Source organism: Python bivittatus, unplaced genomic scaffold, assembly GCF_059951505.1.
Source record: "Python bivittatus isolate LINGU-HERP-01145 unplaced genomic scaffold, Pbiv_v1 ctg000020_np1212, whole genome shotgun sequence".
Taxonomy (NCBI): domain Eukaryota; kingdom Metazoa; phylum Chordata; class Lepidosauria; order Squamata; family Pythonidae; genus Python; species Python bivittatus.
Genome location: NW_028277030.1, coordinates 7,076,072 through 7,148,160, shown reverse-complemented (window position 1 = coordinate 7,148,160; position 72,089 = coordinate 7,076,072). Strand labels below are relative to the sequence as shown.

The 72,089-nt window shown below is 40.8% G+C and overlaps 3 protein-coding genes across 5 annotated transcripts in view; 1 reads left to right on the top strand and 2 right to left on the bottom strand.

Annotated features, from left to right (window-relative positions):
• Positions 1 to 12,731, top strand: part of TMEM17 (transmembrane protein 17) — a 50,976-nt gene extending 38,245 nt beyond the window's left edge. Inside the window, exons 1-4 of one of the 3 annotated variants that reach the window (XM_007439565.3) lie at positions 6,452 to 7,662; positions 8,331 to 8,434; positions 8,734 to 8,847; positions 11,909 to 12,731. In XM_007439565.3, coding sequence (XP_007439627.1) covers positions 7,551 to 7,662; positions 8,331 to 8,434; positions 8,734 to 8,847; positions 11,909 to 12,262 — 684 coding nt within the window. In that variant the 5' untranslated portion in view covers positions 6,452 to 7,550 and the 3' untranslated portion in view covers positions 12,263 to 12,731. The other 2 variants (XM_025174006.2, XM_088134005.1) reach the window with 2 other exon arrangements.
• Positions 12,732 to 52,786: 40,055 nt separating this feature from the next.
• On the bottom strand, positions 52,787 to 60,330 carry LOC112542555 (uncharacterized). Its single transcript, XM_025175781.2, has 7 exons — positions 58,999 to 60,330; positions 57,968 to 58,033; positions 57,343 to 57,443; positions 56,880 to 56,968; positions 56,355 to 56,500; positions 56,090 to 56,242; positions 52,787 to 54,433 (listed from the first exon to the last, which is right to left on the bottom strand). The coding sequence occupies exons 1-7, from the start codon at positions 60,185 to 60,187 to the stop codon at positions 54,099 to 54,101; spliced, it is 2,079 nt and encodes a 692-aa protein (XP_025031549.2). The 5' UTR covers positions 60,188 to 60,330; the 3' UTR covers positions 52,787 to 54,098.
• Positions 60,331 to 61,655: 1,325 nt separating this feature from the next.
• Positions 61,656 to 71,180, bottom strand: LOC148216976 (uncharacterized). Its single transcript, XM_088149945.1, has 4 exons — positions 71,064 to 71,180; positions 67,661 to 67,700; positions 62,879 to 65,740; positions 61,656 to 61,744 (listed from the first exon to the last, which is right to left on the bottom strand). The coding sequence occupies exons 1-4, from the start codon at positions 71,178 to 71,180 to the stop codon at positions 61,656 to 61,658; spliced, it is 3,108 nt and encodes a 1,035-aa protein (XP_088006071.1).
• Positions 71,181 to 72,089: the final 909 nt, after the last annotated feature.

Genomic DNA, 72,089 nt, shown 5'->3' with positions numbered 1-72,089 from the left:
ATAGTGAACTTATTAGGACAGTCTGCCTAGAAAAATAATTGGATGCAATTGGATTCCAAAAGGATTTGGAAGTGTTTAGAACTGGTTCTACCAGTCATTCTCTCAATGTCCTGGCTGATACCTGCAAGAGAAAGCTTGCTAGGGTGATCAACACAATTTTTCCTAAGCACTCTCTCTGACCCTCTTCTAAGGTGCTCTGGTAGTACACAGATGAACTGTGGGAGCTGAAGCAGCAAGATAGACTACTTGTAATGGGAAGAAGGACTAACCTTGAGGAACAGGAGAAGAAATCTGAGTCCAGGATAGAACTGTAATCCAAGCAAATGTCCCAAAGACTCTCCCTTCTTCTCATGAAGACGAAGGAGGGAGGGGGGAAGAACATTCAGAATTGCAAGATTCTGTTACTGTAACCTTATCATAAAAGTAGTATTAGCATTCATGACTTTGATTTCCTAGTTGGCTCTACCTTGGAGAGCAGACACTACTAGACTGCAAGAGGAGGAAGTCCTGATTCAAATCTGATAAGGGACAGCATAAAGCCCATTTGAAGGCTTACTCTGCAGTCATACAAACAACAAAGCATTTTCCCCCTTTATATATTGCATCTGCAAGCTCATTATCTGAATTATTTTGGGAGGGGCTCACTGTATCCCCACCTCTTTCTCCCAGAGTTTTATTACAGAACTTAGAAGTTTATTGTAAAGCTTTCAGTGTTTTTTAATGGATAAAAAACTTTCATATTCAGATCAGACTGGATGCCACCCTTGATACAGAGCCAACTATGGGAGTCTATAGTAACTCCTCTAGACTAAATCAATTTCAATTTGTGATACCTGAGGATGTGAACTAGCTACTTGGAGTGGTATATCCCAACACTTGTCTTCTGGATCTCTGCCCAACATATCTTACAATTTTTAGCCAGGAGGAATTAATTAATTAATTAAAAAGCCTTAATTCACAAATGCCTTTCTGAGGGAGGGCAAGATGCCTCCTTTAAAGGAGGCAGTTATCAGGTATCATCTTAAGAAGCTTGCCCTCAAGTCCTCAAAGATGAGTAATAATAGGCCAGTCTATAATTGATGCAAGATAATAAAGAGAACAGTGTAGAGTTGATTACCTGATGTGGTCTGTCTAGTGGGGCTGACAATTGCAGCTTCTCAACCGCAAACAGTTCTGCAGGAAGCAGCTTATCTGAATCCCTCATTTCAAACATTCTTCAGGACAGGTACAGATTGAGGCTGCCTTGGTTGGTCTAATGGATGATCTTTATCTAGAAATTGACAGTATGATTCTATTGGTTCTTCTTGACCCCTCAGCAGCTTTTGATACCATTAACCATGGTATCCTGCTGCATCACATGAGAAATTGGAATTAGGAGCCACTGCTTTCCAGTGCCTGCCTGCAGCCAATAATGGACTGCATGTGGGATAATAAAACAAAACTAATCAGACAGTGGTTCTCTTCCCATCTCTCAGGTAGATTTCAGGTGATGTTTCTTGGAAAAAACTGCTCAATACAGGAGTTACTATATGGTGTTCCTTAGGGGTCCATCCTGTCCTCAATGTTTTTCAATACCTACATGAAACCACTGTGGAAGATTTGGAGCTGGGTGGTATAAATATGCTGATGACACCCACATCTTAAGGAAATGGTGTAGCTCTGCAGATGTCTGCCTGCAGTCAATAATGGACTGGATGAGGGATAATAAAACAAAAGTAATCAGACAAGACAGAAATGCCAATTATGAGGGGCCATAATTCCAGAGAGGTGGTAGTTCTGCCTGTTCTAAATGGGATTGTACCTTTCCAGAAGCAAGTATGCAGACTGAAGCTATTTTTGGACCCAAATATGTCTCTGGTTTCCCAGAATGAGGAAATGGCCAGGAACACCTTTATCAGCTTCAGCTGATATCCCAATAGCATCTCTTCTGGAACATAATGATCTCTGTATGGGACTGCTTTTGTGTCTAGTCTGGAAAGTCCAGAAGGTATAAAAATTGGCAGCCAGTTTGGCCTCAGGAAGAATACAAAGAGACCATATAAAACCTGTGCTTAAAGCACTGCACTGGCTGCCAATTCATTTCTGGGTAAAGTACAAAGTGCTGGCCATTACTTTTAAAGCTTTATATGGCTTAGGTCCAGACTGTTTGAGAAAATGCCTTCTTCCATATGAATCTTCACACTTTTTGAGATCATCAGAGGAAGCTGGAACAAGTTTTTCTGGCAGCCTTTCAGGACTAAGTCTTCTCTGTTGCATCCCTGGCTCTTTGAAAGGCACTTCAGGCAGAGTTCAGGAGTCTAACATCTATATTCACTTTAAAAAAAACCTTAAAAATATATCCTTTTTAAACTGTTTTGAACTGTTAATTTTAATTATTAATTCTGCTTGTTTTACTTTTTGTTTTAATTGCTGTTTTAACTGTTTTAACATCTCACAATTCAATTTTTTGATGGAGGACTTTGGAAGTTGGTGTATCAAATTAATAAAATAAACAAAGGTTTTTAAAGGCTATGTTTGTTGCTAGAAAATCTTCAGATTATGAGTTAAATGCAGTAACTAAAAATTAGCTTCTAAGTATTACTCTACATCAGTGTTTCTCAACTTCATCAACTTTAAGATGTGTGGACTTCAACTCCCAGAATTCATACTGGCTGGGGAATTCTGGGAGTTGAAGTCCACACATAAAGTTGCTGAGGTTGAGAAACACTGTTCTACATAATTCATAATACAGAAACATCTGGAACCCTGGAAGATCTGTTTTGAAAATCCAGCTGAAATGGCTTATATATCTTTGACTCTTACAGAGACAGGTTGGAATTAGAATAATAAAAACAGATTCTCATTGACAGGGCTCTTTGTTTTGTAGATGAATGTTTTCAGCTTCCATAAATGGCTATCCCACAAGCCTTGAGAAGCTTGCAGTATTCTGTTTAAAAATGCTTTTCTTTTTTAGAAAAGAAATACAGCATTATACAGCAATATAATCAAAGACAGATTGACATCTAAATTGGGAGTATATCCTTAAAATTATATTTGTGACACTGAAGTATTTAAATTATTATTAACATTTTTGTACCAACCCTCAGTAACATTGAGCTAAGGAACAGCAAGACGGTTACTAACATCATGGTAAATAGCATATATTGTATAACCCTTGTGTATTATATGCACCAAATCAGAGTACATGCAGAAATATATCTTCAGATAATTCTAGTAAAACATACTATATTTTCTGAGCCAAAGTATGCAGTGGCTGTTAAAATGTGAATGACATAAGCATGACTGTCTAACAAAGTGGTCTTCAAAATACGCTGTTGGAATGAACCCCATTTCCCTTCTAATACTTAATAGTGATGGGGTGCTTTGAAAAATATGCTATCGTGAAATCCTGTAAGCTAACAAAATGACCTTAATGTTGCTCTGGCAGTAGGATGGCAAGCTGATTGACCATCTTTTAAAAAATATACAAACTATGATAATTATCATTTGCTATAATTTTTTTGCTTTGATTACTAAAGAACAGTATAATCAAAAGTCCATGAGTCATCTACTCTGAATATCTGTACAGAAGGGGAAAATTTAATAGGTACAGAACCACTATTAAGCACTAATTCAAATGCAGTGATTTTTTTTTCTTGTAAGAAGTAGAAATCTAAAGATGTATCATTTTAGTACTCATGTTCATTCATAATTATGTTTTTATTTTTATTACAGCAATTTATATGCCACCCAATTCTGAAAAAGCTCTAAGCAGGCTCCTCTTTAACAAAATGTTATATTGGCACCAAGGATCATTATATTTTTGAATCACTTTGTGTGAGATGGGTGGCTCTATAAATATGATAAATAATAATAATAATAATAATAATAATAATAATAATAATAATAATAATAATACTTTTTGCATTGGTTTCTCTACTTCCTACTTTCTCTATCTTTGAGTGAAAGAAAAGACCATTTTTATAAACTATGAACTTTAAGATGTGTAATATTATAGCTTACTGCCTGTCTATCTGATGCAAGAATGTACTACAGGTTGTCCCCATTTAGAAATTGCCTTGTTTAGCAACTGTTTGCAGTTATGACAGTGATGAAAAAGTAACTTTACAACCAATTCTTGCATTTACAACCTTTGCAGGTCTGTAAAGCAAATGAAAGCTGAAGGATGATTGTAAGCACAGTCGGTTTCACTTAGCGACTGCTTTGCTTAATGGCCGAGTTGCCAGTACCAATTGTGGTCGCTAGATGAGGACTACCTGTGTAACTTACTCACACAAGTTACATGTTTTGATGAATTAACTCCAGAACCTGCTCCACCAAGCTACAGTCTCCCTTTCCAGTTGCAGCTCCAGCCACTGGTTCTCAATCTCTCTTAGAATCAGAAAACCATTGTGAACAGAATTATCAGCTGCCCAATGGTAATGCTAGTTCTCTTCTGAACAAAAAATTAAGTTGTCTTGTGGTAGATTCTGGTGAAACATTAAACCATTGGCTTGGCTACGCTTAAGTGGATGCTTGTGTTTCTAGAATGGCAAACATAAGAACTGCAGAAAGATTTGTATATGATTTGGTTACGTTACAATGCATCTAACATTTATGGCCCTGCACTGCTGCCAAACATCCCTAGGACCTAAATCTGGGAGCACAGCCAGTGCCTACTAATATAGCTGAACAAATGCAGGTTTGTTTTTTTTTAATCAGTATTCTTGTGTTATAAAAACCAAGAACAGACATTTGTTTTATTTGCAGAATGTATACATGAAAAAAATAATAGCAATTCAATGGACTAAGCATTTATTGTGCCTTCCCCATCTTAAAGCCAAAAGTGCAAACATATGGAGATTTTCATTTTATTTGCCTGTAACCATAATATTCAACAATGAACTATTAATAATAGAAGCTTATAATTAAGTTTGAGAGTAAAGCTGATTCATCAAAAAATATATTTAGAGTGTATTGGACTCCCCAAAGAATGTACTTGAAAGAATGACATCGGATTTTCTCTACTGGAGAAAATTTGAGGGATTTTTGACCCATATTATTTGGTCCTCTGAATTTTTGGTATCTTTTTGGAATAGTATTTTAATGTACTAAGTAAATTTATAGGGAAATCCCTCAACATTAGAGGTTTAATGTGATGTTGAATCTTATACCAAAACTCTGGAATCTGACTGTTTATGGGGAATTATGGTTGTACCACTCCTTAAGGGTAGCAAAATGAGTTATATTGAAAAATTGGAAAAGTGCTATTATTTCAGACTTAAGGATTGGCTTTTGGAAATGTGCAATTTATCTGTTTTGGAAAAGGCAATCTTTTCTATTGATCAAAGAATGAAGCAATATTTTTTAGCATTGATTTTATGATATTTTATAATACTGTAATACAGTGGTATCATTAGGCATTTTTTCCTCTTTTATGCAATTATAATATAGTATTATATGGAATGTTTTGTAAACCAGTGACTATCTATAGGTTTAATTTATTTGTTAGATCTTTAGTTTCAATCCTAACTCTAATCCCTTTTGTATTTAATTTGGTATATTTTGTTACGGTTTTTTGGGGAGGGGTGTCTTTTTTTCCCTTTCCCTTTTTATTTCTTGGATTGCTTAGTTTAATTTTGCTATTGTTACATATTTCAGTACTCCGTTTATATTTTGTAAACTTCTAAAATAAAGAATAAATAACTTACAATGAGTCCATCATAAAAATTGGAACCTTATGATCCTTATCTATATAAATATTGAAAGGTGCATTTAATTTTTTAAAAAAATTCTCTATGGCGTATTATATGCTCACCATGTAGCTGAATAGGAACCTGAAGAATGCATACTGCCAAAAAAAAAAAAAGAATGAATTTCAAATAAACATTCAGTTTACACACTGCACGTGCATGTAGTAAAGTGACCAAACAAAGCCTGAAACCCTCCTTGCCTATACTGGATAGCTTCTGCCCCACCTATTGCAGGGGTAGGTGTTCTGCGATGTCCTTGCCTTGTAAAGCCTGCTTTAGTTTGCAAGATGCGATTTTAAGCATTACTGATGCTTTTGTTTTAATTTAACTTATTTAGTTAGCCGGTGGAAGTTCAAGGGTTTTAGCAAAGAAAGGAAATCATACTCAGGTATAAAGCTATCAAGAACTACTAATCATGATGGCTACATATTATTTCCAGTATCTAAATGGCAGACTATCTAGACTTGCTGCTGAGCAAAATGAGCAGGAAAATGCTTTTATACTGTATGATGTGAGTTTCCCATGCAGTGGCCTTTTGTCTTTTTTCGTAACAGTATTTTTAGTATCTTTTAAATAATAACTCCTTTAGAATGGTACCTTTTATCAAGCTCCTAAGTATTATGCTCTAGACACAGAATGTGGGTTAACAAGACACATGGCATGAATGCATAGGACTCAAAAGGAACGCTGTTTCTATTCCTTTCTTACAGGTGCACTAGCTGGCAATATACCAGATCATTAGGTATAATTGCACACACAAGAGCTGCATCCATGCTAGGAAAATTCATCCTGTTTATCGCTTAGGTCCAAAATGGAGCAAACTACCGTCTCTATCTGATATACCACTGAGAGATTATCATTCAAAGCTGTGTTTTTGCAATATTTTGTACCTAGTTAAACATTCCGGAAGAAGGCAGTGGCAAATCAATTCTGTTCTATTGCCAAGAAAAATACATGGACACATCCATGAAGTCACCAGGATTCAAGCTCAACTCAAAAGGAGGTTTGTTTGTTTAGTACCGGAATGACTGAAGGCTGTGTTCCTACCTCGGCGGGATGATCACAGCAGCTGTCTGGTCTTAAAATTATTGCGGAACAATTCCGAAGGAATTCACTGTTTGCCTTAAGGTGCTTGAGCCAATGCAAACTATTTAAGAAATAAACTACCTTGCTAAAACTCGGGCATCAAATGCGACTTTGGCTGCAACTCCTCTACGCAGTCCCTTAGGAGTAAGGTTCAGTGAACTTTACTTGGCCAACTTTGAACTGCAAACGGTGCTGTTAGGAATCTTGTTTCCAATGTCCTGTTTACGGGCCACTTCTCTCTTTGGCTACACTAAGGACAACTGCAACTTCTCTTTAGGGTTCAACAGGATGAAATTGTGGCTGAACGCTCTGTCAGTCCGCGATGTCGTCAGGGGCAGCCCAGACACTTATTCTTCATAGCGCTTCTTCGCAAATGAAGCGAACCAAACGAATGCCTGCCAGCCTTTTATTTCTTCCTTCCGTTCCCGCTCCCAATTTTCTTTGCAAGCAAAACCAAGGCAGGAGACGCCTCGCCCAAAGAACACACCAGACAGCATCTATCTTTCTTCCTTCCTTCCTTCCTTCCTCTGCAAAAAAAGCAAGGCAGCCCTGAATGGAACGCCAAGGGCGGACCCTCCCTCTTGCCCGGTGTTGGGCGGAGCATCGGAACCGGAAACTGTGACCACGCGGCGATTCCCCCGGGGACGGGGCTTGTACTGACGTTGCGTCAAGAAGTTCGGCTACACCCCGTTGCCTTAGCAACGGCTCTCAGGCGGCCATCCGCGTTGCCCCATGTCGTTGCCGGAGCCGGTGAGAAGGCGGCTGAATTCCTTCAGCCGAACTGTTTTTACGGATAACAACCGCACGGGACCCGAGAACAGAGGCGACGCGAACCATATTCCGGGTGAGGGAGCGGCGGCGGCGTTGTGCCAGGCTGCCAGCTACAAAGATGGCGGCGGCGGCACCGTCGCCACCCACGCGGTGGCCGCTGCGGAGCTGCTGCCAGACTTCCTGGTAATGCCTGGAGGGACCGCGAGACCGTCAGCCGTGGCGACGCATCCCGGAGCGTCTGGGCTCTGGAGAACGTTTTAGTTCAAGGATAGTCCTTGTTTCAAACCACCCCACCCTCCAAACCCATTCTTTTAAAGTATATTAAATATTCAGTCGTTCCTTTCTTTCTCTTAATACGTCACTATTGCCAAAGGGACCAGCTGGAGTGGCGGTGCCCTCAGCACGTAAAGCAGAAGATAACCTCTGTACTGCAGCACGGGATGCGAACTAAGGATAATGACAGTATTTGGTCTAGAAGAGCAACTACCTCTTACAGAAAATTATTGCCGTGTGGGGCACGTTATACAACCAGAGGGCAAATGCAGCTATTTTCCCCTTCAGCTCTGCAGGCCAATGCAGTTAGGTATACAGAATGGCAGTTCCTTATAAGCCATTGTTTCAGCACAAACCTGTAGATATGTGTTGAGGTCTGTGGGGTCTAGAGAGTAACTCTCCCTGCCAGCAGAGTATGCAATACCTCTCGGATTCCTCACGGCTGCTTTCCTCTCTTTGCCTCTTCAGATAATGAAATAGTCTCCAGTTTGCCCTTACAGATGTCCCTGTATTTCAACCTGTGGTTCTTCCCTTTTTGGTGGGCAAGCAGTATTGCCATGTTGCAGCTGAAGGTAAGATCTGAAGGCAATAGATGCGCCACCATTTTGAGTTTTGTTATTCTTGTTTCTTGACACCTTTTGTAAGGGAGATTGGTTATTGCTTTTTACCACGCTCCTGTAATTATGCAAAGAGATTTCCACTGAGAATATTCTGAGTGGTACATTTGATGCAGATGGATTGAGAAGTAGGTGAGTTTGCAGAAAATATCTGTACCTTCTCAGTGAGGTATGGTTTACAGAAAGATGACTTCACACATAAAATTAACTTGTCCAAGCAGAATATTTATTTTTCATTCTCTTCCCAATTCTAGTATTCAGTCTTACCAGACTACTACAAATTCATCCTTGTGACAAGCATTATATTAACATCTTTAATTGAGGTTATACGTCTGTACCTTGGATACATGGGAAATTTGCAGGAGAAGGTAAGTGTGCTTCACGTACTTAAGAACCATCTTTCTAAGCAAATGGATACAGTGCTTTGAAATAGACAAACATTGGAAAATGTATAGTTTGAATTCAGGGCCATCTTTGAGTTGAATTCATTCTTAATTCAGCCAGGTGTAGTAGCACTTAGCTGACCTTGGTTGATTTGAAAAAAAAAAAGTAAGCATGCCATTCCTGATTAACACTTAGATGAGAGACCACCAAGCTACTAAAAAGCTGTAGGCTAGCTAGGAAGTTGAAAAAACTTCCTGGAAGAAGGCAGTGGCAAACCATTTCTATTGTTGAGAAAATTGTATGTGCTCATATGAATATAGGGTTGAGCTTGATAGTGGTGTACAGTATGCATGTGTTCAAGAAGCTCACAAATGTAGACAGGAAGGCAGCAGTGTCTAGCAAACTGATGATGTCAACATGATGACATGTGATGACATCATTACACACATGTCATCATTACCCTTCGATATCATTGCCCTGGCAGAAAGGTAACATCTTTCTTCCTCTGTTGCTTGCTGATAGTTCAGATTTAAGGTATGCGTAACCACTGGTAGATCAATTCTCTATGAATTTGTCTAAGGAGCTAAAGTTTGACTATGCATTATGCAAAGAAGTAATTCCTTTTAGCAGTCCCAAATCATTCTGCATGTTTAATTTAGTTTAGTTTAGTTTAATCTAATCTAATTTAATTTAATTTAAATGTAATTAGTTGACCATCTTAAATGGCCCAAACAGAACTGTCTGTGGGTACATTAGGTCAGAGATATCTGCCCGCTCCACTCTGTCACCTAAGTGAAGAGACAAAGTCAGAAGTAGACGACCGCTGTCTCAGGAACCAACCAATTGTAAAGTCTTTTAGAGAGTTGAAAAGCCCTCAACAGCAGGCTGAATTTGCCTTTTTTTTAAACAGCAGCCACACATTCTGTTGACCTTGTCACTGAGCTATCTACCAGAGCCAAGATCCCTTTCCCAATCAGATCCTATTAGATGTATGAGCTGTTTGATTTTTTGAGTCAGGGTGCTCACCATCAAGTGCTTACGCTGCATTTGCTATTTAAAGAGCCATTCCCACAGTTTGGAGATTTTTTTTTTTAATTATCTTAAAAGTTCACTAGAATCGGCAAACGTTTAATACTCTAACTCCAGACCATACGTAAACAAATTTAAAAAATATCAGTCTCAGCATTCACTTTGACTGTCTCACAGTTCAAAAATGATCCATTTACTTTTACTGTTTCCTTTTCTTTAGCCAATTACCATTCTGTGAGAGCTGTGGTCCTCTTACCTCACAGTGAATTAATTTACTCAGATGTCTTTAATGAGGGATTTTGTCAGAGGATGTTTGCACATCCCTCTCCATATTCTTGTCAATACCTTTAAAATATTTATTTATTAAATTTACATACCATCTGACTTCTAACAATATGAATTCTATGGTAGGGAGATATATTGGATTTAAGCTAACTTGCTTATAACTTTCTGCATCTCTTCTTGATCCCTTTTTTAAACATTGAAATCATACTGATTTCCTTGAGAACAGAAGTATCAAACATAAAGAGAAGTTGTATATTTCCTATGTCTATTTCATATTTTTTCTGTAGTAACAGACTCAAAGCTGAACAAGTTCTGTTGGCTCTTTCAATATACAGGTTTGCTATTGTTCATAATTTCACAGCTGTGATGAGGCTTACTTAAATAAGAACGAAGTCCTCTAAATTCTTGAGATATATTAAGAGTTAATAATATACTGAAACAGTATTTGTAATGTTTAAAAGTGAAATGTTTAAAAATTAACATGGAACTAAAATGAAAATTATCTAAAGCGTCTGTGTGTGTGTATCTGTAAAACAAACATTAGCATTTTGGGGGGCGAGGACCACACTTGGTGTTTGAGGGCATACTAAGAGTCATGGAATTTGATTTCATTTACATTTAACATTAATTAAAATTCAATTTAAAGTTTTCTTCTAGTTAATATTTTTTCTTTTTCAGTCTCATTAAAAATCACAATTTATTAACAACCCTGAAGCTCTTTGGGGTCACTCCCAGACTTTCAGGGCGCTATACACAATGCTGGACTTCTGGTTGTGTAGCTTTGCTGTAGAACACAGATTAAGAAGTGGGCTGCACTGAACTCAGTGTGATTTAGTTCTGATTAAACATTTGTAAAAGTGCCCTGTTGATCTTCCATTAGGCCAGCATTTTGCCTATAGTTTCAATAGAAGTCTAAAATTGTGCTGTCCAATATAAGGTTTAATTAAATAAGGTCTTAATTATGTTGCCCATGTGCAGAATGTAATTTCCTGGTAAATGAAAAGAATAGTGCTAGGTTTTACAGGTAACATAGAATGTAATTAAATGTGTTGATTTCAAGGGCCTGCAGTTTGTATTCAGCTGTGGCCTTCATGTGTAAGATTGATGTATAACTATTTATATCTCTGTCCCCTCTAAGCCTCTTTGTCCTAGCTTTTGCTGAATTCTGCTTCCTCCTAGCCTCCAAGATTCTACATGATCAGAGCCTACTATTTCAAATCAGAGCCTCTGACACAGAGCAAGACTTTAAAGGAAGTGATTGATGGCATTTTCCATCTGCTGCTCTTAAGGGTAGCTAAGATGCAGTGCTTCCTGTTGAAATGAGACAAACTTGTATCTCATGACCCTTCCCCCATTGGCCTTCAGTCCTGTTTGTGTTTTCTTCCCCTGTCATTGAAATAATATAGAGAATGATGGCTGGCTGAGATGTCTGCCTGAAAAGTCTAAAAATGATGCTTCATTTCACTGACAGGATTGTCTTCAAAATCATAACAACCACAATTGAAAAGGAGCTTTTTCTGCAGAAGAAAAACATGAAATCTGATTCTTGCACTATAGCACCGAAAAACTGTCCAGACTTTGGATTTCTATCTTTCTGTGTTTATGTCTTGAACGCTGGTGTAGAAAGCCAGACCAATAGATTTTCTGTACCATTCGGTGCTCTGTTTGAATTGTCATGTTGATAGGTTAATATAATATGTTGATTCCTTTTTTTGTCCTCTCTTCTTATAGGTTCCTGAACTAGCTGGGTTTTGGCTCCTGAGTCTCCTTTTGCAAGTGCCCTTAATTCTTTTCCTACTTTTAAATGAAGGACTGAAGATTCAACCTTTGGAACGAGCAGTAAACATTATTTTTGTAGTATTTCTTGTCTTCCAAGTTATTTCTGCATTCCTTGCCCTCAAAAGAATGGTGAACCAACTGGCCACTCGTTTCCATCTTCATGAGTTTGACCGGCTAGATGCTCATCTTCCCTCTGATAACTTAGCCTGGCAAACAAGAAGACTGGAAGCTCCAGGGATTATGGGACAAAAAGTGGAAGAATTTCATTCAACAACTGGTGTTTGGGGATCTGCAGTGAGAGCTTGATGGGACACAGAGCAACCACACATTGATGCTCCTCTACTTGTTGCCTTAACTATGTGTGTTTTAGAGAATCTGATTTAGAAATTCACCTTGTTCTGGATAGTGCAAACTAAGAGGAGTGTTATCAACAAGATATTCACTGTAGACTGATTCTGATGCAGTGGGAAGTGCTAGGGAAAAAATTGCCATTGGATAGTACATCTGCCCATCTTTTGCAAGCATGATTTTTGAGCAGATACATCTTCCACCCATTCCTGCTTATGTTATCTATTTTATGGAATCCATATTGATATGGCCTTAATCTGTTATCCTTCAACATGTATTCATATCCGGACATTTTTCAGTGGAGAAAAAAATATGTTTGAATCAGCGTTCAGATTTCACAATCCTTTATGGACACCTGGAATGTGATTAAGGTTTTCTAAACAAAATTGGTTTTATTTTATTTGAAGATACTATGGGACTATTTTGTAAACAATAAACATTTTTAAAATACTCTTTTTAATATATTCCTGTTTTAACCTTTTAAAAACAAACTAGCATTTCTCACTGAAAGATGCTATGAGAATTACAGCCAAATATCTCCCAATGTTTATTGCTTTTCCAGAAATGGGGGAAGTCTTCATCACCTCTGTATAATTAAAAAGAGATTGAGTGCTGGGCTAGTCATAAGCAAGTTATATAATTATATAAAGTGAAGCCAAGACTTATTCATATACGTAGTATTGTTAGCTATGTTCAGAGAAGAACACTGTTAATAGCTCAACTATTTTCTGATAGAGTGCAAAGCATTTGAAAGAAGTGTTTTGCAAAATGAACTATTAAAAAAATTAAAAGTATTCACATCCCACCTTATTACAAGAACTAAAATCTTGGGAGAAGCATATAGAGTAGAATGCCCAAAATTTGACCCTATGGAAATATGTGGCCAAGCAAGCAAGTTAACTGAGATAAGGATGTTAACTTTGAAATCAGACAAGAACCAGATGACAGCAACCAGAGATAAAAAGTTAACCGCCATGCAGCAAGTCATGTTTGACTCAGTAACCTAATTGCCAACAAAAGGACAGCTGAGGTGACATATGATGAAATGCTGGCAAAGGATAAAAGGCACAGCCCTTTAAAGAAAACCTTTATTTGGCACCCTGCCATCAACATATGCCAAACACTCCTGTCTTCCACAACACCATGCGTCACCTGGCCAGTTCTGTAACAGAGCAAATGAGTATGTGCCTGTGTGCATGTATGCGTAATGCTTAAGGAATTGTAATAGCACTTTTGTAGGTTAAGAGAGACTGTGCTTCCTTGAGCATTTCATTATTGCATAAGTTCCTGAACTGTATCTCTGATGGAAGTGTGTGAGTGTATCTTCTAATGAATTCCTCCCCTACTGACCAAGATTCTGCACCACCAAGCCTTGGCTGCACTTACCTAGTCTCTGGACTAGGCAGAACCTAAAGAAGGAGTAAGGTGAATGTATCTCAGTGGTTTTGAAAGTAAAAGTGAATGGTTGAACTGTAACATTCTTTACAAGGCTCATGTTGCTCCAATGTTTGTCTCCAATTCTCATTGCACGTGCATATAGATTCCTGCTAGGACAACCAGCAAAGTGAAGTAGCTATGCGTGCATATACATGCAGAAATAACAGGAAATTTTTGAAGCAGGCACATGAGCTTTACAAATGATCTGATTGCTCTAACTCCTCAAAGTGAATGCATTGTTTGCACTGATGCATATTGTAAAGCTCCTGTTTCCAATCTTTTCTTCAGCCCTATTCTGATTTTATGGCATCATAAGAACTTTGGTAAGTTCATATGCTGAGAACAGGAAGAGAGATATCTCAAAATTCAAAGTAACAATTCATGTTCTCAAACTTGTTCAAGTGAAGACTGATAGCGATGTATCAAACAGAACATCTTGGTGTGTTACATTATTCAATATATTTTATCTACATTATGATAGGTTTTGCTGTTTTTGTAAATATGGTGTGCTGATTATGTTACAGTAACCATATTTTGGAGCCAAAATTGTGGATTTTGGTAGTATAAGTATGGGGCTATTGGCTCTGAGCTGTCAAAATCCAGATGACATGGGTGACTCTGACACATCTAGAGGTTGTTCAGATTTTGGCAGCCCAGATCTGTTAGCCTTATTATACGATTAACATCCACAACTGTGGCTCTAAAAGTATGGATTTCCTGAAAAATCTATCATACATTGCAGTTGTTGTACAGTATAGTTTTCTTTATATCCTCCATCTTCTACCAGTTGTGTCTCATATCCTCCTCCATAAAGACTGGCTGATATTTCCTGTTGATTGAAAAGAACTGTCCAGAACCTTTGAGCATTCCATAATAGTTAAAAGTAAGCTTAAATCCAGATAAGATAAAAGAAACTAGATTCAGGGAGTGAGATTCAGCTTGTTTTGAATGGAATTGCTTTCCCTATAGAGCAGTGTTTTATTTCTTGATCCTCAGCTGTATTGGATTCATGGGAAAAGAGCACATTTGCTCAATTATGGCTACTATGATGGGACCACTAGACCTCGGTTTCTCTCTTAAGATGTTTATATTAGAAAATCTGCACTGGTTGCCAACTGTTTACAAGTGCTATTTTGACATTTAAATATTTACAGCATGACTGTCTGAGAGATCATGTCTTCTGCTATAAATCTGCCCAAGATCTACAGGAGAGGCCCTACTGAAAACGTCCTGGTTCTGTTGAAGAAGTACCACATATGGAAGGTGGATGAGACCTTAAGCTACACCTTCTATTTATTAAACCTCAGCAACTGGAATGAACAAAACAATAGTTCAAGAATCAACCAAATCAGCAACCAAAGTTTCAAATGTCAAAAGACGCAACAACAGCTAATCAGTATGGGCAGGTATGTTGGAGAGTTACCGGGATCTTTTACCAGGAATTTGCTGGTTGTTCAAAAATTGCAATTATTGTTGTAATTGTTCTAAAAATTGTATACTACCAAATCAAAACACTTCTAGCAGATGAAAATAGTAAAATATATCTCAATCAAAAACCAAATTCCAATAAAATCCATTCTTCTCATAGAAACAATAAGCAAAATTAAAAACCACCAAAAGAAAAAGGCAAAGCAGTACCACCACTAGAGTTCAAAGGCCTGTTGAAAATGTTTTTACTGCTTTCCAGAAAGCTAGCAAGACGAATGTCAGGTAAACTGCAAAGAATAAGTTGTTCCACACTGTCGGGCCACAAGGTTTGCCTCCAAGCCCTATCTCCTGGATCTCTTACATGGTGGAGGGTCTAAGCATTCCCTCTTGGGATAGTCATGTAGGACTGCAGATTCTAGTTGAAAAGGCTGAAGGTAAATGAGAGCTGAACTATGGGGTCTTATAGGTTAAAATCAATATTTTGAATTGGAAACCTATAGATCACCAAAGGAGTGTCAGTTAACTGCCTATAATTAATTGCACCAATAGTTGGGCCACAACATTTCACCCTAAATGCAGTTTCCAGATTCTGTTCAAGGGATGCCTTATGTAGAGTGGATTACCATAAGGGCACAAATTACTGACCATAAAAGGCCAAAACAAACACATCAGCTAAAGCTGTGCAAAGGCTCCCCTGATCACAACATTCATCTGTGGCTTGAGCAAGAGCCATGAGTCCAGAAGAATTTCCAAGTCACTGACCTGCTCTTCAGGGAGAGTGCAACCTTGCCCAGAATTAACTTAAGAACTGGAGAAAAGCCAGATTGTTTACCTGCAAACAGCACCTCTATTGTGGTGGTGTTCAGTTTAAGCCTACATTGTTGCATTCAGTTCCTCAGAGTTTCCAGAAACCATGGATTTCCACTGCACTTTCAGTCTGGCCTGTGGTGGCAATATATAATTGAGTATCATCAGAATATTGATGACACCTCACCCAAACCAATGTGGCTTCATGTAGATGTTGAATAACACTGTGTAGAGAACTGAGCCCTGTTTTACCCCACACTGGAGCAACCACAGGCTTGACTACTCACTCATAATTACCACCAACTGGCACCAACAATTCAGGATGGAACAGAACCACTATAAAATGATGCCCTGGGTTCCAACCCTCATTGTTGGAATCAACAGGATTGTTTGAATCAAACTCTGCTGAGAGGTCAAATAAGACCATGAAGGATTCCTTCTATCCATCCAGATCCCAATGTAGGTCACCATCATCTTCAAGTCATATAGCATACCTCTTCCACTAAAGAAGGCATTATCACTTCCTGAATCCACACACCCTGGCTGCCCACAGGAGAAGAATGCAGCCCCAGAGAACTCTATCCACTTTCCTAGACTCCACAAACTGAAAGTAATCCAAATGATACTGCAAGATATTGCCCCATCATTACTGTAAATTCTGCTCAATGTTAGGCCTCAGAATTAAGTTCATCAAATCTGCGAAGTCAAATTCTACCTTCTAAGCATTGTTTTAGGTTAATTTACAAAGTCAGTAAAGCAAAGCTGGCACCCATTTAGAATTAGCAATTTTTTCAAGGCACATTTACATAATGAGAATTCACTGATTTTATGCAATCAGCATGCCTATGATATATTTGCATTTCTTGTTATGACAATATTTCAGCTTTCTTAGAGTCCTATATTTCAAACATTACTACATTTCATGCAAGGATGCCAACAATGCTCTTTCAGTTCTTCTATTATCTTAAATAGATAATGTTGTGGTTAGTTCTTTTCCCCCTGGGGAATTTATTCATTTTGTTCTACACTGTTCTTATGAGATTCAAGTCAGTTTAACTCGGAGATTAACATGGGGGGTGGGGGGTGAGATTAGCATTATGGAAGAAAAGTTTCAGAAGATAGTGATTCATTCAGTATGACCAATTTAGAGGTTCATTTTCTATTCTGCCTTATCAGTAATGGCAATCTTCAAGGGGCATAGCCTTTTATTGGAAAATGGTGATTTTCTCTCTTGTTGATGAGAAAAATGCAATGCTAACTGTCAAGATGTGATGCTAACCTCTGGTCATGTCTTTGTGTTTCTGACCAGAAACCTGAATGAAAGAGCGTGAAGGAAAGCATCAAGCCTCTTAAAGGAGGCAAAATACACACTAGTAACTTGTGAAGGCAAAACGGACAAAATTAAAGGCTGTGGCGGGGGGCGGGGGAGCAAATGACAAGAATAAGTGATAAGGAGCCACAAAAAGGATTAGACAGGCTGGTGGCAACTAGCAATTGCCAAACGCAACACAATCGAAACTGGCCATTGAGATGGGACAGCCCTAGGATATAAAGAACAGAAATGAAGGAAAGCCCTGGATTACTGTGTTCTTCAATATTGAATTTTCCCTCCAGAAGCATCAGGCATGAAATATGATAGTGATAAGCCAAGATTGAAAACAGAGCCATGGAAAAAAGAAGGGAGGGGGAAGGAAAGGAAAGGAAAGGAAAGGAAAGGAAAGGAAAGGAAAGGAAAGGAAAGGAAAGGAAAGGAAAGGAAAGGAAAGGAAAGGAAAGGAAAGGAAAGGAAAGGAAAGGGGCAAGAGAAGGAGAAAAGTACAAAAGGGTTCTGTGAAATTTGCTGGAAGAATTATTTAATTTGGTAGTCATTGGTAATCATCACCCAAAATAAATCAATATGGGAATTATAAAGTGAAAAATTTGAACAAGATGGCCCCACTGAATTCAGCAAGATTTACTTCAGAGTAAACCATGTCTAGGATTATGTTGTTAGCTATAACTATATAGAACTAGCCCATTAAGTCTTCTTAAAGAGTGGGAAAAATAAGTTTAAAGTATAATTAGTAACCAGTACTTGTTAGGGCATTGACCTGGTTCACACCGTGCTGAGCCATGGTTTACCCATGGCTTACTGACTAAAATAATTGGCAGGCTGCATGCAATACACTAAATGAGAAAGCACGGTAAGGGGATCTTTTTGAGTGGAGGGCACTTTGAGAATGTTGAGAGCACATTATAAAACAACTTCCATGTGACACTTGCCTATTCAAAAAAGGCTGCTATGTTGGGCCCGGCCAGTCACAAAATAAACATTTACAACACAGCGAGCTAGTTCCTGGGATGTTCTCTACCACCCTAGTGGACTTTTGTGATATCCAGTGTCACTGCTGAAAATAAGTATGATGCTAGAAGCTTGGGCTTTGCTTTGTAACATGCCAACTTCATACTAGTGGTGGGTAAAACTTTCAGAACATTTTGCACAAATGTTTCCTCCTGTTTAATTTTTTTCTACTGAAGGAGTTATGATGCCATAAATCATCTTTTGCTGAGCTGGTGTCACACAAGAGCTGGTGTCACACATACATTAAACCAAACCAAAAAAACCACATTCTCATTTAGTGCAATATTTGAATGCACCCAGGGTCTAAAAGCATAGGATGGAGTGAGCCTCCTAAAAGAAATTAAGCCTGGTCTGTCCAGACCCTAGGAAGCAATACACTGAGGAACCTCATGAATATTGCCTTGAGTTTCATGCCAGATTTTAAAAAAAAAAAATTAAGCTTGTATTTGCAGCAGAGATGTTGCAGTCGGTGGGAACTAAACATTCAGGTGGGAAAGTTATGCTGCTGCAATAATCCAAATAAAGACATGGATAACTGGTCTCTGAAAACTAATTAGGAACACAATGAATTATAATTATCAGGGGAATTATGCAACTAAGGAGTTCTTTGTATAGAGACTATACTTGAGTCAGGAGCCAACAGCAGGCAACAAGATAACTGACTGAAGAAACTTTGGTTGACACTTTATGATTAATATATGCATTTTTAAAAATTAACCTGTGTCTCTAGTAGGCATGGATACTGCTTTTTAATTTTACCATATGGCTGTGGTGCCATTTTGCTGAGGCAGTTTTTCATGACTGATACTATTGTTGGTTAATAGAAGGCTGGCAGTGTGCATTTTCTGGATGAGCTACTCGCTGTTTTCAGCATAATTTTTTCTTCTTCTAAACCTTACTTGCAAAAACTGTTTGCCTACTGGAGATCCCTAGTTTGAATCTAGGGCATAGTTTAACACACACAAATGCAAGAAGAGTGGGAAGACTTCTTAGGAAGAAGGTACACCTTGAATCAATCAGTAACAATGTCACCTGTTCCTATATGGCCTCAGTAGCCTAAGTTCTCAATGGCCTCATAATTTCCTAAATGCAATGATCCAAGTATTTTTTTATTTTTTAATCCGCACTCAATCGTTACTGATTCTGCAGTGACTGCCTGGACGAGTCCCTGCAGTTTTCAAGGCAAGGTGTTTCAGAAGTGGTTTGCCAGGGCCTCCTTCCTAGAGCAGAGCCCAGCTAGTGAGCGCAGGAGGCGGGGTTTCCGTCGCTTTGCGCCTTTTTCGGGCGTGTGCGGCTTCAGCACTACTGGCAACTGCTCCCGTCTCCTTTGCAAGGCGCCACCGGCATTTTTCCTCCCACTGGAGTGAGAGTCCTCATTTATCTACTCATGTAAGTTTTTGAGCTGCTGGGTTGGCAGGAGCTGGGAAGGAAGCAAGAGCTCATTCTGCTGTGTGGAGCTCAGCTCGGACCGCTGAAGTGTTGACCATTTCTGGCCGGCAATTTTCAGCGTCATTAAGCGCTGTGCCACTGCGTCCCCTATAAATGCAATGATCCAAGTATTTATACCCTAGTTTTAAAATAAGTGGCTTACAAAAAAAACAACTCATCTATCCTGAATGCACACTGTATGTGTCACTTAATTGGCAGAAATGGTAGTGTGAGACTAGGCTGAAGCTGCCATAACCTAACGATGAAGCAGGCAGAGAGGACAAAAGCCAGGAATCTTATCTATGAGATCCCTTCAGGGAGGTAGATAAGAAGGAAGCAAGTCCTTAAGGAAAATTAAGGAAAAAACAAAGGACCTGAACCAGAAAGAGGAAGTTGGGCCTGAGCCCACGGAGGCCCTCACCCCAATCCCATCAACTTGTCCTTTTGGGGATAAAAGGGGCCCCAAAGCCCGCCCACTCTGAGTCGTCTGAGTCATCCAGACTTGGCGGCTTCCGTCCCTCTAGCTAGTGCCTGGCAGCCTAGTTGGGAAGGACGTGGGTAAGTGTGTGTGTGTATGAGGAAGAGCAAATGTACCTTGCAACCAGTAAAGTTTTGCTGTTACCTTAAATTCACTGGGTCTCCGTGTATTACAAAGAACCTCTTGTGCCTCAATGTTTGGTTGGAAGTGATTTGTGTGTATCCCCAATTATTTCCCGGCTGTTGACCAGGGCTGTGTGTCTGTCTGCTCCAGCTGCACCTATCTGGAAAACCCAGGTAGAAAGCAAGGGGGGCTGACAAGATCCGCGTGCCTCAACAGGCTGTGAGTGTGTGAGTGAGCGACCATAAGCCGAACCTGGGAGCAGCGTGTGTAACAGGAGATAGGCTTGCAAAGCAATCTCTAGGTAAGAGATCCTAGTTTGCATAAAATAGCATGAGCATGCTTGGCATAAAACTGGGGTTTGATTGTACTTGTAGGATACTGTGTCCAAACTGAGCGGGATTTGTCCTTACAGCGAGCAGAGAATGCCGCACGTGATGGGGTACCACAAAGGCCAGTTACCTAGACTATTCTTTATCTTATTAAAAAGCCATGATAGAGTGGTGATCAGGCCCGTTTGTTGATGATGATGGATAGATATAGATCTATCTTTCTATCTATGTATGCGGTGTATTTCTGAAACTAAGAGAAAGGGGAAGGATGTAATCAGAATTAGGATGGCCTGATCTTGTGCATCAGGCTGATAAACACCTGCATGGAAATGAAGGTGGAAGTTTACTTATGAATGCAAGGGCTAAATGAATTGGTGTTACCTTGATTGATGTGGATGTATATGACAGTAACAACTTATAGGTTGGCAATAGTTGCAAGTTATGCTCCAGGGGATAGTGGTAATGAAAGAACAAAAGCAGGGATGACTTTTGGGAAAAATTGCACAACACTGAATGGCTGTGATTTCTAAAAAAGGTTATTCTGCTAGATGGCCTGAATGGATGGGTGGGAATTGGGTAAGACAATACAGAAAAATAACTGGGCCATTCTCAGACACAAGGATGAATGACGATTGTGTCTGTGGTGGGTAAGAAGTGCATCTGCTTGTTTTTAATATTGGTTTTTTGAAGTATATTAATGCATATAAATGCAAAGGAATGAACTGAAAAGCACGGCTGATTAGTTTATGATGAAAGATTGAAGGAATTACAGAGAGATACAAGAGCGATGAGAGATTCTGAATGTGGAACAAGCCATTATTTGGTACTGTCAAGAATAAGGGAATGATTGCTCTGAGGGCGAGCGAACTGCAGTAAAATGTGTATATAGAGAAAACAGTGATTGTAAAGAATATTGTCAAAGAAAGCAAGGAATAATTCAGACTGAAAGAGGCAGAGAACATGCAGAGCAATTTTGATAAATATAAAACATTGTTTTGAAAATGGGTGGAGAGGGCTAAATAAGGAGCCTCCAGCAGAGTGAATGGAATTAAAAATAAAATGGATTAAATTATCTGGGGAAAAACTGAAGTCAGAGAATGATGGAAATAGCGCTTTAGAGTTTTGTATGGGAATGAGAGTGATATGTTGAAGAATGGGATTGAAACAAATATTAGTGTCCAAGAAAAAACCAAGGGAAAGAAAATTATAAAAACTGTGAAAATGTTGAAGTATAGTAATGTTGCCCCAGTAATTGATGAAATGTAGTTTGCTTATGGACTGGCTGTGTGATTTGCTGACATCTGTCTGAAGGTTGCATCTGTGTCTGACAGAAGACTCTCATTATTTTCCTCTATAGAAATGAGAAAGCAGCAAGAACGAATGCAAAAACTACAGGGGAATTTATTTGTGTAGTGTGCCTGGGAAAATGTTGAGCATTATTCTGTTTGAAAGGATTCAAGGAACAATGATGAGCAAGATTTGGGAAGAGCAGAGTGGCTCTGTGCTACACATGGCCCATGCAAACCAAAGTTTAGTTACCTAGTATAACTGAGATGGGTATGAACATGAGAAAGAAAGTTTATGGGATGCTTGTTGAGTCAGAGAAAGTATATTATATAGTGGATAAATGTGAATATTTTGCATGAATATGGAATTCAGCCTTGGTTGCTGAATGTGATAAGAACAGTGTTTCTTAGAAGCAAAGAATGCATGAAAATAAATGAAATGCTTAGCAAATTGGTAAACCCTGAGCAGGAAATAAGTCAAAGATAAGTGATGTCCCCTTGTTTGTTTGCTTGTTTGCAGGACTTATATGGCCGCCTATCTCTAGGAGGCTCACAACAATCCATTAAAAACATGGTTAAAAACAAAAGTATTAACGTATTTATGGATATATGTATAATAATTTTTGTGGAGACATTAGAGGTGTGTTGGATGAGGATGTGATTATGTACTTTTGTGTGCAGATGAATGCTGTGCTGTTAGCTGACAATCTGAATGATTTGCCCTGAATGTTTGGTAGGCTGCATGATGCAAAGAAGAGCACAGATGTAAAAATTAATGCCCGCTTTGTTATATGGAGGTGAGAGTTGAGTATGCCAGGAGAAATACAAAAGTAAATGGAATACAGCAGGAATGGGCTATTCAAGACATGTATGAATTAAAACAAGAAGATATAGGGTAAAAAAGTCTGGGTGCTGAATGAATGTGGATTTAATATAGAAATGAGTGACCAGTATAAAAGTATCTGCAGTGGTTAGAGGGGATCAAATTACAAAATAAATATATGAAGGCGTGAATGAGTTGAGAGGAAGAAAAGACTAAGAAACTGTGATTAGATGGAGTTGATGAGATTTTGATAAAGCTAGCAGGATTAAGAACAAAATGTCAATGTATGAAGCAGCGTATGGATGTCCTGGAAGCAGTGATGGTTTACCACGATAGGAGAAAGAATTATAGTAAATGATCTTGGGGTAAATTAGATTTAGCTGTACTACCTGTTCTTATCTCAGGCCTTTAATGTTGTTGTCTTACTATTTCTTACTCTTTTTCTGCACTTTGCATAATATTGTTTACCCTGAAAGGGAATATTATGGTGTATGTTGATATGCCTATATATAATAAAAACAATAAAGCACTGATTAAATACATGCAAAACACAGCAGCATTAAAACAAACAAACAAAAAGAAGAAATAAAAAGCAACAAAGAATCAGTATAAATCAGTTATAACAAACAGTTTTAGCACATGTCTAAAAAGATGAAGAATGGGGAGTTTTAACATTCCCAGGAGAGGTCTAGGCTGGGACAATATCATCTTCCAGAAAGAGCAACCATTTGGCTGGCCAAGTCTTAGGACAACCTCAACACGTAGGCAGGTTCTTCTGTGTGATAGCGGTCCATGAAATCCTCTCTCTCTAAGCCAATGGGAGGTTTAAAATAGGTGTGAATAGACTCTCCCAAAGCCTGGGTCTGACTCCAAAAGTATAATCTAGTAATTTTTAATGTGATTGAACAAGAAATTATTGAGTAGATGGAGAATTAGCATATGAACTATCTGATTAATGTAATAATGGAACTTAATTTGAAATGAAGTTAAATTTAGTTTTTGCCCCAGCACAATCCACTTTTGCGGGGGTGGGGGGCATCCCTGGGAATTAAGGGCAAGTGCAATCTTCCTCCTGAGAAAGCTTAAAGCCTACTGTAAAGCTTACAACACTGACACTTCAAACTGGGATGGGGTACAAATGAGTTACCAATGTAACTGGCATGCAGTTGGGGTAAATAGCTTTGTCTTCCTCTTACATTTCTGGCCACCCCATTGGTACAGCTAGACTCTTAAGAGGCAGCCCTGTGTATAGCATGCTGCAGTAGTCTTGCTTAAATGTAATTAATGTTTGAATCACTAGATCTGCCTTCTCCACGCAGCACCTCACAGATTAACCAGCCAAAGCAGACAAAAGATGCTTCTGTCCACAGATTTCCCCAGGAATAGTGAGATATCTGGGACCATCTCTGTCCATTCTTGGTTGTACACCCATGACTACACGGCCTTGGATAACAGGCAGTATAGTCCAATATCTCTGAATAGCACAAGGGTGAGAAAGGCTCAGTTATGAGGTAGAATGTGTCATATGTCCTTCCATAAACAGACCCAGTAGCTCCCTCCTTCTTCCCCATAACCTTAATCATTGCGTTTCTGGCAACTTGTCCAAGAGCAAAGAAACAGGCCAAAAGATTTTGTTTTTTCTGGTTGGTTAGTAATCCAAATGGAATACACGTCCAAGTCAACATGAACTTTTATCGCAACTGCTTTGTTTAGGCCCTGATAATATCTATTTCCTCCTCATCCTTACCTACTTTTGAAACACAATGGTACATGTTGTGAACTGCATGAAAACAGCTCTGAGCAGTTAAGGCATGATCTGAATGTTTCTGCTTAAGGCAGTTTGCTCCAGTGATGCATAAGTCTTACCCAGGTTATGTGGGGCAACAAAAGAGCTGTCAGTAATGCAGATGCAGGGCAGGGCACCTCCAGTCCTGACAAATAACTTTTTTTAAAAATAAGTGTTTTTTTTTTAAGTGTCACAGACTTAGTAAGTGTTCTGGGCTCCCCCAACTGCATGCCATAGCAGAAAGCATCATTTCCACAAGAATGTGGAAAGAAAAGGGATTAAGGAACTTATTTTAAAAATGCAGCTTCTGAAGATGTAGAATCACTGTCATACTTATGTGGGAAAATCAAACTCCAGCTGCAACATCTTCAGCTGAAAGCAACCTGACGTTCAAAGAGAAAGAATGGATGAGTGATGGGGACTTTTTTATACTGAAGAGACAAGCACCTTTTTAGGATGCATTCATGCCAGCTGTGACTGTGCCTCTCTGAAAATAAGCAATGCCATTGCTTGATATTGAACAACATTACAAAATCACTAATTTGGGTTTTATGACAGAATGAAAAGGTACACCAGAACAGTGAATTTGCACTGGTGTTGCATTTCAGTTGGGCTGACCTCATCTATACAACTAGTACTTCCCTATGCAAGGAAATATCAGGGCTGAATTGAGTGTGGGTTAACTTACTCAAGATGTGACCATGTGTCTCAGACAATGGGCAATTCGGCACTGCTTAAGCTGTTTCTCTCTCATTCTGCCCCCAGCCGTTTCTGAAGGCAACTTCAGAAATTCCAATCCGGTTGTGGGTTGGCAACAGGACCAGGATGGTGTTCAGTCTGAACTATAACCACAGCAAGACCTGACTGGTCATTCTCCTGCATCTTGCCCTTCGCATCCATGCAAAGAACGTAAACCTTGTTGGCTAGCTCTGTATGAACTGGTTGATCAATGTCTAACTTCTCCTTTTAAGAACTGATTGCTTTTCACTAATACCTGTGTCTTGCCTTTGCTTTCTCAGATGATTGCACATATGGATGTCTTCATCCCTTCCCACATATCTCCTTTGACACTAACACAAACTCTTTGTCTTTTTTTTTTTCTGTTATGGTATCATCATTGCTCTGCTGCTATAGTAATCAGAGGAAAAGGGAACCAGTCATCCTTTTGTCCCTGTATTTCTCAGTAGGTCCATGGAAACTTTGTAGAAAGGAAGAATTGATCGTTCAGTTTCATAGAAATAAAGTAGCAATGTTCTTATGCTGCAACTTAAAGATGTGAAAAAAAATAAGGAAAGGGAAGGGAGCTTTGTAGTACTGTGGTCAGGGGGTGGGAAAGCAAGGGGAACATGCTTCACCCAGCCTAGGCAGAAACAGAAAGGGTGCCCACTGAAGATCTAGGGTTGAATGGAGCATGGGCTTCTAGGGCTGAGGATAATTCATTGATTTAACAGGCCATTGTTGGGACAACCACAAGATTATAAAAAAACAGCAACTGCCAATCAGCAAAGAACAGAACAGCTCAGCAGCCCAGGAAGAAATGCTGCACAAGGCAGCAATCAGCCATTGGAGGGGAGGGGGCATTCCAGGCACAGCAACTAATCAGGACTACTAGAACTAAATGAAATGCTGGAGACCATCCGCTCTTGAAGAGCTTAAGGCAGCTGAGACTGAAAAAAAAGCAGTTTTGAATCAAACTTGGAAAACACAAGTGTGGAGTACATTCACAATGGGCTGAGGTTGGGAACAAGACAATGTCGCATGTTTTTGTGCTCAGGAAGCAGTGAGTGGCGCATACTGGTAATGGGCCAAGTAGAAAGTGTGGTTTTGCCAGATGTAAATTTGAACTGGACAAAAGATGGCATTAAAAACCACCACTACCACCTCCCATTCAAGTCAGTGGAAAGATCCCCATTATTACTCTATTATCTCTGCCTGCCCCTCCAGGCTCATCTGAGGGTAGATGAGGCTATAAAAGAAACATAGTGAGATAATTGTATAAGCCCCAGGAGAGGAACATAATTACATCATGAGATGCTCTGCACTGAAGCTGTATATGTTGATATTTGCAGCAACATAACTCTATTGGGATGAAGGTCACAATGTTGTAAATGGGGTACGTGGTTCAAATAAGGGAGCTTACATCTCTCATAAGCACACCACAATATGTAGCTAAATTCCCACAGCCAAGGAGTGTTCCTTCTGTCTTCTCATCTCAGAAATACATATTGCAGCCTTTCCTAAGGTTTGCAGGAGTCAAAATCCAACATATCTGAAGCACTCCAAATTGGGGAAGACTGTTTTATTGGCTTCAACTCATCTAACAGATTGTCAGAAAACGACAGACACGGGTTCGGTTGTCCAGTAGACAGAAGTTTTTATTGGGCACGTTTGCAAAGGTGGGTCCCTCCCGCAGCAATGGAGGAACCCCGAAGCAAGGTCTGACAGGTTTTTATACCCCCTATCTGTCCTCCCCCTCCTACGAGGGCTTGGCTCACAATCTCACCTTTTTTACCGCCCCGGAGCGCCGCTAATTAACCGCAAAACCGCACCGCAGACATTCCACTTTCCGAATCCAATCAGCGCAATACACATTCCAATCCCCACTTGACCCGACAGCCGCCCCCTGCCGTTTCTCTTCACTCTGGTGCGAACGTGCCTCTTGCCTGCAGTCTTTCCTCCCTCCTGCCGTCCCTCTCCACTCTGGTGCGAGTGTGCCTTCTGCCCATCCTCCCTCCTGCCGTCCCCCCAAGGCTGCCCCATGGTGCACAGCGCTCTCCCCTAGCAAACATGGTTCGTTTGAGGCCCTCACTTCTCCCTGCCTTCTCACAATCCCCCTTTTTCTTTTCACGCCTCTGTTGGGCCTCAAACCTGGCTAACAGGATTGCTCCCTCGTCCCGGACCCGGGGCTTCACACACTGGGACAGGTAATTCCCACAAGCAGGGAGGCATTGCATTAAGCAACATACTAGGACCAGTAAGGCAATGAAGCCAATAGCTAGTACAGAAAGTTGTTTTAACCAAGCAAAGTTAGGTAACCAACTAGTGAGCCACGACCAATTCCATCCCTCTGGATCCTCGGATATGCGAGAGGCTAAGGTCTTCAACTTGGCTAGTTTTGCTTCAATATAATTCTCATTGTTGGTTAGGTTAAAGCAACAAAGACCTTGAAAAGATTCACAGCCTTGTCCTGCCCTTAATAGGAGATAGTCTATAGCTATCCGATTTTGAATGACCGCCCTCCTGATCTCAGTGACTTCTTCAGTGAGGGCTGCAATGAGAGAGGATGTAAGGTTGACACTTTTAGCCAGGAGGCAGGCCACCTTCCTTAGGTCCAGATAAGTTCTTCCGCTTAGTGCAGGAACCCCTACTAAGGAGAGGGCCAGAGCCATGGCTTCTGTTTTGGACAAGAGTGTCACATCACTCTCACAATCAGATGGCAGCTCCCTTTTTCTTTTTTTCTTTTGATGGGTGCGCTTGCATTGGAGGCAGGGCATATAGAGAGGTCAGGCGCCCTATGGCACAAGGGCCCCCTGAACTATAGGCTGGAACATAGGTGTAAGCTTCATGTCCACATAACAAAAAGAAACCTTTAGATAGGTATAGAGGGGTTGAGGCGTAAGGGATATTATAGACCCCTCCACAAGTGAAAGCAGGACCTTTTGAGGGCAATGGGGGTACGGTTCTGGGTATTGTTGAAATATACACATTGAGTTGCATTGGTTGTCCCCAAGAGATTTAGAGCCATTTGCCTTTGATTAGTCCAGGGTCTTGGTATGGGAGAAGACCCAAAATGATAGAACATCACCCCCACGGGGATCATCCCCAGTGATCAAAGCTGTCTGTGCCAATTCTACGCCTTTATGTTGGTCATCTCCTCCCCTGCCTTAGTTCAGTTCCTTTTAAGTTTTACTTTGAGTCCGTCTCCCGGTTGGGCAGTCCATGGTCGGGGGTCGGGAGCTCGCTTAACCCGATGGTAGTGGGTCCAACCCCCCTGTCAGGTCCGAACCGCTGATTCAGTTGTCAGGAGAACTTGGTATGGTCCCTCCCAAGATGGTTTCAGCTTCTCATCCTTCCACGTCTTTATCAGGACCCAATCCTCTGGCTTGTGGGGGTGTTGGTCTTTCAGCAAGGGGGCCGTTGAGCGAGGAGTCCCTGTTTTCTTAGAGACAAGAGAGATTGTGACAGTACCAAGAGATACTTTCTTAGGAAGGCATCCTTTAGCTCGGGGATAGGCTCTCCCATTGGAGCCAGGAAAGGTCTTCCCATCATCAACTCGAACGGGGAGACCCCCACATCCTTGCAAGGGGCTGTCCGCATTCGAAGCAGGGCAACCGGAAGTGTCTTTGTCCAAGATAGCCCTGTTTCCAATCCCAGTTTGGTGAGATGTTGCTTCAACAGCCCGTTGGCCCTTTCCACTTTCCCACTGGAGTCAGGATGCCAAGGGGTGTGGAGTTCCCATCGAACCCCCAGGCTCCAGTACCACGGCTTTACAGTGTCTACCAAAGCCTGCACCCCCCAGTGAGACCCTTCGTGCAGTTTCTCCACCATCCCCCTCATGTCAGCACGGCTCACTACTGGGGTCCCCTCAATTGTAACCCAATGACCTGCTTCCTCCCTGCAACCTTCCTTTTCCAGCAGCTGTGAGTAAACCCCGTTCCAGCCAAATTTTCCTGAAAGTGTGCACTACTCCCCAGGCATATCGCGAGTCTGTGTAGACGGTGAGGGACACTCCCTTTCCCAACTCTAGTGCCCGTTTCAAAGCGTGCACTTCACACAGCTGAGCCGACCAGTCCGCTGGTAGTGCCCCCTTCTCTATTGTCTCTCCCTCCGCCGTCACTATCGCATATCCTGACTTTCTTTGTCCCTGCTCTACTCGGCTAGACCCATCCACAAACCAGACCTCACCCTCCTCCAGCGGGACCTCCTGCAGGTCCTCCTGGGTCTTTGTTTGCAGCTGCAACAGGGTGGAGCACTCGTGCTCCGCCGGCTCCCATTCTTTCCGCTCCCCCGCAAGAAACTCCGCTGGGTTCAAATTCCTGTCTGTTCCTACCACCACATCAGGACTTATCCGGAGAACTGTCTCATATTTCAACATCCTTCCTTCTGTCATCCAAGCAGCCGCCTGCTGACTAAGCACACTTAAGATCTGATGGGGTGAATGGACAATCATGGGGCTCCCAAAAGTGAGTTTTTTCCCTTCTGTCACTAGCACAGCAGCGGCAGCCACTGCCTGCACACAAGTCGGCCATCCCCTCACCACCGGTTCTAGGGCTTTGCTCAGGAAGGCCACTGGTTGATATTTCCCAGCCCGTCTCTGAGTCAGCACTCCAATGGCGGTTCCCCCATGGGCTGTGACGTACAGGTGAAAGGGGAGGGCCAGGTTCGTTAGAGCCAGAGCCGGGGTCGTCACCAGGCTCCTTCGTAATTCTCCCCACTTCTCTTTGTCCCCGTCTGTCCATTCTACCCTGTCAGATGATCCTTTCAACTTCTCATACAGAAACTGAGCCTTGCTCATGTACTCATCTATCCATAGCCGGCAATATCCTACTAGACCCAGAAACCGCCGCACCTCCGTTTTAGTATGAGGGGGCTTCAACTGCATTATCCCCTGTATCCGAGAAGGATCAATCAACTTCTCGCCCTTCCGGAGTACATGTCCTAAATACTTGACCTCCCTTTCCACAAATTGGACCTTCCCTTTTGACACCTTCAATCCTTCCTCAGCCAACCAGTTCAATAAAGCCACTGAGTCTTCTCTCACCTTTACTTCCTTCTCTCCAGACACCAACAAATCATCCACATACTGCAGCACCCGAGAACCCCCCGGGGCCCGGAACCCCTGGAGTTTCTCTCCCAATGCCTGTCCAAACAAGAGGGGGGTCTCGGTGTACCCCTGGGGCAGCACCGTCCATCTCAGTTGTTGCTTCAGCCCGCGCCTCCCATCCCGGGACAGTGGGTATTGGGCTTGCCACAAACCCGTCACCCCTGGTTTCCAGGGGATGCTAATTGGGGCTATGCGAAACCGACCCACCCCCCCTCCCCTGCCCATACCTCAGGGTTCACAACCTCCACGTCCGCCTCCTGCAACAAACACATCCTTTCTGCCTGTTCCACATTCCACAACTCCATTCCTAGACTACCCATTAGATCCCTTTCCAGCAGGTTCACTCTTGCCTGTGGGATCAGTAACACATCTGCAGTTACCTCCTTCCCATTCCACTCCAGTCTCACTCCCTCCAGTACGTCTGCCTTGATCGGAGAGCCTCCCACCCCCATCACCGATACCGACGCGCCCCTGGATTTCGCAATCCCTGGGATCGGTTGGCACAGCGATGTTCGAGAGGCTCCGGTGTCCACGAGGAACTGCTGTTCCTCGCCGGTGGGACCCACCGTGATGTTTACCAAGGGTTCCCCGTGGGTCCCGGTTGGGGAACCATGACCCCCCTAGTCGTACAGGGGGAAACTCCTCTCATGTTCTCCCGATGTTCAGCATTATTGGGATCCCAATTTGGGTCTGCCAGAGGGAATTTAGTATTCGCGGCCGGGGCATTTGGGACATTTGCATTCCTTTGCTCCCAAGCCCCGAGCGCAGCTCGCCGAATCTGGCCCCTCTCTTCTGGCGTATAGAGGTGGGCTAAAATGTAATTCAGTTCCCCCAGGAGTATTCCACCGGGCCGAGAAAAAGTTCCAATTGTTCGGCGGCGGTATGGGCGTTCTCTTGCATACGAGGGAGGGTCTTTTAATTCCCTCAACTCACTGGGTTTGATGGGAACCGTTACGTAACTGGTGACGGTCACCCCCTGTGCGTTCGTTCCGTTCGGGACTTCCCGGATGGGGAAGGCACTGGCCGACCTTAGACTAAAGGGCAAGTTCTGAATGTCTTGGTTCAGCTGGTCCAGCTCTTTCCGCAGCCCGGGATAGGGTGGGGGCGCCGGAGGGGGAGCGGTAGGAAGAGGAGGAGGAGGAGGAGGTGGCGGCCCCCATTGAGGTCCAGTCAGCCAGAGGTCCTCCTCATCCTCCTGTTCTTTTTGGACAAAAATTTTGGCTAACTTGGGTCGAGGCCCCTCCCAATGAACATGGAACCAGACTTCCACATAGGGTTCCTGTGTTAACATTTTATGCTCCACGATGTAGTTTTTTTAGTTGGGTCACCCAGTAATTACTGGGGATTCCAAGAGTATCCCAATGGTAGGGGAATTCGGGGTCCACTAGTGGATATTTTGGCCATTCTTTAGTGCACAAAGTTATCATGGTCGGTTTTTCCAGACCCCTGGTGAATGGACACAACCAGGGTGTCTCCCATTGTTGCAACAATTGTCCTAATGGAGAATCCGTGGGGATTCCCCCTACTGCGTTTTTCCCACTGGCCCCTGGCCTTACACTCTTACTCTGCGCCTTACCCATCCTTCCTGACTACGTTTCCCACCTTACAGAAGGTCCCGGACTCTTCTGTCCCCTTGCGGCGTCCAACGCCTCGTAACCACGCTAATCTCCCCGAGATTATGGGTAGGTTGTACTCACCAGACCTCCCAGAGGTCCCCTCATCGGCCGACTTCCTCTTTACTTCTGTCTGACTGGCGATTGGAGTCCCGTCCTGGACCCGACTCCGGGGAAAACGGGAGACACCTCAATGGGGTGTTACGGCCGATTACTCACCGGTTCCCCACAGTCCGGTCCACGTCGAGGACTCCTGGCTGGCTCGCCAATTTTGTCAGAAAACGACAGACACGGGTTCGGTTGTCCAGTAGACAGAAGTTTTTATTGGGCACGTTTGCAAAGGTGGGTCCCTCCCGCAGCAATGGAGGAACCCCGAAGCAAGGTCTGACAGGTTTTTATACCCCCTATCTGTCCTCCCCCTCCTACAAGGGCTTGGCTCACAATCTCTCCTTTTTTACCGCCCCGGAGCGCCGCTAATTAACCGCAAAACTGCAGACATTCCACTTTCCGAATCCAATCAGCGCAATACACATTCCAATCCCCACTTGACCCGACAGCCGCCCCCTGCCGTTTCTCTTCACTCTGGTGCGAACGTGCCTCTTGCCTGCAGTCTTTCCTCCCTCCTGCCGTCCCTCTCCACTCTGGTGCGAGTGTGCCTTCTGCCCATCCTCCCTCCTGCCGTCCCCCCCAAGGCTGCCCCATGGTGCACAGCGCTCTCCCCTAGCAAACATGGTTCGTTTGAGGCCCTCACTTCTCCCTGCCTTCTCACAAGATCAAATAGTAACTAAAGAATGACTTTATGAAGTAACTGATAAATTCCTGGATAAGAGCTTGTGAGAATTTTCTCAGTGATTGGATTTTCTTTTCCAGGAGATAATGTTTAGAATTTGACCTCACAGTGACTGCATGAAAGCCAGCTGAGTGACTTTGAGCCAACCATTCTCTCTCAGCCCAACTCACCTCACAGGTTTGTTGTTATGGGGAAAATAGGAGGAGGAAGGAGTATTAGGCATGTTCACTGCCTTGAGTTATTTATAAAAAAATAAGAAAGGTGGGATAAAAAAAAATCTAAAAAAAAAATAGAAGCATAGACAGGAGAGCATGGCACAGGAGAATTTTCAAGTGATAACATCCTTTCTCAAAGACTATGGCTCTGTGGCTACAGGATTTACACATTGCATTAAGCCAAAATATGGTATGTTTTGTTACTACAGTTTGTAACCCATAATTTATGACTTAGCACAATGTGTCACTCTAGCCAATCATGAGTTATTAATTCAACAAATACAGTTAAAACCAACTGGCTCAATGCAACTGATGAATTCAGGTATATCTTCCTTTTATTGGTATAATTTTGCTTGCAGCTTTCTCACCAATTTACAGGAACAGGGCTGTGCTTTGTCACTGTAATGCCAGCACATTTTTAACAAAAAAAGGGGATAAAAAGATTTCAAATCAATCAATCAACAACATTATTGTCAATATAATTGCCTGCAAATCCAGCTGTTGGATTGATTTTGCAATTTAGTTTGGTTCTAGAATTTACCACAATGTTTAAGTAACTGCATTGTCAGGAACAATGCAACTATAGGACATCTAGTAGAAGTCACAATGGCATCACATGTGTCATGACATCATTGTGCAAAATAACAAGATTATATAATTGGGATAATTTACATAATTTACATAATCTGTACAATGATGCTATGACATGCATGACATCGCTTGACTCCTCCCAGCAGATGACCACATAGGCAGCCAGCCCATATGCAGCACTTTAATCCTGAGATTTGATAGAGTCTCTGGACATGCACTTTTAAGAGCTGGAGAGGACGGCAACTTTTTCAAAACTGGTATCTCATTAATTTCAAAGCCACATTCCAGAGCTGCACCCAGAAGACAGCTTAAAAAGGATTGCATGTTGTTCCTGAGTTTTAAAAGTAAGGCCACTGATATCTGACAGGAAGATCTGCCTTGGAAAATATAAGAAGGTATATGCCAAGAGGAAAATATTTTTTAAGAATTTATGTAAGAAACACCAGCTCTCCTTGTTCCAAATTGCAATCAAGGCTAGGTCAGTGGAAAGTATATTTTGAACACGGTCAAAAGAAAAACACTCTTTTCCTTTCCTACTTTAACCACTTGAATACAAACAATTCTCACCATTCTCTGTTTCAGAACAGTTTGATAGAATCTAACAAGAGTATAAAACAGAAGAGAAATACCAGAGGCTTCAAGAGAAAATTAATAGAACATATAGATGTACTAGGAGGAGGTTAAGTATAGAGTTTAATACATTATTGTTTTTAAAAAATAAAAGGATTCTAAGAATTAGACATTGATGTTAATACAGCTTTCTTCACTCACCAACAACATTGATCCTAATATGAATCCTTTTCCAATAGAAGAAAAATGTTAATTCTTTGTCTGATTTAAGTCAAATTATTAAAATTGGTGTCTATTTTGAAGTTCTTCTATTCAATGTGCCTATAGAAAAAGTTGTTCCTTGCTTCATGGTCAATACCAACATGTTTCTTGCCTTACTCACAGAGTAAAATTCAGTGATTCACAGACTTGTAATATAATTCAGCATGTATCTTGTTAAAGTAGATTTTTTTTTCACTCATATAAAATCCACAGCAGGATGAACACTGTCTAAAAACAAACTCTAGCTAATGTTTGTCTTTCCTGAGGAGCAAAAAAAAAACAAAAAACAAAAAACCCTATCATTTTGGAAAATGTATGAGTGGCCCGGAGCCTGTTGAAATTTTCTGCTTTTCATAGCAAGGCTCACTTAAGAGGGTGATTCTCCTTTGTAGCACTTCCTGGGGTGATCAAATGCTCCCAGACATCATTTGGTCAATCCAGGAAGTACTGTAAAGAAGAATGGTTTTCCCCCTGGAATGATGGTTGGGATTTAGCTTTAATTGTTATACTGTTTTCAACCCTTATTAGCCCTCAGTCATGTATGTCTGGGTGGCTGTAAAGGTTTAAATAAACAAATAAACTTCTCAAGAAAACTGCTTAAATCTTGCAATTGAAATCAGTCTTGCAAGGTAGAAAGTAAAATAAAATCGATTTGCCCTGATTTGTATGCCCCAATCAGAGACAGAATCCTTACTCTGGGAATCTAACCAGAAAAGCAGGTTATAAATTGTTATAACAGACCATGGCTACTTCTGTTACCTTTCCTCTATTCCCCACAATGGCAAGTTGATATGTCTCTCGCTGAGACCCCTTTTTTCTTGCCAGAGTCCTGGCCCACTGTGTGCACCGGCCCTTACATTTTTTTGCATTTTGATCTGCTGGCCTATTCATGTCTCTTCAGCTTAATTTGCACCGTGTGAAAATCATCACAAAAATCACACCTGATAGACCAGGACTTTCTTGTCCCTTCAAGAAGAATTTGGTTCACTGGAGTCCAGCCTATCACTGGCAGAGTCTGGGAGCGGGGACAGCTCATATGAACCAGAGAATGTGTGTGAATCAGCCTGAGCCCCACAAACCTCTTCCTTGCTGACCTCTCGGCGCAATCACAAGGAACAGCAGAGTATGGAGAACATTTATTTTCTCACCAATTATATTCAAGGGCAGGCCGGGGGGGGAGGGGAGTGGGGGAAATATCTGGCTTACAGATTGCTCAGAAGGGGTTAGGATCCCAGTGATATGGCATAAGAGCTGCTTCCAGGTTTCCTCCCGATTTGTTTCAGTTGTGTTTGAAAGTCATCGTTTCTTGTTTCTTATTTGGTTTCAATGCTATGCAAATTTAATCAGCTGTTCTGTTTCCTATCCAGCTGCACTCTGTAACCATTTAAGGTTTAGTCTGTGGGGTGCCAGATGAAGTCAGTAAAGCAGGCAGCATTGTTCTGTTTTTTCCCTTTTATACACACTAGTTAGTGAGCATCTGTGGTTAGTGCTCCGTTACACAGAGAAGCCAACTGGGTTGATGAACCGTACCATGATGGATCAGGTAAAGATGCCCCAGAACAGTTGGGTAATATGGCTGCCAATAAACAAGATGATCCAGCTGGACTATGTTAAAACCATGCTTGATAAAGTTGGGGATGTTCTCCTCCTCAGCAAGCAAAACCAGCACCTCAGGGAGTTAGTAATCGGTACCCAATTCAATGAGTCGGGTACAAATCTCCACCCAGCCAAAAAACATACTTTATGACCTTGAGCCAGGTCTATTTCTTAGCCTATTCTACCTGCCATGGCTGTTATCAGGCTAACACTGAAGTCAGAACCATGTATGCTCCCATAAGTTTCTTTGGAAGTGAAAAAGGTAAAGATTTCCTCAAGTCAGACTTGACTCCTGGTGACTACGTAGGTATGCCTATGTTGTATCCTTGCCAACAATGCAGGAGCATTTTGCTATTACTTAGTTCTGGGATTAATTTTCAACTTCCTTGTTTAGCAAGCAGTCCTGGGATTTTTCTGAAGGTTTCCCATCAAAGCATGTCTGATCCTATTTAGCTTTTCAAGCCCAGCCAAGATGTTATAAATGGCACCACGAAACAAATACACTACAGCTTCCTGCTGCTGAGAGATCCAGTCCTCATTCAGGTTACTCCATCCTTCCCTATTCCCTCCCTTCACTGACAGCTAGTATCTTTTCCAGCAGACTCTGTTTCCGTTGGGCTGTTTGGTTTTTCATCACTAAAGAGGAAACTTTGAAGACTGTATTCCTGTATACTTTCTCTAATTCTACTGATACCCTACACATGACAATCCACTTTGGGCTAAATAAGGATCCACACCCTGAGAATGAGGCCGAATTAAAAATATTGTTTTCAAATATGCCTACTAGCCGGAGGCAGCTGAGCTCTGTCAAAGTTCTGGACTTGTTTTCTTAACATGTATTTAATGCTGACAGTATCTATCCACAGTCAGTATTAACTAGTCAGGGTGAACCAAGCTTAGCTTGTTTGACCAGCCAGTCAGTTTGGTGCTATGACCCTTTGGCGGAAATGTATGCTAAAAAGATAATGTAAATAAAAACTATTTATTTTTGTAAGAATGTAAAGTATGAGTTCAAGAACGATCTATTTCTTAACAGATAACTACAGAGCAGATGAGGAGGAGGAGGAGGATTATGGTCTGGATTTTAATTTTTCCATGAGCATTTAAAATTTTCTATGGGTATACCATCTAAAAGAAACTTCTAACACAGTTAGAAGTGGAAGCCCCTGAAGTGAACTTCACCTACTGTATTTGCCTTTTTACCTCCTTATGCTCTTAAGAGACATTTGTAGTGCTGTGAGTTGAAGATCCCAAAGCACCCTATGCATGCCAAAAATGCCTGGCTCAAAGAAGATCATAAAAGCTGTTACATGACGAGCAGTTTGACAATGCTGCCACCCCTTGTCCAAAAAATGCTACAAATGCAAGTAGTCATATTTTACTGATATGATTACATTCCAGCAGTGGACTGCCAAACCCATTCCATTCCAAGATGAAAAAGTCTAAAGCACAGCTGTTGGATCATCCAAGCAGTGAATGGTAGAAAAACGCAGTTCAGAAAATGGCATCGTTCTTTGAAAGATTTAGCTGCATATGTTGCTTTAAAGAAATAGCATCTGATTAGCCTTGGAAAGGGGCCTACTTCTCAGATAGCATACCTCATTTTGATAAGGGATGAGTGCATTTTCCCCCACAGCTCCCTCTGCCTCCTTGATCTCTTTTTCTTCAAATCATTTCCGTAGCGCCCCTTTCTCTGATTGTTAGCTACAGGTAGTCCTCAACTTATGATGACAATTGGGACTGGAATTTCCGTTGCTAAGCAATGCGGTTGTAAAACACGACTGCATTGCTTAGTGACAGCAATCCCTGCAGTCCTGGCTGCCATTGATAACTGAATCCTATGGTCATTAGGCAAGGCAACTTCCTGCCAGCTTCCCACAATCAAAGTCAGTGGAGAAGCTGGCAGGAAGTTGCAAGTCCCAGACTGGTAGGCAGGTAAATGGCTGCTGCTGGGTGGGGGAGGGAGGGAGGGGGGTCATGGGGGAGGGTCACGGAGGGTGCGCGGGGGTGCGCGGGGGTGCGCAAGAGGTGCAGTGTGGATCGGAAAGGGTGCATAGGGGTGTGGTGCAGATTGGGGAGGGTGCATGGGGATGCATGAGTGGCTGGCACAGCATGAGTGCAGAGGGGCTGGGGAGGGTGTATGGGTGGGGGAGACTTACTCCAGTGACTTGTGACCTTCTCTGCTGGCTTCCCCATTGACTTTCTAGGGAAACCAGCAAGGAAGGTTGCAAACGGTGATCATGTGACCATGGGGGTGCTCGGATGGCCATAACTCTGAGGATCAGTCATAACCACAAGTCATAACTTTGAACGGTCACTGAACAAATGGTTGTAACTCAAGGACTATCTGTACTTTGACCCTTTCCTGACTGGGGACAGTAGCAAGCCAATGCTTGAAGGGGTGGTTAGAATCATAAGGAGAAATCTACATATCTGGACTTTCATAACTCTCATGTGAGTTTGTAGATTCAGGGAAAAAATCTGGATTGATTAGACTAATGGCGTGATTCAAAATTGTTGTTTTTATTTAGTTTCCAGGCTCTGCTCCAGCTATTAAGCTCTCACCCAAGTGATTCAGAACCTTCCCACAGCAATACTTGTTGGACATAAGATCTGTAATTAAGCAATTGCCCTTGTGACTGAAATTCAGAGACGGTTCCGCAAGCACCACTTAATAATAGTTGCCTCTGAAAGTAGTAACCTGAAAATAATTTATGGCATAATAATTAAAGGGTGATCACTTGGGATTCTGCATTCTCTGACAGTTTATAGTCAGTACTATTTACCCAAGAAATCTTTCTGAACTACATTTTTTCACTGCAAGAAAACAGTATCTTAAAGAGAGGCCTGCACTCTACTGATGGTTATTATTCCACTCTGATCCTATGCATGCCAATTTACTCAGAGAGAGACGCAATGAATGGAGTGGAACAGACTATTAAGGAAGCCGTTGTGGTTCAGCCTACATCTTTGCTTGTTTACTGAGAAGAAGCTTCTCTGGAGTTAGTGGAGCTTTCTCCCCAGAAACGATCCCTAAGATTCAAGCCTAATTCTGAACCTGCTTTGGGGTTAGTCCTGTTCAACTCATCAGTTGCCATCCTAGCATTCACCATCTGAAGTAGAGACCCTCTTCTGCCAGAAATTGAGGCAAACAGGCCATACAAAATGTATAAATAAATAAAAGATATGCTTCCAAAATACGTATTTGTCAAGCCCCACATAGCTGGCAAATCCAATAAGCTAGGATCTTAATGCTAGTTGGGGTAAAAGCATAATCTTTGAAATTGTCAGAGTAAATTCCCAGGCAGACTTATGGGAGGCCAATTAAGATGGAGTATCTTTGAAGTGTTTCCTTCCCACAGCTCCCACAGCTGAACTTGGCTGGGGCTTCCTTTTCCCATACGTACTGAACTCCTCCTCTGCCTGCTTTTCATGGTCTTTCATAGTCCTAGGGAACTGAGTATTTGTCTGAAGCCCTGCAAAGCATGCCCTTCTCCCACATACCTCAGCTCCTGGTACTGAGGAAGAGCTGAGGATGTTTCGGAGTACTAGATTAAAGCCTTTAGCACGTCAACTTGCTGCTGTAGCCATGCAAGAAAAGAAAATCCAAAGCTGCAGAGACAGAATTATACCTGGAACATGGAACGTAAGAAGCATGAACATGGGAAACATAATGAGAGATGAAATGAATCGACTATACATTGACTTCTTAGATATAAGCAAGTTGAAATGGACTGTAATTTCACTATTTACTACTCAGGACATGAAGTACAAAGAAGCATTGCTTTCATAGTGATGAATGATATAGCAAAAATGTTACAGTCAATGATTGAATAATATCAATTGGGCTTTGCAGACAACTCTTTAATATAACAGTTATCCAAATGTATGCTCCAATCACTGATGCAGAAGAAGATGAGGTTGACATGTTTTATGGTCAAGTTCTATCTAAAATTGACAGAACATGCAAGCAAGATGTGCTGTTTGTCGTTAGAGACTGGAATGACAAATATGGAAATAGTAAAGAGGAAAAAATAGTTGAACTGGATGGCCTAGGTAACAGAAAGAAAACAGGAGAACAACTTATCACTTTTTGCCAGTCCTATGATTTCTTCATTGCTAACACAATCTTCAAACAACCAAAACCTATATACATGGACATCATGAGATGTAATACACAGAAATCAAATTAATTATGTTCTTGGTACAAGGAGGTGGAAAAGCTCCATTATAACAAGAAGTGACCAGGGGCTGACTGTGGAACAGATTACGAACTGCTCATGTACAAGCTCCAAGCCAAGCTAAAGCAGAAGAACAAAGCCAACCATTTTGATCTTGAGCATATGCCCACCATTTTCAAGGAGAACATCAGAAATCACTTTGAAGTCCTGAACCAGAGGACTTCAAAGGGAACCAGAGGAACTAAGGAATGAAATTAAATAAGCTGTTAAGGATGAATGTGAAAAGAAACTACCAAAGACCAAGAAACAGAAGAAAGCAGCTAGATGTCCGAATGGAAGATGGAAATTGCCAAGAAGAGAAGAAAAGCCAAGTCAAGAAAGACAAAGTTCTCAGCAAGGAATTTAAGAGAGTTGTTAGAAGAGACAAGAGGTAATATTACAACAATACAGTATTTATAAATATGCTCAAGATGGAAATAAACATAGAAAAGAAAAGGAAAGTCTTTCAAAAGAACTGAACTCTGAACTCAGAAGGTTCCAACCTTGAATTAGTATGCTAAAGGATGCCAATGGACAGACAGTAACTGACTGAAAGAAGATCTAAAAAGATTGAAGCAGTATACTGAAATTCTGTACAGTAGAGATGTCAATATATATAATACCTTAGAAGATCTTTTTCCAAAAAACTTCTAGCACTAGAAGATGGTTAGATTAGCACTCCTGTATTACCAAGTTAGCAGGAGCTGATGAAATAACTACAGAAATATGGCAAATAACAGAAGAATCTGTAAAAGTTCTATCCAAGCTAATGTGGAGAACAACAACAGATTGGAAAGGGTCAGCCTACATACCAATACCAAAGAAAGGAGATTTAATAGAGCATACAAACTATTGTATAATATTATTAATTTCACATGCTAGCAAAATAATACTTAAAATCTTCCAAAGCAGATTAGAGCCCTACATGGAAAAAGAGATGCCAGATGTTCAAGCTGACTTTAGAAAAGGCTAAGAGACAAAAGAAATGTTGATGTAGGGTGCATAATTGAGAAAGCCAAAGAAAACCAAAAAGAAGTCAATATGTGTTTCATTGATTATAGAAAGGTTTTTGATTGTGTCAGCCATGTCAAGCAATGGAATGTCCTTAGGAAAATGGGAATCCCAGAACATCTCATTGTTCTCATGCAAAACCTATACACAGCTCAGGAAGCCACAGTCTGGATGGAACACAGTCAAACAGACTGGCTCTAGGTTGGCAAAAGAGTGAGACAAGACTGTATACTCTCTACTTTTTTATTCAACCTATATGAGGAGTATATATTGCAGGAGCTGGATTAGAAGAAGCTGAGTGTGGTTTTAAAATTGGAGGAAGAAACATCAATAACCTGTGTTAGGCTGATGACACTACTCTGATTGCTGAAAATGCAAATGATATGCACGCTCTAGTAATGAAAGTCAAAGAGCACAGTGAAAAAATGGGACTATGCTTAAATACAAAGATAACCAAATTCATGACACAGGTACAGCAATCTGTCTTAGAACTGATAATGAAACTATTGAAATGGTAGACAGCTTTTATTTTTTAGAATCAACAGTCAACAGTAAAGGAACCAGTACTCAAGAAATATGCCAGAGACTAGCACTTGGTAGGGTATCAATGAATGTCTTGGAAAAGATAATCAGGTGCCAGGATATGTCTATATCTACAAAGGTCAGAATCAAGCAGGCAGTGGTTTTCTCTGTGATATTCTATGGAAGTGTAAGTTAGACTTTGAAGAAGCAGGACAGAAAGAATATTGATACTTTTGAACTTTGGTGTTAGATAAGACTCCTGAAAATGGATAGCCCAAAAAACAAGCAAATAAACCATAGAACAAATCAGTCTAGAGTTTTCACTTGAAGCACAAATGACCAGATTCAAATCATCATATTTTGGACATGTTATATGAATACTTCGCTCCCTTGAGAAATCTGCAATGCTGGGAAAAGTGGAAGGAAAGAGAAGAAGAGGATGACCAGCAGCAAGGTGGGTGGCCTTGATTATAGGGCCCATGCAGGGAGCCATGGAGATGACCTTGGAGAAGGCATCCAGAAGCCATGAAGACAACAACAGGTGCTGAAGTACGCATTAAGCCCAGGGAGGCAGGAAAGTATTAGAAAAAGACTCAGACTGGCTCTCCCCCCACCCCAACTAAGGAGTATACAAGGGATGGGCAGAAAAACATAGAGAGACTTGCAAGATTCTGTAACTATGGTCCTTTTCAATAAAATACAGTTCTAGACTTTCCTAATCTGGTTTACCTCATAGAGGTGAGAGGCCATGAGTGAACTCTTGGAAGACTGGAAGGGCTAGGTTGTGGACAGATCACCCTGAAGAAGATCTGTGTGGTTATTAAGAGTTGGCTCCAGCTTGATGGCACATAAACAATCAGTAGCATCCAAATTCCAGAATCTTCTGCATTGCTTTATATTAGCCCACTGCTACACATTTGTGGCTAGCAAGGAGGAGCCAAAGAGGGCATCCAAAGGCCATTAAATTGGGGACAACTAATTCGTGTAGAAATGCCCTTTTTATTTGTCTTTCTTTCCTGTGTTCTATATCACAGAAGTTATTTTTTAGAGACAAGGTGGTGTGGCAATTAAGGTGTTAGACTAGGAGCAGGGAGACTTAAATTCAAGTTCACCCTCAGTGATCGAAGCTCACTGGGTGACCTTGGGCCAGTCAGTCTCTCTCTGACAGGGTTGTTATTGTGGGATGGGAAAAACTAGGAGGAGGGAGTACTGTGTACCTGGCTTTGAGCTCCTGTACAAAAGATGGGACACAAATCTAATAAACTGGCACACCATGTCTAATTTATTTGATTTGATTTTTGTAGTATTTTGTTGAGCATAACCCTTTATTATATGTTTGTTTTAGTGTTAATTTTTCATGGTTGTTTATATGTTGGTAGCTGCTTTGAGTACAATTGGAAAAAGTGGCCTATAAATATATCATATAAATCTGAGACAGACAGACAATGTGGTGTAGTGGGTAATAGTCTGGACTGGCTCCAAGGAGACTCAGGTTCTAGTCCAGTCCAGTCCAGTCACAAAAACTCTCTGGATGACTTTGGGGCTACTTACTCTTTCTCAACTCACTCCACAGGTTAACTGTGGGGAAAAATAGGATGTGGAAGCACTATGTACGCTGCCTTGAGCTCCTAAGTGAAAGGCGGGATATAAATCGTAAAGCTCATTGTTACTGTTGTGCCTCTGTCCTCCCTCTGGTGGCCAATATAGCCAGGCTTGCTTTATCTAAAGTTCCAGCTCTTAAGGGGAACCAAGTGGCCACTGATCAGAATTATGCATAACATTCACACAGTTGTTTGTGCTTGCACACACACACACCCCTTTCCATTTTTGCCCTCCTTTATTTAAGAAGACCCCATAGCTTCCCCAATCAGGAGCAATATTATGTTTTACTTGGTACGAGTGGAAATTATAGAAAGTTTCAAACCAAATGCTTTAAATATCTGCCCAAAGCTTTACCAGAGGAAACAGAAAATGGTTTGCCCTCTCTAAGCCAAGGTATCCTTCCTTAGTAGTAGGCCCACTGAAGACATTAGCCCTTACTTCAGTACAATCATTTGTGGGATACCGGTAGTTGCCTTTTCCCTCTCTCTCCTTCCTCTTCCCAATCTACTCAGATTTACGTTACTTTTTCACCCTTATTGTTGTTGTTCAGTCGTTAAGTCGTGTCCGACTCTTCGTGACCCCATGAACCATATCGCGCCAGGCCTTCCTGTCCTTCACTGCCTCCCTGAGTTTGCTCAGTTTCATGCTCATTGCTTCAGTGATGCTATCTAACCATCTCATCCTCTGCTGTCCTCTTCTCCTTTTGCCTTCAATCTTTCCCAGCATCAAGGTCTTTTCCAAAGACTCCTCTCTTTGCATTAGGTGACTTTTTCACCCTATGTTCCCACAAAAATACTTCAGTTCAGTGCATCTTGCATTTTACTTTTCAATCGTTTGGATTAGGTGTACTTTGCATTAGATTAGGCTGTGCAGTGTAAGAAGACATCCCAGTGTTATAATTATATGCTGGGCTGTCTTATGTTTGCTGCATTAATATATTTTTGAATTTCTCTTCTGACTTTCTTCTTGGCCCTCTTGACCAGTTGTGGTGACATGCAATGTTTCAAGAGTGGGCTTCAGGAAACAGGATGTTCAGGCATGCCCATCTCTCCCGTTCCCCTTTAAATGGTCACCCTCAGGGAATTCTCAGCAGTTGCAAGGGTGGTGCTTCAGATTCAAAGGCAAAAAGGTACTTGGGATTGCACAAGGCCACACTAGTAAAAGCTGTCTGCAACTCCTAGCCATCTCTTCCCAAAATCACTCTCCCCCTGCACAATACCAGCAAGAGGTGACTTAGTCTGCACCCTCTGCCCACTGATGTGGATGGAAGCCTTAAAGAATTTAGAACTGCTTTATGAAGTTGCTTTTTTATTTTATTTTATTTTATTTTATTTTATTTACTGGATTGCTTTGTAAGCGGGAAGCCTCACATAACCAGAGCGTGTTGCGTACATTAGGCAACTGTGTGGAAGGTTAAAAAGCAATGTCATTTATACAAGTGGATTATCTGAGCGAATAAATGGCAGGGGAATGGCTATCCAGGCCTATCAGATTCTGGATGTAAGTAGTATTTTTATACTACTTTGAAAACAATACCTTAATTGGTGTGCAAAACTGAAACCACAAAGGGTGTGAACCCACGGATTGCCCACAGAGGCAAAAGAAAAATCAAAACTCACCCAAGTGGAACACAATACCCGTAAATAAGGCGAGCAAATTCTGATGTATGTGTCCAAAAACAAACAGATGCTTTGTCAGACAGCAACAAAACAGTGACTTACGCAGCCTGTCACAGGGCAAGAGTATTAAGCTTAAATCTGCTCACGTGACGAGGCCAGGGATTAAAACCTCATTTCTTGCCAGCATTCCTCTCTGTCAGAGCTTGATTCTGTTTCTTTAGCTGCAATAACCCATCTGTCAAGGACTGCATTGATTCCAAAAGAACAAAATGTTGAGCCTCAAGGTACAGTTAACATATTCCCACCGCTATACAATATGCGTGCTGCTTGCATTTTTCTGTTTCTATATCTTGATGCAAGCTTGCACACTTTGGCTTGGGAGCAAGGGTCACACTAGATCTTTGTTTCTAATCTCAGTTTAAAATCTTTTAACCTTTAAATATGGGGTGCACAATCTTTTTCAGATGGGGGGCTGTGCTTGGCTTTGGGGTCACACTCCAGAAAGTTGGCAGGATCAGATAAAAACTAGATTATACTGTACTGGATCTAAATGTACTCAACTTTAATTAAAAAAATACATTCTCATGCATTTAATAATGTCCCATCACATTCAAAATTACAATCTGGAAGAAATGTGGGGGGCCTTATGTGGCCCTTGGGCATCAGACATACTCATCTGCTTTAAAAATTCAAGTATCAAAATTATGTTAAATACAATCAAAAAAATTAGTGCAAATCTGCAGAATCTTTCCATGGACTCAGCTAATATGCTTCTATGAAAATAAGCCTTATTCTAAAGCCATTTTAAAATATCTCCCCATACTTCTGGAAGCCATGATTGGTGTAGAGATCCCCAAAGTGTGTAAGTGTGCCATTCATGCTTTGTGTTTGCTTATGTGTCTAACAATCACGCTTGCTGTAAAAAGCCTGTTTGTTGTATTTTAAGTATATAATAATGTTTGTGTTGAGTCACTGCATCTCTGTTCTTCGCTGTCATCTGCTGGCTTGTTCTGCTGTACAATTTGCCTTCAGAAAATGAAACCTGTTGAAATCCTAGAGAATCACTTGCTTCTGATATATTCTAGGTCCCATGAAAACATTGTGGGGCTTTCCAAAATGGGAATCAATGTCATTTCTGAAATGTCCCTTCTGCTCCTTTTTCCAGAAACACAGAGTTGACAAATTATAGCCCAAAAGTTCAACCAGAGATTGCCACCTGCAAATATCTGGGTTTTGGATCATTGGTGATGGGCTCAAGTACAGAAAATGGCTCTGGATGGAGGTCCGTAATTGTTACAGGGCACGCAGCTGCATTAGAGGAGGAACCTGGCTGTCCAGATATTTTATTCTTATGCTCTAAAGAATAGCACTGGGAATGGGTAGACTCCATGGTTCTCAGTGCCCTCCCCAAGGAAATATATGGCATGTAAAAATTCCCAGATGGCAAGCTGTTCGTGCATAGAGCAGCTCACCAGCAGGATCAGGGATTTTTTGATATCGCAATACAACTGTTCCCCCTCCCACTTTAAAAGGCAGCTTTCGATTGATCTCCAGAAAATCCCTCGGATCACCTGGTGACCCGCTGCTGCATGCGGACCGCTCGGCGGCTCACCATGCAAAATTCTCCTAAATGGCCTGCAAGGAGGGGGAAGGTGTTGTGTGAGCTGTTGCTGTAGGCAAGTTCTTGTTTTGCTTTTCTCCTCTGCTCCTTTCGCATTCCACAGCATGGTAATTAACAGCACTCAGAGGTTTTAAAATAAATATGCTGGTGACGTTTGGTGGCGTGTTTTGTTCCCAGACTTTCAACAGCCATTTCTTGGAAAGCAGCTGGAGACTCAGCTGACAGCAGCCCTTGAGCACTTTTATTCAGCGCCATTGCAAGTGACTGCCTGAGAAAATAAGAGTGTCACACAATGCTATGCCTCTTTGCTGGGGCACACTGGTGGAGAAGAAAACATGGGGATCTCTTTCTTTCCTCATTCATGACAGGCGCCTCTGGCAGCCCCTCCTGTTCATCCTGGGGTAAGAAATGCATGTAAGTGTGCTAGCAAAAGATCCCACGTTTCTCCTGTAAATTCAGGGAAACTGTAAATAACTCATTGAAAATTGCCTTTAGTGCAATGACACCATTAAAAAGGCTAATTAAGTGGTAAAGAAAATGAGAAAAATGTAGATAAAATGCCACTATTATATTTCAAGGAGCAATAAAGAATCTCCTTTAAGCAATAACAACCAAACCAAACAGGAAAAAATACAGAGTACTGAATGAAAATCTTTGTGGGGAGGGAGGTATTCATCTGGACTAAAGATTTCTCATGTTTGAAAGACTCATAATAAAGATTATTGCATGGACCACAGCCCTTGTTATATTCAGGCTGATAAATGGTAAGAGGGCCAAATGATAAAATGGCTACACCATTCCCAATCTAATAACCCAGTGTTTTTCCATTTTGGCAAATTAAGATATATAGACTTCAACTCCCAGAATTCCCTGGCCAGCGTGCTAGCTGGGGAATTCTGGGAGTTGAAGTCCACACATCTTAAAGTTGCCAAGAAAAACACTGTGATAACTACTACAGGTAGTCCTTAGTTAATGATGGTAACTGGGACTGGAATTTCCATCGCTAAGTGATGCAGTAATAAAGTGTGATGTCACGTGACCATGCTACTTAGTGACAGCAATCCAACAATCCACAGTTACCATTGTTAAGCAAGGATCTCACATGATTGTGACTTGCAACTTCCTGCCAGCTTCCCTGTTGACTTTGCTTGTGGGAAGCCAGCAGGGAGGATTGCAAATTGTGATTACATGACTGTGGGATGCTGCGACAGTCAGAAATCTGGGCCAGTTGCTGAGTGCCCGGATTGCAATCATGTGACAGTGGGGGCACTTCACCAGCTGGAACTTCAAGGACTGATCATAACTATCACTCATTCAGCACCCTCACAAGTCTGAATGGTCGCTGAACGAGTGGCTGTTAAACAGGACCACCTGTACATGTTTCGAACTATGGGTCCCATCAGCTTCAGCCAGCCAACTCCTGAGCAAGCTGTTTGGGGATTTTATTTTTTTACTTATGAAACATCTAGCCCACTTTTATCGGCAAAAGTGGAGATACAACCTTTTCAAACAATTTACAATAAAATAATGTATAATTTTTTAAAATCCTCTGTAAAATACCCATGTCTTATAACAGCTTTAAAGTGGTTTAAAACTCCATAATACAGAGCAGGAAAATCTCATCATACAGATATGAATAGCAAACAGATAGAAAGATAAGAATCACATATTTTTATCCCTGAATGTGGCTGAATAACTATTTCCCCGCTTACAAAACTTAACAACAAGGGTAACTCGGCATAGAAAGATACTATCACAATAGGGATATTTGTATGGAGAATGTCTTCTCTTGATTGCTACACTGCATATATCCCTGGCAGATGAGGAACCCACCCACTAGAGCTTCATACCCAGACAGGAACATCTCCAGCTCTTAAGCTGTTTAGAGCTTCATATCCCATCACAAGTCCCTTGAACTTAGCCTGGCAGCCAACTGACTTAAAATGGTGCCTTTCAGCTTATAGCTAATCAGAGTTGTACATCTGCAGTCTACCATGTTACTTCCTCTGCATTAATTCAACCTCTGCAGGTTATGGATATCATCAGCTCTTACAGGTCAGTGGAGCACGTATGTATTGTTTTCCCTCATGCTGGTGTACAAAAAAGGAAGCCTGTAGATTTTTGCACAATAATTTCCTGGAGACTAGAAGGCATCAATCTGAGAACTATCCATGCCTATGGGAGGAATTATTTTGGAGGGTGGGGTGGGGGAATGGATGCAATGGTTATCTGCACAAGAACCGGAATATAGTAGTTTAAGGAAAACATGACCAGAAATAATAATGGAGCAATTAATCAGTTGCAGTGCAAACCCCGTTGTCCCAATCTTAAGATGGAAGGGTGAGGCAACACTCATGTGATGGCTCCCTGGATCCTGTGATGGACAACCTTTGCCTGGATAGGCTCCGCTTCTGCTCTAAAGACATTTCCACATGAAAAATGGATGCCTTTCCCCATCAGTGCCATATCCTTGTGATCCCACACCACTGTCACTGTCAGGCATCTGAACCATTACTTCTAGCTTGATTGTGGTGGAGCAGAAACTGCAAGAAGTAAGTCTCAGCCTTCAGTGTGGAAACTCTGTGGGTTATTCCCAGCTGTGGGAGCATGCTGGCTTTCTGAATCCTGGATTCTTTACTATCACCATTTTGCTAGTCTTTTGCATTGAGCAGGGGGAATAAAGTTGTGGTGGCTTGTCAACCTCCTCATATCATAGCAATTACAATATTTTTAAAGTAATCACTAAACCCATAAAGTCCAAGGAAAAGGGCAGGTTGAATGTCATTTTTTAAATTACTGTCATTGTTGGGAGGGAGACGCCTTTATGCTGGGGTTGCTGTGGCAAGAACATCCACAGGTTGGACTTCTGCAGGATGTGAAGGGTGACAATATTGGGGGCATGGAAGTACCTGCAGAGTACTTTCTGTAGTGAATCATTTCTTCACCATTCTAAGTAGGATGATTCTAAATATATCCAGTAGGAATATGGGCAGACTTGTAACACTCACTTCAACATGTAATAAATATTTTGATTCAGCCTGGAGTAAAAATAGAAGGCCTTAAGCCTTTTTTTCACCTGTCTCCAACACAGTGCCTCAAATTTATATGCCTGCCATTACCTAACAGATAAAGGAAAAGGAATTTCTTCCTTTATTCCATCCCTCTATTTTTTATTATACTGTACATCTTTGGCTATGCTTGTCAATTGCCAGAAATGGTGGGAAATGTTGATTTTCCATTACTATTGACCTACGTTAATGAAAGGATTTATAAATCACTATCTTTTTTAAAGCTCATAATTGTGGAATCTTAACTGATATATTTTTAAGAGTATCTATTTTTGCATAAAAAAAGATTCTTAAATTTAGTTTATTTTTAATTTCAAAATTCTACTCATATCACTATACCTATATTTACATATGGAATATTTAAAAGAATAGAATAATTGGATAAAATCCAATGTTCTGTTTCCCTCAGCAGAACTTGGAGGGTAGATTTTCCATTTAAATTGCTCTTCCTACAAATGCCCACTAAAAAAATCTATACTACAGGAGCCCTATTCCTCCCAAGCAGATGTAAGAGATGCAGACAGAAAAATTCCCATCACCGAAGTCTACTTGTACAGTATTGCATTTCACCCATCACCTTTCAAACCACTATTTATTCAGTCCTTGGGAATCCTATTTAAGCCATCTTAATTTTTAAAATGGAAGAAAGGCTGAGTTAATACACACTAATTATACAAGCATTTGTATTATAGAGCAAAGTTTTGCTGACTTTTGCAGACACCTCTTAGAAATAATTAGAGTAACATTCCCCATGTCAGAAGTTTGGAGTCATGGAAAGAATTATTTCACATATGAAAAGATGGAGGCACATTCTCATGTATGCAAAAGGCAATCCTTTTAGAAGGAAACAAAGTGGAAAGTAATGCTTTAGATGAAATTGTCTATTTGTTTCAAAGGATAAGGGACCAGAAGAAATCCCTGCAGTCACAATATAAAACAACAAAAGTAAAATATATTGCAGAGAGTTTTGAGATAATAAATCAGTGGAAGATAGGGAAAAAAGGGGTATGAGAAAATATACCTTCTTTATTACCCCCCCCCCCAAAAAAAAGTCCCAGTACATTTTGACAGAATGCCACTTCTTCAGGGGAATAATACTTAATTCTGGCTGAAGTGTTCAAGTCCCTAGGGTTTTTTAGAATCACCTGTATCATTTGTATATATTGTTCTTGTTTTGAGAAGAACTAGATGCTGAAAGGGAATAAACAGTTACATAAATGTTGTAAATAAAATCAGGATCAAGTTCTAACTCACAGAGTTACACTCCCCTTACTGAAGATTTATTTTTGAGGAGAGCAAACACACTAAGCAGAAATTAGGTCTATGCTATCACTTCCTTTGATGTTTTGGCTTGCTCCTGAGTATAAAAACATTCACTTTAGGAATACAGAATAAGAGGCCTGAGGATGTTTAACACAGTTACCTGAAATGCATTCCTTATACCAGTGTTTCTCAACCTTGGCAACTTTAAGATGTGTGGACTTCAACTCCCAGAATTCTGGGAGTTGAAGTCCACACATCTTAAAGTTGCTAAGGTTGGAAACACTGCCTTATACAGCACTAGTGCAAGCTATAATAAAACTGAAAGCTTCATTCTGTGGAAGACACTGTCACCTTGTGGACAAAGGTCTACCCTGACAGGCTCTCTTTTAAAACCTGTTCAAGGCAAACCTTGCAATCTTGGACTTGCTTACTCAGAAAAAAAACTGAGTTCAATGGGCTGAGGCCAAATAACAGAAGCCAAGCTTAAACAGGAACAAACAAAAAATAAGAGCAAGGGCTATAAGCATGCTATAACATACACTGCGTGCTTTTCTTTTGGGAAACTGACAACCGAAATGACCCTTCAGAAAATGGAAATGCTTGTCATTTTCAATGTACTATCTATTGTAAGAATTTTAATACAGTAGTATTAAAGTTTTACCATCTTAGATGATGCACCCTCCCTATTCACTAGGCCTTAGCAGCATTATTAAACCAATGCCATCTAAGTGTTAAGCAGTTCTCTGCGTGCCTCTGACATTTTATTGAGCAAGAGTACACAGTATTTTTAAAGTATGCATTTCTAGTCCTCATGGTCCCAGCGAAGAACTGAAGGACTCAGGCAAGGAAGCAGTAAGGTATTTATTCTTTTAAGACTATGCTCTTCAAGATTTTGTTGAAGCCAGCAAATCAATTTAAAGAAATAAAGAATTTTACTAGCAAGTGTATGAAAGCAAAGGTTGTTGATTTGAACCAGCCACGAGCATAGGAGCCCCTAGCAGCCACTTAATTTCCAGCACAATCTCCTGGGTGAGATTGGACTAGATTTTCTCTGAGGTGCCTCTCAATCCCATGGATGATCCACATACATTCCCTAATGGGAGCTTGAACATGGCTCGCTACCTGTTCTTTAAGGACACGTCCTCACCGCATCTATAGCTGAGGCTGTCTAACTTCATATTTAATTGATCCAATGTTAGAACAGTTGTTCCATTATCTCCTGGCACAACCTTGCTGTACGCGTGATTTCTGGTGCTTTGGGAGCAACCATGGTGATGCTGCTGCTGCCGCCAGGAGCTGGGATCTAACTAGCTTCCATTGGCTGCTTTCTGCTGCAGGGTACATGCTTCCTCTTCTCCCCACCCCCTAATTCAGTGTTGTCCAAACTTGGCCACTTTAAGATGAGTGGACTTCAACTCCCAGAATTCCCCAGCCAGCCATGTCCACTCATCTTAAAGTGGCCAAGTTTGGACAACACTGCCCTAATTACTGCCCACTGCTCTCCATGGCCATTTTGGTTCATGCTAGTGGACTGACGTGACTCCCGGATTCTACTGGCAGCTGCCCGCATAATGATGTTTTCCAAAGCACAAATCAGATGTTGCATGTGTTCCTTACTAACATTGCTCTTGTGAGAAAGTGCTAGAGATTTCTTTCTTTCTTTTTAGAATATCTCTTTAGAAACAGGAATAGAGGAGCAGTAACAGCATGATTACCAACAACTTGTTCTCCACTACTGTTCCCTTTAAAGGCAGCGGGAGCAGTGGGAGCAGTGGTGGACGTCAATCTTCAGAGCCATCAGGCGAAAAAGGGTGCCTGAGGATGCAATGAAAGAGGACAAACTCAGCCAGTGTCTCCTTCATACTTCTCCCACACTGCACCTCTGATCTGTTAACTTGCTTTTCAATTTTGGACGCGTGTCTACTCCTCTCCTGAAATAACACAGGATGTGAGTTCAGAGCTAGTCCAAATGACAGCACTTCTGGGCTGATGTACTGCCATTAGGACAACTTGAAAGACGGACACAGGGCATTTGTTTTGTTTTCAACATGATGATTAAACTGTCAACATGGTGGTAATAGCTTCTGGTGGAGGAAGAATGCCAGCTTTCTGACTTGCAGTTTCTCATCACCCAAGAAAGGCCCACTACAATGTTTAGGAGAGTGATGTGTGATGGCTTGTCCAGCTCAGGAGGTGGAGCAATGCTGGTGGGAGGGAAAGGCAACAGCCAATCGCCGCCCTTAACTTGGCCCTCATTAAAATAGTCAGGGCAACACCACTTGCCAGGCTCATTGCTGAGGTGAAATAAAGATTAGCTGTCAAGACAGAGCGAAATATACCGCACGAAGCAGCTGTCCGAATGAGTCCTACATGAGCTGCCTGCGCTCAGCACTATGGGACGGTGGTCGGTCAAAAAACACAACCTTCCACACGAAGAAAGATGGGCATTTGAGCTGATCACCACAAGCCAACAATTTAACTCTTAAGGAACAAGTCAATTGTTTCAGGGACATTAGCAAGAATAGCATCTTCTGATTTATTCTGCAATATCCTCTAAAGCCAGCTAAATTGTAACTATGGTCAGAAAGTGCCCAGCTCTCCCCAGTGAAATCTAATAAAGTAGGTATAGCAAAATTCTGATAATCACATGAAGCGTTCTGTCTTCTACCAGACATTTCTGGTGAAAGGCAGGATGCTTTTCACATGTGACAGCTAACCATGTTCTTTCTATAAGCCATAATAGTCTGATTCGCATCTAGTTAGACCTTAGAGCACCCCTTCCCATTCCCTATGCCACTTTCCAAAACATCAACCAAAATGCACAGTTGCATGAAGAGCAAGATGCCAATTTAATTAACAGCCACAAACAGTAGCTACATTCATTTCTATCTGACATATGAAGGCTGGCAGACAATTCAGTATTCAAAAATCTGAAGAGAAGAATACATTTCCAAGTGTTATATTTCCATTAAGATAAACAGGAAATAGATACAGGAAGAAAGGGGTAGTAATGTATGTAAGATTGATCAAGAAACAAAAAGTTGCATCTGCTCAACCACAACAAAGGGAAGTTTAATATGAAATGGGGGAGGGAGGGGTTTAATTAATTTAATTATTTTTTTTTCTTTTTCCTTTTTATTTTTCACAAGCATTCAGACTGCTCAATAGATACTCTGTACGTTTCACTGGGGCTAGTTCTCAACTGCAGGGGCCATTCTGGTGCCTTGGCTCTGACCTTTAACTGGGCAGGGTCTAGAGTGAGGAGAGGACGGATGTTGTTATGATCAAAGGTTGTGGGTTGCAGCTGTGGCCCTGCTGCCATTCCAGGCAAAGCAGCCTCTCGGAAATGCATGTCTTTTTTAATACGTCTCTTCTTTATGATAGTACACAGCACACTGATCACCACTACAAGGACAGTGATGAAAAAAACAGTGATTCCTACAATAATCTCGGTGTAGCTGTACAAGGAGTCCAAACCTGTGGACAAAGAAGACTCTTTTGTTCAACTCAATCATTCAAAGCCCTCCCCATCTTTAAAATGGCTGTCCTATGCAAAGATGTTGGTCAACAGGTTAGAGTGCAAGCTAGGGATTCTAGAAGACCAAGCCTTCATATCTTCTCTACTTCTCTCTCACTTCTTTCAGGCTGAGGCTAAGCATCTTTGAGTGATGTCAGACAAAGTATTTTCGGGGTTAAGCCAGCTAGCATCAGTTTGGGTGCATCTTTGCTACATTCCCTACAGCCGCCCAACAGTGTAAGTTCTAAAGAACATGCAGCTTTTTGTGATGCAATTCACAGCTGGAACATTTTCACAGCTTGGCTGTCTGCCACTTGTTAGTAAACCTCCCCCTATACTATTTGGAGCAATTTTGCAACTGTAATTAAAATGTTTTGATTTGTTATTCAGGAAGAGAATCTATAAAAGGCCTCAATAACATCTGGTACTCTAAACAAAAGGAAAGCCAACCTGAAACAGGAATGGAAAGTTAGACTGACAGCTGAATTAGCATGCACATATATAATGCTGGTGCGTGTGTGCCAAATTTTAAAACTGTTATACTACGGCAAAGAAGGAGCATTTTAAATAGCATATCCAGCTTCACCGTTATATTCTCAGATGATATGAGCAGAAGTGTAACTACATCAAAGCCTCTCCAGAGCTTCATTGGAAATATAATGGCTTAATCTTACTCCAGCAGCCTTGGAAGTTGCCACAGGAAGTTGCCAAGTTGAACTGCCAATGCAGATTGCATAGCAATGTTGTCAGGAAAAACTCTTTCTAATTCACCTGCTGTTCAACTCTCCCATAAACTGTGCTTTTTCTCAGGAAAACTGGCTGTGGTCCCACAAACTCTTGCGCTGAGATGGGGATTTCAAATCCAAAGAGGCATCCATGGCAAGCCGGTGGTGCAGCTCATGGCTTGTCTCTAGCTTGTGAAGCCCACGATAGCAAAGATCTAATGTCGGTGACTATGGTAGAAATGTTTTGTATAAAAGGACTAAATCACAGGGTAAATCCCCTCTCTGTATGGTCCTATCATGTGAAGCATCACCAGACAGAAACATCTTTCAGTCTAAGTGTTTCCTTGGGGTGGGCAGCCACATGGAGACAGGGAAGAAGGAACTGATGGCATCACCTTAGTCTCCTGCTGATGGCCTCACATTCACTAAGAACTTTTTGCAACTATGTTATGTTATGTTATATGTTATTTTTGTGCCTTTGAGTCAGTGTTGACTCCTGGCGACTGCCTGGACAAGTCCCTGCAGTTTTCTTGGCAAGGTTTCAGAAGGGGTTTGCCCTTGCCTGCTTCTTCCTCGGGCTGAGAGAGAGGGACTGGGCCAAGGTCACGCAGCTGGCTTCATGCCCAAGACAGGACTAGAACTCACAGTCTCCTGGTTTCTAGCCTGGTGCCTTAACCGCTGCACCAAACTGGCTTTTCTTTTCCTTTTCCTTTTCCTCTTTTATCATTTTCTTTTCTTTATTTTATTTTATCTTACTGGAGTCTTATTGTGAAGCAGCATACTAAAGGCAATTCCCTTATGGCTTAGCACATAAATAGCATATCATCACAGAGCATTTGGGAGAACCTTTAGGCCAAGAAGAGGTGAGGATAGAATGCCATAAGGACATACCTGACCGTGGATTACGAACACACAGAGTACCCGATTTTGTCAGAGAATGGTCCTCGTACTCTTCTTTACACTGACAGAAGTATGTTCCATATCCATTGAGACAAAGTGCCTCATTGCCACATAAACCAATTCCAGAGCTGCATTCATTCACATCTGTCATGCATGGACAAAACAGTTTTCCATTAGTATGCAATTAAGCTTCCAAAGACAGGAGTTGCTACTTTTATTTGATATTCCCTAATTAACAAAATAATTGCTCACCTACCTCTCACCAAAACAGTTTGGACCTTGCCAGCTCCTATAAATACACCACTAAGATCTTCCAGTTGAAAATGGAGTAAGTGAGTTATGTTCTTTTCTTCTGATGTTAGATGCAGCCAGAACATGAATACAATGTTTGGGCCGGTTTGTCTACATATAAACATGGAAGCATCTTAATGTTTTTTATTTAACCAAAGAGTTAGATACTGCTCAATGAAATCTTGGAGCAGTATCCACCAGCAAAGTTGAAAAGTGTAGTTCAGTCAGACCTGAAAGGCAAAACTTGCTCACTACTACTTTAAGGGTCATCCATATTTGTCATCAAGTTATATAAGCAAGAAATAAAGAGCAGGTTTCAATTTTATTCCAGATAGGAGGGGAGGAATCAACAAAAGATCTAAAGGAATATTGTTGCTAGTTTCTCCCCACCCCTTAGAAATGCAACTGACAGAAAATAACACTTGATTTCAAAGTATATGAAGGAAATGTTTGCTAACTTCATAGGACAATCTATATTCAGTTGTCATACCTGCCCATTTCAGTTTCTTCTTTTCTCATAATTTCCTTTAACTTGAATTCTTTGATTTTGTTTGAGAAGAGTTTCACTTTCTCTTGTACCTGGAAAAAAAATCCAAAGAGTTGAATTCTTTTTAAACATACTGTCCTGGAACACCATCTTCTAAGAGACATCAGTACCTTTTTATGTAGTCAGCAGGATACAAATTGAAGCTTACAAAATGTCCTTAATTATTCTAAATGTTATCTTTGCATTCCATTATTTTATTAGATATCAAACTTGAACATCCAGCTCACCAGCTGAATTTGGTTATCAACATCCTCTTGATTTGCCTAAGGCCAAATGCTTTCCTCCTCACCTTCAAATGAAGCAAGAATCTTAACATGGCTGAATCTACTCATTGAACGAATAGTCCTGTATATATCTACTTTCTCAAGCTGCTTTAAGATAAGTTCTGTACCATGAATTTTCTTACCTGATGCTTAATGGAATCTATGAAGGTTTTTTCCAGAGTGCTTCCAACAGGTGGGAGTTGTCCTTTGTGCTCTATTCCAAAAACTATTTCAAATAAAAGATCTGTAGAAGAACCCGAAGTAACCTGTGTTACTGCCAAAACACAGTAAGACACACAATATGTGCATGATGTACACCTTGCTCCTTTGAGGAGCTTATAAGAAAATGGCCTAGTACAGCTTTTCTACAAGTAGGTAGGGATGTTCTGGCCATATACAGCACGTGTGCTGTAGGAGATGGCACGCTAGGAGACTCATGTAATGTTGCCTATGGATGCTCCCATATTTAAGAGGGAAGACTTTTCTACCTGTTAATTTGATGGCATAGCTGACAGGAAAGCTGACCCCATGAGGGACAGGCTATCTATCCATCTAGACCTACTTTGAAGTAACAAATGTCATGCAACAGAAATAACAACAGTCATGCAAAGGACAGAATCTCCTATCCAAAAAAACTTACTTAAGGGGATGAGTAACATTTGTTAATAACAATCAGTCACCAATCCATTTAAGAGTCATTGTATAAAGGAGAAAGCAAAGTTTAAGAAATCATAGTGAGGAGAGAGAGAAGAGAGAGAAGCTCCTCACCTCCCGGATTGTGCTGAGAGTCCAATACAGAATAATGTTCATGAGATCTGAATACAGGATCCCTCTCTATGGAAGAAGAACAATGGCAAGATATCAGTCTAGCATCTCAACAGGACTATTCTTTTCCAGCTTCTTAAACACAGTAATTGGCCACTCAAAAATATACTCAATTCCATCAACATCTCAATGAGCAAGAACCACATGGTAAATTTATTAATTTATATCCCAACTTTTTTCCAGGAACTCAAAATCGCATACATAATAGTTCCTCCTTATATTTCCCCCATACCAACTACTCTGTGAAATAAGATAGGCTGACTTGGCAACTAGCCAAAATCTCTAATTAAGACTCCATGGATGATGAAAGACTTGAACCGGACTGATGTTACCTCAACCCAAACAATGGATGATCCCTCCCAGCAGCTTCATGATAAGATGAATGGGATACTTGGTCTTCCCATCATTCACAGAGGTAACTAATGCAGATTCAAGTCCATACCCAGGTTTGAAACCTGACTACAGCTTTAATTATGGCTTTTTCCAGTAGTCACCCATTGCTTTAATATTCTCCAGAAAGGGGGACTTGGAGATAAAAAAAATAGTTGTCCGGTATTAAAGCATCTAGGATCCAGGCCTCTTAAGAGAGTGCAGACCAATACTTCAAGGCTGTTGATATCTCCCTTTTGTAATGTACACAATAACAATAGTTGGAATTAACAAAGCAACTGCTAGTAAATGCTTAGTGAACACTGAATATAGGAAGCACTTTTAATATATATTTAACAGTTTTCCTGATGATTCCTGATGATTTCCTGATGATTTTAAAATATACTTTTCCAAAATGTGCATCACATTTATTGTGATCAAAAGGATTCCAACTTCATTGTAATTAAGTGACATTTCCTTAAATAAACGATGATACACAAAATTGTTCTTGGATTAGTTCTGTACCTGTCTTCCCACATAATTCAGTTGCACAAGGCTTTAGCAGATCCAGCATGGGGATAAACAGTTAAAAGAACAGGACTTACCATAGGACTTATTTTTTACTTTCAAGAGAGTACTACTGGTTGGCAACCAACCGGAAGGGGAATAGGAAGGATTTGGTTTGGTCTGCTTCTTTTGCAGATGCTCTCTATCCTTGGTTATTGACTTCTTGTATTGTATAGTAAAAGCTGTGTTTATCTGAGTTTTCCTCAGGTAATTTGAAGACATAACTTGGGGATTCACAGTTGTGGAAGTACCCATCAAATTATCAGTAAATGACCTCAGAAAAGGAGCATGGTGCACATCAATAGAGGCTAAAGTGGGGGTCTGATGGAATTTGGTTTTCATAGTAGACTTGGGAGGACTTGCCATAATCCCTTCAGATTCAGTTATTTGCACAGCAGTGTTGCCATTCTCTGCTCTATAGATTTGATTGTCCATCTGCTCTCCTTTATATATTTTTGTCTGTTCCAAGTGCTGTGGAGATTCCATTAGATCTACATTTTTCTTAGAGACCCCAGAATTAGAGGGCAGCAGTTGAAGCATTTGTTCCTGCATCTTTGGTGGGATACTTTTAGGAGATTGGATTGGAGTTCTGTGTTCTTCCAAGGAGACTTGAGGAAAGGTGATGGCACTCTTAATTTCCCCTCCAGTACTTCTCATGTGTGTTGTCATCCAATGTGTGGTTGCATGGCTATTATTTTGATGGTTGACAGATTCAGGGATAGCTCCATGATTTTTTGCTACTTCCAATTTTGTCATCATTTGCAGATTCCGGGTCGTGTGAGGAGAGGTTGAAAAGACCTCCGGCTTGTATGTAAAAGTTTCTTCCCTATTCTCCAAATCATTTGATTCTAATACTAATGTAGGACTTTCATCCAAAGTTCTACTATTATCAATACAAGGTTTTGTAACTTGCATCGTCTTCATATCAGATGGATTCAAGCTAACGTTTTTTGTTGATTTCAAGAGAGAAGCATGCATATGCTTGCCAACAGCTGGCTTTAAAAATGTTCCTAACCCTGTTTTAGTAGTCTTTTTATTTGTCACCGGCAGCCAATTCTCTTTGCTGAGCATTTGGCTAGTCTCTACAGAGTTCAAACTATGTCCTGAATGCAATACATATGACTTAGGGGAAAATTCAACCCTGCTGTTAGTTTTCAAAACTGATTTTTCATCACTTGTAGAATTTACATAATCATCAAATATATAATACCGTCCTTTAAAATGCATATGACTTTGGTTCTGAGAAGAAGCTTCTGACAAAAACACTACATAGACTGCTACTGCCTGTGTAGCATAAATCAGAGTACCATGGTTTCTACATGCATAAGCTACTTTGTTTTCAATACTTGACAAAATCCCTTGGAATATGATCCTATCCTGATTTTCTTCACAGTTTGACTTTCCTTCAAATCCTTCTATATAAATCAGAATATGCTTGTGAGGACCAGCCCATATGGTCCAGTTGCACCAGTTATTGGTTTCAGTCTTGGTTAGTGATGGAGGATAAAAAGTTCCAGCTTCATCTTTCAGAATAACATGGCAACTTTTTACAGGAAGATACACCAATAGCCAAGGAAATCCCAAATCTGTAGGTAGGAAAAATAAAGACATGACATTACCATCATTTTATCGATCAAATCTGGTTTACACTGGTAGAAGATACATTATTCTTGTTGGAACATTTCACGTTAGGAGTAGCAACCTTGACAACAGTTATTGAGTTTGTCTTATTTCATTTTGCAGGTGTTATTTCCCCATGGCTGGAATGTTAGAATTAGTGAAATAAAGTCATATTGTTATTACTACTTAGATTAAATGCTCTGGCTTTCCTCCAGGAGCCTAAAGTAATGGTACATACCACCCCTTCCTTCAATTAACTAGGAGTTCCCTTGGGAAAAACAAGACAAACGTTAGGTGAAACCATGAAATTTAAGACATGTCACAATCTTTAAACTAACTGTGAGAAATGTGTATGTTATCTGGAAAACAATGATCTGACAGCCAGTTTTAGGTAGGGTATGTGTGTACCCGTGCAGTTTTTAAGAGGACATAAACTGGTAGGGAAAGGGCTAGACCAGCATTTCTCAACCTTGGCAACTTTAAGATGGGTAGACTTCAACTCTCAGAATTCTGGGAGTTGAAGTCCACAGGTCTTAAAGTTGCCAAGGTTGAGAAACACTGGGCTAGACTAACAATCTACAAGCAACCTATCATTGCTACCATTTTCTCCATCTATTGGCCTGTAACCTTTGGGCTCTTCTCATAATTTTTGGGCTATTCTACTCATTTTCTAACTATAGCTATAAATAGCTGGAATCCATCTATTGTCCAACTTTGCCAGTGACATTTTGGAAAGAATAATGGTAAAACAAATTAACATTTGAAAGCAATCTTTTAAACTCAAGAGGTAAATGTTTCAGACTTGATATGCATCTTGGCTTGGCTGATCTTCATTTGTAAAAACTCATTAAATGTGCGGAATACTGTTTTCCAGAGAATAGGTTAATATTATTGCATGCCACCCACTTAATGATGTGTAATAATTTGAAAACCATTACCTTCCAGGGAACCTTGTTTCTTTTGAAAATTTATTAGTTTACTAATGAAACAGAAAGCTTACTTACTGTTGCTGATCTCAGTCTACAATGCTTAGACCCAGCAAAATGTCAAATGGACTTTAGAGATCCTACTGATTTCATAAAGGATAGTGGTGAGATCCAGTATTGCCCTCACTCTTAAACTGAACGTGAGCTTCAATCACATGAAGTGGATATTTGGTAGACTCTGGTATAGGAAGTTTTTGCCCATGGAAAAAAGCTGATAACCCTTGTATCTTAAACTGCAGACACCAAGGTAGCAATGCAGTTAGATACCAGGCACAACATAACAGGACACCGATAATCAAAATGTAGGAAACATTAAAAGAAATAATCATCAGAAGGTATAAATACAGATAAACATTAATAGAATATTCAGTTACTGGAAACTGATCTGAAGAATATTTCAGTCAAAGGAGAGTTGCAAAGGAGAATTTGGAGGAGAAAGTTCATTTTCAGTCTAGTCTGTTCCAACACCACAGCAATGCTATATGTATTTAGTCAGGAGTAAGTTCCGACTGGGTTCAATGGGGCTTAATCCCTTGGTTACTAAGGGGAGGTTCCCAGGCTGAGCTACATCTCTTGCACCATTTCTATCATTAACCTCAACTCACTCATATCCTGGAAGTGTATTTGAACTGAATTATCTTTGGGAATCGGTGTACCAATTCCTGAAGCCAATACTTCTGCAATCCTCTGTCTTGCCATCTAGCAAGTGAATGGGCCACTACTGGTTTTATCAAGACCATTAATAATTATCAAGAGTTAGGGATAATAAGGAGGGATTTGCCCTCAATTCAATCCTACTTTTATCTTTTTAAATGGCATCACCTGAATCACCTAGGTGCTACAGCACTGAAATGATTCCACAATACTGAAATGGCTTCAAATTCTGCCTGGAGTTTCTACTTTTAAAGCAATACTTTTTTTAAAAAAACCTGTTCAATCGTGTCCGATTCTTGGAGACTGCCTGGACATGTCCCTGCAGTTTTCTTGGCAAGGTTTTTCAGAAGTGGTTTGCCATTGCCTTCTTCCTAGGGCTGAGAGAGAGTGACTGGCCCAAGGTCACCCAGCTGGCTTTGTGCCTAGGCAGGACTAGAACTCACAGCCTCCCGGTTTCTAGCCTGGTGCCTTAACCACTACACCAAACTGACTCTCTAAAGCAATATATAAATAAAGGTAAATTTAGTGATAGTGTGCAGTATAGGCAGAATCCTGGGTTAACTCTGTTCTACCTTTTCCATTCCTATTGCTTTTAGGTGAGTGCTAAGTATTTGAGGACCAATGAAGAATTATAATAAACACCTGAATAATACATTACCTAAGTGATTCAAGACTGGCCCTACTTTGGGAGCCATTTTATTCTCAGTATTTGATGAAACTTGTAGAGTTGACAGATTTAAGGTTTTCCTGAGAATGGATGTCTCTGTGACAGGCCTTGGAACATTATGATCAGCAGTTAAGAAATTTGGGTAGTTCTGCTGCCATTTAGCATTCTGCTGTATTTTCCTAAATCTTTGAGGCTCTGACAGTTGACCACTTCCTTCCTCCAAAAATGTTAGGGACATTGGCAATGTAGCTGGAGTCCACTCCTCAGTCTGCTGTGGAAGTATAGGGATACTTATGCTAGGAGTAAAAGCAGGTTCAGTCCTACTCACAGTCTGCTTATTCTGGTGGCTTATCATTGGCCCAGGAATCAATGACATTTCAGCGACAAATTCATTCAGAGGAGATTGTGTATTCAATATAAATCTAACCAGGAGTGTACGCAATTCTGACTTGGACACTAAATTTAAGATTTTGTCTGTAAAGGAGGAGAATATATGTTTTATTATTTTTCCAGCTGTTGTACCAGATAAGACCTCTTCTTTACTTTCCTTGATAGGAGACATCACAGCAGCTGGGGAAAGATATTCCAAGTCCATGCCCTGGTTACCATATACAATGGTTGCTTTTGGGAGAGTCAAACTGGAGGACAAAGTTGTAAGTTGGTAAACATCTTCCTGTTTGGAAGTGCTATGCCCATGCTGGCCACAAGAACTCCTTGAAGATGTCTCATGTCTAACTGTACTGATCTGTAATCTGATGGAAGTAGACATTTCATTAATTATGGAGAAAGCGGATATGATCTCTGTAGCTACTGAAGTATTAACCACAAGTCTTTGGGGTTGGTTAGCCTCTAGCACTGTAGCAGTTGGAGAAATGGTCTGTAGTTCTGTTGTTCCTGTTCTACAGTAGGAACACATCCTTTCTGAAGGATTCAGCCCTAACTCTCCAACAGCAAATGAAGAGTCTGGTGCAGTTATTGGAAAGAAACTGGGGTCATGTACAGAAAAGATAGAATCCTGGAACATAACAGCTAGAGAAAGAGTTTGGTCTGGTCCAATGGTTGTAACTGGGTAAGTGAGCATCATTGATGGCAAGAGGGCATCTTCTAGACTTGGAGTAGCAAGCAGAAGAGCTGCTGCTGTTGTGTCATGAGAAAGTGGAGGTTCTCGTTCATCAGCTAGGAAAGGGAAGGGGGTTGCCATCCTTAAAGAAATAAAATGGGAACTTTCTAATTCTGTAACTAAAGGAGCAGCTGTGGTTTTGCTAGGGATAAGGTATGGTTTGGATTTGGTAACTAAATCCAAAAGGCAACTCCTTTTCACTTTTGACCTAAACTTGTCTGATTCATGTGTTGTCTTGGAGGCTAGATCATGAGAAATGTCAACTCTAGAAGGTTCTTGGTAACTTCTTGACCTCAAGTGCAATCCTTCTTTCAGATTATTGCATGGCAGTGTCCCAGTTGAAATGACTTTTAGATGATTGGCTGCTTCCACAAAGCTTTTTACAATAGTACCAGTATCCAACAGTATAGTGGCTTCATCATCAAGGATTGGTGCAATTCCAATTTCCCATTCACTAGCAGATTTAGCATCTCTGACAACAGGTGCAGTTCTACACAGCTGACCTATCAGTTCTCTTTTTTGTGTCTCCAAAGAGAGAAGGAAGTCATTCTCATGCATCTTTGTAATCATGCAATTTTCTTCTGGGAGTGGTAGCAAGATCCTCTCCAAGCCAACTTCGCTGCTCATTGTTTCATGAACCAGAACACTTATTTGGGAACTTGTCAGTCCTTGTTCGAAACTCTGAGAACTAGTCATTTCATTCCTTGTTTCTTGGATAACCATCCTGTCAGGGGACAGAGTCAGAGAATGCGCAGCCAAAGCAAGACAATCCAACTGGGCCAATTTGCTACTTATCCACAGGTGGTTCACAATAAAAAGTCCCAAAGCAGAATTTATAATTTGGCTTGGAAATTCCACTTCTTCTGTGGGACTGGGAGTTGATAATTTTAAGTCACTACTATCAGAATAAACATTGAGTGGCATAACTGACTCAATTAGGCCCAGCGTTATTTCTTCAGTGCTGATTCTTTTGATTCCTGGGCCTCTCATTTCTAACAATTCTGCAGAAGATTTTAAGCTGGGAGGAGAATTTGCACTGCCCTTTAAAAATGTGGACAGCAAACTAAGATTGACTGACTGTATGCGTAGAATGCCTGGAGTCTGCCAAGCAAAGCCTTCAAGAGGTGTAACAACTTTTTTTCTTGTCTGCAGTGTCTCATTCAGTTCAGTTTCCTGGTCAATTCTGTGTCTTGCAGATACATGAGAATGGGCATCATCACGTTTTAATAGCAATGTTTCCTTATTCAGCTGAGGTATGTTGGCTGAAACCAGCAAAGATGGTGGTGGAGCAAACATTCCAGAACCAGCAACATCTTTGGAATAAGGCCTAATTTCTCGTTGCTTGAAGATGTAGTACTGCCCTGCAAATCCTCCTCTTCTAGAACTAGTGGAATATCTCATCAGGAATACAACATGGACCCCTTTAGCATAAGTAGCAAAAGCATGGATCTCTTTTCCCCAACAAGCATATACCACCATGTTCTCTGCAAGTGAAGAAATCCCATGAAAAAAAATCCTATCCTCATTTTTGTCACAGAGCTCATCACTTTTAAATCCTGTGATATAAATAATGATGTGTTTTTTAGAACCTGCCCAAACAGTCCAGTTGCACCAGATATTTCCTTCAAAGCCATTCAGATATGCTGGGGGAGAAAATTTCCCATATTTCTTTCTCATTTTTCTATGACAGCTTTTCACAGGGATGTACATGGATATCCAGGAGGGATCTAACACTAGAAGGCAAGAAGATGACATAAGTTATCAGGAACTGATTTCTCCCCCCAACCTCCAGTAAAGAATCTTTCCACAAAGCATCATAGCCATCTTCCCATCCTTCTTCCCACTGAAGAGAAATGATAGATACATTTTTTGCAAGCAACAAAAATTGATGCCATCTATTACAAGGAATGGGATGGATCCAGACTTTACTATACTTTAAGTAGACCCATGGAAATCAATAAAATTGTCTCATACATTGGCAGAAAAACTGGAACATTAACTCCTTCAAGGTCTGTGGAATATCACTGTCTTATACAACATAAATAATTTGAGTTTCTAAAATTATATTCGCTTGTAAGTCTAAATATGTCAGACAGACTTTAGAATAAACAGAACTTGAATGCTTTAACTGCCTCAAAACCCTTGTGAAATGTTCATAGTGTGTCATGGCCTGTCTCACACAATGGCTACCATGGAAAGGCTGCCCATTCACAAAATGACAGGTTGCTCTAATTTTTCTCCTGGACAGATGAGTACATTTCCAGCTCAAGCATTAAGCTACAAACACCTGCCATTTTTATTTTCTGTGCCCAGAGATATTCTTGTAAATAAAGATGCTGTTAGAGGAGCTAGGTGGCATGATTCAGAGGAAGACATTCTAATTGCAGAAGGCTGTTAGAGGTAAAGAACTGATTAAAATCTACAGAGTACTGCTAGGGTTCTGATTGCCAGAAACTGGATGAGGAATTTCATCCCCCCATTGAAGAACTGCTTGTGTAATTGTGAAAGGTTGCAATGATGATAAAAAGAAGCTTGTCTTTCTTTCTAATCTCTTGCACTCACATATGGACTCCCAAACAACTAAATACAATTTAGATGCTACCAGATGTTTTAATACGCATATGTACGTATGTATGTGTCCTTTTGCTTTTGGTTATATGCTGTATGATTATTTTGCTGTTTCAAAATTATTGCAGTTATGTGTTTTTGTTGATAAATCTGTATTGGCATATTAATGTGCTATGTGAACAAAAATCTTCTGGTTCATATTTCCAGTTGTGGTTTCTTTAAGCAATACTGCTATGAAGAGCACAAAAATGAATGTTGTCAAACCAGGCAATTGATATTTCTAGGTTAAATTCCAAGACTTCTAAAGCAGCTGTTGAAAAAAAAAAGCCATCCCCAAGAAGATCCTGCCTCAGTTATACCCCATGTGCAAACTCATTCTCTTTGACATCCTTTCATTGTGACAATTCACTTGCTCCTTCAGGATACTGATTCCAAATCCACAGCTCCTATTGCCTGTTCCTCCAGCCAAGTGAGACCCGTTTGGGTTATTCTACTGACAGAGTTTTAACCTACACAGCTAAATCTGGAATTGGCTTAAGGAAAATGAATGACCACACAGGAAACTGGTGGAGAATCACTACAACTTGGAAAAAACAACAACAGGATAGTGTAATTCAGAAAGAAGGGCCAGAAACTGCAGGACAAGGATGAATGGCTTTCTAGCATAAGAGTGGCGTGGCGTTCTAGGCAGATCGAGTGGGGTAGTCGTTCTGAGCATTGCTGTGCTGGAGGAAGAGTGTGAATGCTGACATACATAGAACATGTTCTCTCTTTCTTCCCCAGATCTGGATTAGAAGCCTCTCCTGTGATTTTCCTGTAAGTATACTTATTTCAAAGGAGGCCAAACTTATGATTCAACCAGGAAAGAACTACCCTGGCAGAAATCAGGAGAAACGGTTGGCCATCCTACCATCTGGATCAAAATAGTTCAGGAGCAGGGAGAAGCTTTGCTGGAGTTTACAGCAAGGCTAGCTAATTATGTATGTTTTTTAAACTTCTTGGTTGCACTTTAGGTTTAAGCTAATTCACATAAAACTAACATAAAAATAAGCCCACTTTATTCTACTAGAGACTTTAAAGCTTACCTGGTTGGGGTTGCTGGGATTCTCCAAAAGAAGCCTTTGTCTGTATAAATAAAACCCAAAAATTAAATCATGTTCTTATGTAGGCATACATTCAGGGGCTTGTATAATAGAGACTGGATCCAAGCACTCTTCCCTGATTCCAGTCATGGCAATATTTCAACTTATTCTCACTGATTTACTGCAAAGTTCAAACTCAGGTTGGACCAAGTCTGCCAACAAACTGATGCACTTATTTAGCCTACGGTGGTATTTGAGACAAGGGTCTCATAGGGACCAGGCATGTTCATAATCTATTCATAGAAAAAACATACTTTGTTCTGACATTTAGCACAATAGCACTACTCACCAGTTCCTTGTCTTTTACTCCATCAACCCTTGGAACTTGACTGGTAGCATCATTTCCCCACAAGAAAGTAAAAAACAACAGATGAAAAAGCATTGCAATGATTCCTCAAGCGCCTTCACTGAAGATACATTTTGTTGCTTATATGTGACAGAATGAGTGCATGTACACACACATATACGTGCAGTTATTGCCCTTCTAGAGCATTCATGAAATATTGCACATCTTTTGGAGCATTTAACTTTATCTGTTTCCTAGCTCTTTGCTCTTAACGGTGTGCTTAATTAGGCAGGAAAAGGTGGAAGGAGGAACCTTTCAAAACCATTCCTTTATGCTTGTCTTGTCTGCTCAAATGTACTCTATTATCTCATCAGATTTAAAGGGGCCAAACAACACTCATTAATCACCAAAGGCCCCTTTACTTTGGAAGATCCTGAAACAGAGGGAGCACAAGTGTTTGCAAACTTACTCAGAAGCGTTATGGTTTTAACAGTTAATTAGCCCCAACTAATACGTTAGGAGGCACGCAAACCCATTCTATTTCCTAATAGAAATAAAAGGGAGTCCCAGCGTGATTTGGGATATAATCTGTAAGTGGTCATTAAATTTAGGGTTAACTTTTATAACAGAAGTAGATTCTCTGAAGGAACACTGTATGTTTACTAAGGTTTGCTCAATAAATCATAATGTTCAGAAGACACATATAAAGGTACATAACTTTAGAGCAGCGTTTCTCAAAGCGTGGTCTGAGGATCCCTGCGGGTTCCCCAAGACCCTCTCAGGAGTCTGCAAAATCAAAGTTATTTGCCAGTCTATGCTGGAAAGTAATACAATATTAAAATCCCATCGAACAATCGTGAGAAGCAGTAGTGACAGCGAATGTGTCCATTTTAATTTTTAATATGGTAAATATGGAAAAATATAACCCATACAAACAAAAGCTCTTCTGGGGTCCTCCATAATTTTTAAAAGTTGGAAGGGATCCTGAGAGAAAAAGGTTTAAGAAACACTGCTTTAGAGTATTGCGTAAATCCGGCCTGAATTTTGCAAATCTTATAAGTTTTACCCGAACCCTTAACAACCCTTTATTTCCCATTTTACATAGAGATCTCATTGCTGCTGCCTAATTTTTTTTTTTTATGAGGATACCATGCTGGTCCTCTAGCACTCTCTGGTGGCCATATGCTGTGTTAGCAGGAGTCATGCGGTGAGTAGCCAAAAGAAGTACATCCGTGGAAGCTAAAGCACATTCAGGCTACCTGAAGAAGAGCATCCTACTAGTTTCAATTACTATACTATCTCATCCCCAAACCTACCAAATATTTTAATATCCACTTCAGAGAAGCAGATTATGTCTCAAAAATGTCCTATTTCTTTTCAAAAAGAAACACCATCTACCGTATCACCATCCAACTTCGTAGTTGGATAACCAGTGGTTTTGTTTTGAATCTCCCATGAGACTGATCTGTAGTACCAAAGAAACAAGAAACCATCAGTGGAGAAATCTTCTCCAAGGATGGAGAAAGCTTCACCTGGTACAATTTTTTTTCCCCTGCAACTTTTATAGGATATGCTGGAAAAGTTTTACCTGCAACACAGCATTTTTATGCTGAAGAATTCACTCCAGAAACCTTGGAGCAAGCCCCATTTAATACTATGGGGTTTAGTTCTGCGTAAAAATGCACAGAAGAAAGGACCCTACTGCAACATGGGCTATTTCATTATAGAAAAACACGGAAGAAGAATTCCACTTTAAGAATTGGCTTAAACTTCTCAGCTTAATCCTTCCTCACTGATGTACATCTATTCATTGGATTCATTCACTAAGTTAAGCCAAATATGTGTTTGCTTGGTTTTGTTAAACACTTACTGTATTGTGAGAATCTAGCCAATGTGATTTGTAAGCCATAGGTTATAGCTTAGCTTATTGTGAGAATTCAGGAGATTGTGGTTTATTCAAGAAGTCAGTCGACTCAATTACAGTGGTGATGGGAACACCATTAGAAGATCTGAAGGACCAGGTTAGGGACAGAGCATCAAGAAGAAAATGTATGGCTACTGAGTCAACACCGACTTGATGGCACATAATCAAGAAGCCGTGGTTAAACAACCCTGGTATGATGTCTGAACCCAATTCCTGGTTTGCACACTAAGGGCAGAGTTGTACTTGAAGCAACTGCTAGGCAGAAGCTTGGCTCTAGAGCCTAGAACGTGGATATACCTGCCTCATCCTGCTGAGTAATAATAGCTTGTTCTGTTTAGCTGGATTTGGAAAAACAATTTTCAGGTGAGAAGTTATGGCTTGCCCACAGAAGTGAGTCATGGCATCTCTTGTTTTTAAAATCTTACAGTGTGGGGAGAAGGAAAACAGAGTGAGTTACTACTGGAATTCTATAAAGTCCGAGCTTTTACTCTAACCAAGCAGGAAGGCAGGAAAGCAAAATTTGGTACATATAACTTTGGCTCCAGTTTTGAGAACAGTTTTCTAGCATTTACAGAAATCAGATTGTGTTTGGGCATAACATGGAACTAGGCTCAAAACTGGAAAAAGTCATTTAAGACCAAGGTCCTGCTTTCAACTTCTGTTTCCTTTTCAAGTTGATGTGCTATAACCAGAAATGAACATAATTAACTACAAGTGGAAATACTATTAACATAGTTCCCATGGCAATGCTTCTAGAATTGGTAAGGAGATGAGATGGGTGTATGGTGGGTATGTGTGTGTCAAAAAATCAAGATGGTAGCTGTGAGCGAAGCCCTCCTTTTTAACAAACATTGCACACATGACACATGGAAAAAAACCCTGGGATTTAATTGCATAGTTGTGGCTGCCAAGTTCACTTTTTCCCCAGGAAAGCACATTCAGGCTATCTGAATAAGAGCATCCCCACTCCTGAAGACATGCCTGCCTGTTTTGCTTTTAAAAAAAAAAAAGTGTGGGAAAATCTGTGCTTTTTTTATATATATATATATATAGCGCTTCACCGCGCCGGTACTTTCTGTCCCTTCCACTTTCCGCCAGCAGGTGGCGCCATTGCATTCTAGGACTTAGTGTAGTACGGAAGTCAGCTTCTCAGAAATCACTTCCACGTTGTTCATGCTCTGAGAGAGACGCGTTTTGTTGTTGTTGTCGTCATCTTGGTGGAATGCTTCAGTGCAAATATGGGTGTCCCGCATGCACATATATCTCTATCAGAACCTGAAGACTGTGGACATCATGTGGCTTTCCCTCCCCAGGCCCTTAGAGACCAATTTAAAGCTGAATTGCTTTTCCCTGCCAACCTTGAAATAGCTCGAACACCTTGAGCAAGTCAGAGGTGACCAATAGGGTGAGAAATGGCATCCGATCAGAGTCCTGTTTGCTTAAGCTATCGCAGATCCTGGAGCAGCAAACCTCTCCTCCCATCTCCAAGCAACAGGGAAAGAAAAGAAAGACGTTATTAGCACCCTCACCCCATCTCATATGTATTGGGATGGCTGCAAAAAAGATTCTGAGCCGGTGTGACTTTGTTTGGGTCCAGCCAATCGACCCTAATTACCAGGTTCGGGACTTGGTGCGAGGTGAACAGAACAGCAAGATGAAAATCAGACTTTTTATCCACTTTATTTCAGAGCTCTAAATAAGTTGGAGACCCCCAGCGAAAGGAGGGAGTCCTGATTACAGATTTTACATAGCTTATATACTTTTTCTTCACAGGATCCACATGACAGCTTAAACAAAGAAACTGGTTAACTTCTTACAAATATATGTTTCACCAGGTCACGGTGAATTCAATCAAAGATAGACATCCTTCCGGCTATACATTAATTATTACTCATTATCCATCTTCAACTTATCTTAACCCCAGCTCTCTTCCCCTTACCCTATCAGGATAACAACATTACAGGCATAAAGATCTTGTATGTCTTGTCAGTTGCCCCAGCCACGGCCCCTTATCGGATTGACCACAACTGGTCTCTCCCATCTCTTCTATAGGATCAAGGAAATCACAAACCATACAACCATTCTTATCTTCAAGGATACAATGAAAGCATTAAAATAGTATAGCTATATTTAAAGCTTAAAGACTACAGAAACAAGCAAGG

Bases quoted from the DNA above. Each gene is read 5' to 3' on its own strand.
- LOC112542555 (XM_025175781.2), bottom strand. From the start codon at position 60,187: ATGCATTTTAAAGGACGGTATTATATATTTGATGATTATGTAAATTCT. The intron at 58,034-58,998 runs GTAAGTCCTGTT...CTTCTTCCATAG, and splicing joins AGTAAAAAATAAGTCCTATG to AGAGGGATCCTGTATTCAGA. The intron at 56,501-56,879 runs GTATGACAACTG...GTTTATATGTAG, and splicing joins GAAGAAACTGAAATGGGCAG to ACAAACCGGCCCAAACATTG.
- LOC148216976 (XM_088149945.1), bottom strand. From the start codon at position 71,180: ATGCGGGACACCCATATTTGCACTGAAGCATTCCACCAAGATGACGAC. The intron at 67,701-71,063 runs GTACTACACTAA...TTATTTATACAG, and splicing joins TTTCTGAGAAGCTGACTTCC to ACAAAGGCTTCTTTTGGAGA. The intron at 61,745-62,878 runs GTAATGTATTAT...TTCCTATACCAG, and splicing joins GCCAGTCTTGAATCACTTAG to AGTCTACCAAATATCCACTT.